Source organism: Acomys minous (assembly GCF_964271855.1).
Source record: "Acomys minous genome assembly, chromosome: 12".
Lineage (NCBI taxonomy): Eukaryota > Metazoa > Chordata > Mammalia > Rodentia > Muridae > Acomys > Acomys minous.
Genome location: NC_140493.1, coordinates 81,587,977 through 81,652,540, shown reverse-complemented (window position 1 = coordinate 81,652,540; position 64,564 = coordinate 81,587,977). Strand labels below are relative to the sequence as shown.

Below are 64,564 nucleotides of genomic sequence, written 5' to 3'. Positions count from 1 at the left end.
CTCTTGGCCGGCAGGGTGTTTGTTTTTCCACCATAACTGTTATCTTCAGTCTAGTGATGTTCCAAAGTCGTAGGACCCAGTTGGCCAAGAGGGAACTTAACTATATGACATGATCCTGTAGAGACCAAAACAACGCCATTTTGTGTTCAAGGGCCTGAGAACTTGACACCCCCACCCCCACCCCCCAGAGTTTCCAGGGAAAGCCACAAACATACAGCTAGTAACCGTTCCTAGGAGCTCGCACCTGGGGCCAACCAATCAGAGCTGCAGGTCACAGTGACCAGAAGATACAAAAAAAATTCCCTCCTGTGGTCTGGCCCTGGTCCCCTTGCTTAGTCCTGGTCCCCTACTCAATCAGTTTAAAGGGCAACTTTCCTGTATTTCTCTAACCTATGATGTAAGAGCAAGGCTTAGAAATAGCTTGGAACACACACACCCTCCTGCAGTTTCTTTCCTTTGAAAACCCTGTTCCCCTAGCACTAGGGGCCACGATCTTCCTTCCTCATGAGGGGGCTGACCAAGTCCAGGCTCTGAGCTTGAAATAAACGAGACCTGTGTGATTTGCATCCGGCTGATTCCTGGCAGTCTTGGGGGTTTCACAACTTGGGCGTTACAATCATAATAGGATCCCTGCTCTGTATTTGGAGGTTGGGAAAGGTCGGTAGAGTAAGAAGCCTCATCTGCCTGCAAATATAACATCAATCATTCTCACCAGTGTGGTCCTTATTAAACTTCAGCTGTGGCTTGAATGCATGCCTTTGAATCCTCAGACCCTTATGAAGGACATGGATTCTCGTTTAAAAGACAGTCAGAAAGGGGATGTAGCTTAGAGCTAGAATGTGTAATAACATCATCAAAGGTTAAGGGGGAGGGGGAGCCAGAGATGTCACAATGACCTAAGACCTACAGTGCAAAAGCATGGAACAGACTGAGCTCTGAATGGGTGGGGAAAGGTCTTAGAATCCCAGAATCTAGGTCTCTTAGCTTAGTTTTCCTTGGGTGGGCGGGTGGGGGTTGCGTGCTGTCACATATGCCCCCAAAACATTTTAAAACAAACTCCCATCTTCCCCAGATTTCGAAAAGAAGACTCTCACTATTTAGTCCAGGCTGGCTTCAAATTCCTGCTGCTTCCACCAAAGTTATCCCTAACTGTAAAATAAGTGTAAAGAATTTTTAACAAACTAAGGCATGAGGTATTATAGTGCTGGCTTTTTGATTTGCTATTTTTTTTTCTCTTCTCTCTCTCTCTCTGAGATAGAATTTCTCTGTGTAGCCTTGGCTGTCCTGAACTAGCTTTGTAGACCAGGCTGGCCTCGAATTCACAGCGATCCACCTGCTTCTGCCTCCTGAGTGCTGGGATTAAAGGCTTGTGGCACCACACCCTGCTGACAGCTCTCTTCTTTTACCGTGTGAAGTCCATGGGCAGAACTCAGGTTGTCAAGCTTGGCTGCAGTTGCCTTTGCCTGATGATCCATCTTGTAAGCCTCGTTCTTCTTTTTCTTCTTCTACTCCTCTTCCTTCTTGTTTGAAACAGGGTCTCCCATAGCACAAAATGACCTGACTATGTAGCTGAGCATGTCCTTGAACATCTGATGCTCCTGCCTCCACCTCCAAAGTACTAGGTGATTATAGCCATGTGCCATCACATTCAGTCCATGTAGTGGTGGGGATCTAACCTAGGGTCTTGTGTGTTTTAGGCAAGCCCTAGACTGAGTTATAACCACATGGTGATGAAATACCAGAGATGATAGAATAACAGGAAAGGGTGAATCTTTACTCCGTTTTTTGTTGTTGTTGTTGTTGTTGTTTTGGGGGGTGGGTGGGGGTGTTCTACTTTATGATCAAATGGTCCCCTTGCCTCGAATCTGTGGTAGAGAAGCTCGTAGCAGCAGGCATGCCTGGCACAGCCAAACTTTATACTCATCAGTGGGGAAGCCTGTCAGGATGGGACATGCTCCCTGCCTGGCACTTGGCCTTCAAAGTTTCCACCTCTCAAAAGCACCGCCTTGTGGACACAAACCTTTAAGTGCTGGATGCTTCCTGTGACCCTGTCTGTGACCCTAAGGGATGGTGGTCTATAAACTCATTAAAACATGCCAGGCAGTGTTATCTGGGTCATGTTACCTTCATAAAAGGGAACTGACACTGTCTTTTATTTTGAAAGAGCTTGTGCTTCTTCAGTTCTTGAAGAAGGCATCTTGAAAAAAAAAAGTTGGGCATGGCTTGCCTTTAATCCCAGCACTCGGGAATCAGAGGCAGGTGGATCACTGTGAGTTCGAGGCCAGCCTGGTCTACAAAGCGAGTCCGGGATGGCCAAGGTTACACAGAGAGACCCTGTCTCAGGAAAAAAAAAAAAAAAAAAATATATATATATATATATATATATATAAAATTTATACAGTATTCTGACTGCCAGAAGAGGACATCATATCTCATTATAGATGGTTATGAGCCACCATGTGGTTGTTGGGAATAGAACTCAGGACCTCGCTGGCCAGTGGTGGCGCACACCTTTAATCCCAGCACTTAGGAGGCCAGCCTGGTCTACAAAGTCCAGGATAGTCAAGGCTAAACAGAGAGATTCTGTCTCAACAAAACAAAACAAACCAACAAAAAACTCAGGACCTCTGGAAGGACAGTCAGTGCTCTGAATCTCTGAGCCATCTCTCCAGCACCTGAAGAAGTCATCTTGGTCTAGAATTTTCTCCAAGATAAAGCTTTAACTTGTCAACTCAATTTTTTCTTGCATATTTTTAAAAGATTTATTTTATGCTTATGATTTTTTTTTTACTTGCAATATCTGTGTGCCATATGTATGCCAGAAGAGGACATCGGGTCCCCTGGGACTGGAATCACAGATGCTCTAGACAGCTGAGCCATCTCTCCAGCTCCATGAACCCGATCACTTCAGCTGCTGTGACAATATTCAGAAGTTGGAGAGTAGGCTCAGTGGTTAGGAGCACTTGTTGCTCTAGCAGAGACCCTGGAGTTCACGCTCAGCACCTACATGGCAGCTCACTGTTGTCTGTTACTCCAGTTCCAAGAGGTACAGTGTCCTCTTCTGGCCTCCGTAGGTACCATACATGCACACAGTGCAGATATACAAAAGCAGACAAAACATCCATACAATTAAAAAAATATTTATTATTTATACAGTATTCTGCCCGCATGTATGCCTGCACACCAGAAGAGGACCCAGATTTCATTATAGATGCTTGTGAGCCACCATGTGGTTGCTGGGAATTGAACTCAGGACCTTTGCAAGAACAGACAGTGCTCTCAACCTCTGCGCCATCTCTCTAGCCCCATACAATTTTTTAAAATTAATTTTTTTTTTTTGGTTTTTTGAGACAGGGTTTCGCTGTGTAGCCTTGGCTATCCTGGACTCCCTTTGTAGACCAGGCTGGCCTCGAACTCACAGAGATCTGCCTGCCGCTGCCTCCCAAGTGCTGGGATTAAAGGCGTGCGTCACCACCGCCTGGTCCATACAAATTTTTTTAAAGCCAGATTTTTAATTTGTTCTAGTGTCCCTTTTGTTGTGTTTTTCAAGGAATATGTCCGTTTCTTCATACTAATACATGTTTGCCATGCAATCTTCTCATGCTGGTATTTTTCCATTTTTTATTTAAATGAAAAAAAGGCCAGAAGTCTCCACTTCCCTACACCTCTCCATCTTATTTTTACTTCTAAAGATTTTACTTTCAACCAGGCATGATGGCGCGTATCTTTAATCCCAGCGCTCAGGAGGCAGAGGCAGAGGCAAGCAGATCTCTGTGAGCTGGAAGCCACCCTGGTCTACACAGCAAGAGTTCCAGGCCAGCCAGGAATTCCAGCTAGATTCTGTGTCCAAGAATCTATTTGTTTTTTTAGAGATTCATTATTTTAAATGATGTGTCTGTCTGTGTGGGGATGTGCTCATGAGTGCAGGTGCTCAAGGCATCAGATGGTGGTGCTGGGACTTAAACTCAGGTCCTTTGTAAAAGCAGTATGTGTTCTTAAACGCTAAGCCATCTTTCCAGCCCTTTATAAAGAAACACAATAATATTTTATAGGGGAGCCCAGTCCACACATGGCTGTGTATATACAGATAAAGCAAAAGTATCATAAGACAAAATTTAACTCACTGGACACAATATACTGATTTTTCTAAATTATTGTATGTTTCAGAGAGGTGTTTTTGAACCCTAAATAAGTTTTATCATCTTCCTGTGTACTCTAGTAATCAGTATACAGAGAAGGGCAGTTCATCAGCTGATGACACCTGAAATACTTCTGGGCTGAGTCAATACTAACTGCATACCTCCGCCTGTTCCCCAAGCCGGAAAGGAGTGTGCCCCACAGACTCCCACGGCTCAGGTCCCGCCCCTCAAGGCTGAGCTCCCCTCCTAGACTAACACTTAGCACTACAAACCAGCCAAGACACATGTTCACACACTCTCCTACTGCACTGATTAGGACTAGACAGCGTCTTCATTGATCCATGGAACTCAGCCGAACCACACTCTGTGACAACAGACTTGGGTCAAAGAAAAAAAATTACCTTTTGTTGAGCCACTGTCTCACTATGTCACCTAGGCTGTCCCTGACCTTGTAAGCCTCCTGTCTTGGCCTCCCAGGTAGTCATGAAAATGATGATAAACCGAGGTAACCATTCGCAGTACTCAAACACGACAACTCTGCATGGACATTGAGTTCTGTGTGATTTTATTTAAAAATTTGCAAAGCTGAGGAGGGATCTGAGTTTTTGTTAGAAGAAAACAATTTTCACAGTTTATATTCGCCTTTAGCTTTATGGTGAATAATAACAGAAAAGGAAGGTTCTGTTTAGGATCCTCACTTCAGCACAGGCTCCTGGCATCCTGCAGCAAGGTCACTGGGCCCAGCCTGGCCTGAGGTTCACGGTCAGCCCCGCTCTCCTGCAGACGCACAACAAGGCCTTCTGCATGGTCTGCGCAAGGCCCTGAGAATCCTGCCTTTTACAGCGGGAGGAAGGTGAAAGATTCTTTGACTCCCCAACTCCAACAGATCCAACTCCACTAGCTCTTGAGGATGACAGGTATGAAATCCTTGGAAAGTGTGAGATGCTCCATGCTTAACAGAACAGCTCACGGTTAAAAAAATTCAGTCAAGAAACATGCCTTAGTATTTTTAAATGTGACTTTAAAAGAAAAAAAAAACACCCAAGATGCACAGCACACTCTTGTGAGTGGTATTGTAAACTCCTACTGACGATTGCTACTGATGGACAAACAGGTGGAAGAGAACCAAGCACACTGCCATATTGCTCTGCTCACAGGGAATGCCATGTTTTCAACTCAGTTACTGAATTTAGCCTGAAGGGAATGAAGGTCCACAAATTAACACCCTTGTTACTCTAAATGGTGAGGTAGATTTCTTTTTCCTAATATGTGTACAGTGAGGATAACAAAAAAGGCCAAACAACAGTTAATCTTCAGGCTATGGTCACATTCACAAACAATACGATTATAGACTGCGAGGCGCCCGAGGTCAGATGTTATCTGCAGACACCTTATTTACTTGAGATGCTATTTGAAGAGTCGATAATCAATCTGGGGTCAATCAGCTCTTTCCAGAGCACAGTGATCTGAGGAAATATGGAAAACATCAAATTTAATCAACTCAACTCTCAAAGCCTGTTGAGAAAGACAAAAAACAACAACAAAAACAAAAAAATAAATTACTCAGAATGCAGCTAAAGCTTCCATTAAACCTATCCCAACCTCTGATTTAGAGTAGGCAGTGGGATGCTGGGAAGTAAGTTATGAAGTGTCACGGGATATTGCCTTATAGGTGGGTGGCTCTGGGAGCCAGATGGGGCCTGGCGGCTGTCACTGGGGAGCAGATGTCCTTTCTGTGCCACTCAGCAGTTCTCACCCTGATCTGCCTAAAACAGGAACCACCACACAATTGACCAAGAGAGACAACCCAAGCCCTCAGCACGGGTGAATAATGACAGCCACCTAGTGTCAAAAAGGGAAACTACAGATTTTCTGCTTGCAGTTTTCCAGGAACTTTTTTTTTTTTTTTTAATTTTTTCCCCTCAGACAGGGTTTCTCTGTGTAGCCTTGGCTTTCCAGGACTTGCTTTGTAGACCAGGCTGGCCTCGAACTCACAGCAATCCGCCTGCCTCTGTCTCCCAAGTGCTGGGATTACAGGCATGTGCCACCACCACCCAGCCCAAGATCACATTAAAAAAAAAAAAAAAAAAAAAGAAAGAAAAGAAAAGAAAAAGAGTAAGGTTTAAATATTGCAAACACAGAAGCACAAGAAATGAGGCCAAACCTTCTGATGTTGCCACAAATCCTAAGAATGTGTACCTAGGCCAGTGGTGGTGGTGGTGCACCCCTTTAATCCCAGCACTGGAGAGGAAGAGGCAGGTGGATTGCTGCGAGTTCAAGGCCAGCCGGTAAGGCACATGGCGCAGGCATCTGAGCTCACGTTTCTTCTGATCACATGGCTAAGCTCAAGCTACAGCAATGGCTATAAAGACTGACATACGCTGATCGCCTAAGGGAACCTGCTGACTAGAATTTTAAAGCAGTGCTATGGTTTTAAACAAGGACACAGTGTTTGCGCCTGCTGTCATGTGGGCCCCAGGAGTCTAGATGGCACCTTGCTTTGAAACTTGGCACTTGTCTGTTATTCCAGAGGAAGACTAAATGCCCCAAGAGCCCCATTCTCTAGGATTTAAACACAAGCAATTAAGGAAGGTGCAATGTCACCTTTCGTGACCCCCAACTGTCAGTCAAAAGTGTTAAGAGTAAGGTGCCTAACCAGCATGGTGGCGCACGCCCTCAATCCCAGCACTCGGGAGGCAGAGGCAGGTGGATCACTGTGAGTTCGAGGCCAGCCTGGTCTACAAAGTGAGTCCAGGACGGTATGGGCTAACACAGAGAGACCCTGTCTCGAAACACACACACACACACACACACACACACACACACACACACACACACACACAGGAAGAGTAAGGCGCCTACCCTCTTCTCCTGCGTCACGGCGTACTCCACCACCTCGGTTCCGTTTTCGTTGTGATAGACCAAATCAAACTTCCCAGGTTCTTTCAAAGCTGAAGGCAGAAGGTAGAGAGACAGTAAGTCAAAGTGTTCCTCATGGGGACGTCAAACCACCACTATGAGCCTGGTGTGAAGGCTGGGAACACACAGGAAGGGTCATAGTGCTACAGAGGACAAGGCCCTGTGGTAGCATCAGGGTCCTCTTAGCATTTGTCACAACTCTGATCCCAGCACTCAGGGAGGCAGAGGCAGGCGGAACACTGTGAGTTTGAGGCCAGCCTGGGCTACAAAGCGAGTCCAGGACAGTCAAGGCTATGTGAGAAACCCTGCTTCGAAAAGCCAAAACCAAACCAAAACAAAGAAAAGGAAAGAAAAGAAAAAAACAAAAAAACAAAAACAAAAAAACCCCAGTAAGCACATATTATGTACTTGGATCTTGAAGAGCAGACACTGAAAAAATAAAGTGTTTCATTTGTAGTGGGATGAGATTGTTTCCTGCAGCTTTCACACCAGGCTCCGGTGCCTTGCGGGCAGGCGAGCTCCCCTCAGAGCCTGGTTCCTCTGACCTCCTAATATGGTGCAACAGCTCTGAGAAGTCTCTTTCTCACTCTATAAGCTTTCTGTTTTGGTTAGTGCTCTACCTGACTCGAAATCCTCCTGCCTCAGCAGCAAGTACTGTGACTTGAGGTGTGAGCCACTTCTGCAGCTCTTTGCTGGTATCATCTGGAACACCATTCTCCTTCCCAGTGCAGCCAGGCCACTGAGGTCAGGACGTTCACAGGCACAGTGGCAGCATCCCCACTGCTGGCTAAGTCACACGCAGCTCCACTCGGGTTCACGGGAGACGGCACTTCAAGCATGAGCCCTTTCTGTTTCTTTGCTCCGGTTTGGTTCCTCAGCACTTTGTTGTTGTTTTGAGACCCAGATTCTTATTGGGCTGGCTGGGCTGTGAGTCCCAGGACCCCACCTGCCCCCCGACTTCGCCAGCACTGAGATTCTAGGCACCCACCATCATGCCGGGCTTTTGCCTAACCTGGGCTCTGGGCTCAGCCTCAAGGCCTCATGTTTGCAAGGCAGACTTTTTAGCCTCTCAGCTATCTCCAAGAACTCAATTATCCATTTATCCTGCTTCCTGACTGGGTGCCCAAGCTATATATAGTAAAAGCCCACACTCCAGGCTTTCAGGACCAATAGGGGTAGGTCACCAGGGAGAAAGGAGAGAGAACCATAGAGAATAATATGCCATTATCAGACACATTCGAGGCCCTGGGTGTAGCCAGTTCCCAATGTCACAAATATATAAGTAAAACATGTAAGTGTATACATATATACATTTCAGACATTTTGTTTTATATTTAGTATACAAAAGTATGTTGATCTGCCAACCTTCTGAGTGGGTCTTATTCACTGGAATGATAGATATTTTTCTTTTATAAACCATATCCCTAATATATACTTTTTAACTTTCAGTTTCTAGTTTGTTTCTTTTAAATTTCTTTTTTTCCCCTCCCTTAGCTGAGGACCGAACCCAGGGCCTTGCTCTTGCTAGGCAAGCATTCTACCGCTGAGCTAAATCCCCAAGCCCTATTTTAAATTTCTTTTTCTTCCTTTTTCCTTTTTCCTTTCTTTCTTTCTTTTTTTTTGTTTTTGTTTTTGTTTTTGTTTTTTGTTTTTGGTTTTTGGAGACAGGGTTTCTCTGTGTAGCCTTGGCTGTCCTGGACTCCCTTTGTAGACCAGGCTGGCCTCGAACTCACAGTGATCCGCCTGCCTCTGCCTTCCGAGTGCTGGGATTAAAGGCGTGCACCACCACAGCCCGGCTCCTTTTTTCTTTCTTAACATTTATTTATTTAATGTATATGAGTGCTGTATCTGCATGTACACCTGCATGCCAGAAGAGGACATCAGATCACACTATAGGTGATTGGGAGCCACCATGGGGTTGCTGGGAATTGAACTCAGGACCTCTGGAAGAACAGGTATCACTCTTAACCACTGAGCCATCTCCCCAGCCCCTTCTTTTTTTATATAGCCCAGGTTGACCTCTAATTTTTTTATGTAATTGAGGATGACCTTGAACCTCTAACCTTCCTATCTCAGCCTCCTAAGTACTGACTGGGATTACAGGGATGAGCCACCAGTTTTAGGCAGCGCTGGGGATGGAACCCCAGGCCTCTTTGTAGATACAAGGCAAGCACTCTATCTCTAGTCTTCTCTCCATAAGATCTCCCCTTTTAGCCACGTGTAGTGATGCACACCTGTAATCCCAGCAGGGAGGCAGAGCCAAGTGGACTGCTGCGAGTTCGAAGCCAGCCTGGTTTACAAAGGGCATCCAAGACAGCCAAGAGTACACAGAGAAACCCTGTCTTAAGAAAAAAAAACCGAAACCAAAACCAATCAAACAAAAAACTCCCCCTCCCACGGCCCCCCCTTTTTTCTCACCTGGTAAGGAAGAGAGGACCTCTATATCCACCTGCTGGGTCTCTGGGTCATGGCTTAGTAATCTTCCTTCCTTCCAAAAATAAAAGACCAAGTCAAAATGTAAAACCTAAAAGACACTAAGTAAGTAGACTTTAAAATGGCTAATTTCATGCAATATAAATTTATCTCAACAAATCTACATGTAGGAGAATAAAAACAAACAGTACAGCTGGGCATGGTGGCACATGCCTTAAGTCCCAGAGCTTGGGAGGTAGAGGCAGGTGGATCTCTGAATTTGAGACCAGCCTGGTCTACTAAGTGAGTCCAGGACAGCCAGGGCTACACAGAGACCTTGTGTGGGGGGGGGGGGGGGGGGGAGGGGGGGAGAACCCAAACAATGGAATTATAAATACTCTACCTGAATACACAGAAATATTGTTAGAGGTAAAATAGATATACATTAGTCATGATTGGGCAGATACCCACAGCACTTGAAAAAAGGTAAAAATTAAGGCCGGGCATAGTGGCGCATGCCTTTAATCCCAGCACTCGGGAGGCAGAGGCGGGCGGATCGCTGTGAGTTCGAGGCCAGCCTGGTCTACAGAGCGAGTCCAGGACAGCCAGGGATACACGGAGAAACCCTGTCTCAAAAAAAAAAAAAAAAAAAAAAAAGTAAAAATTATAGTACATCCTCAAAATTGGTGAGGTGGGGGAGGAAAGCCGACTAAAGCCAAGTGTTCATGTGAGGAGCAGCATCACACTGGGGAAAACCACACATAAGGAGTGGTGATTCCATTCCTATTGCTACTGAGGCCGCTCTAAAGTGTGCAAATACACCCTACCCATCAGCAGGGACAGGAAGGGACTTTGTCACTGAAAAGGCCACAGCTGCTTCTTCCCAGGTCTCCAGATGTAAGAGCTGGTTTTCAGATGCATGAAGATGTACTGACGGTGGCTGGGATGATAATCCACGCACTCCAGAAGTAGAGGCAGGAGGGTTATGAGTTCGAGGTCAGCTTGGATGACATAGTTAAGACACTGCCCCTCAAAAATGTAAAAGTCGAGGGGAAGGGTCTGGAGAGATGGCTCAGTGGTTAAGAGCACTGGCTGCTCTTCCAGAGGACCTGGGTTCAATTAAAAGTTGTGCACACTTTTAATTCCAGCACTCGGGAGGCAGAGGTAGATGGATCACTGTGAGTGCGAGGCCAGCCTGGTCTACAAAGGGAGTCCAGGATAGCCAAGGCTACACAGAGAAACTTTGTCTCAAAAAACAAACAAACAAACAACAACAACAAAAAAAGACATAGAGGCTCATTATATTGTTCAGGCTAGCTGTGAATTCCTAGGCTTAAAAGATTTCCTGGCCCCAGCCTCCTGAGTAATTTGGACAACAGGTGCACCCCACCACAACCAGCTAACTTTATTTTTTTGTTTGTTTTTTTGTTTTTCGAGACAGGTTTCTCTGTGTAGCCTTGGCTGTCCTGGACTCGCTTTTGTAGACCAGGCTGGCCTCGAACTCACAGAGATCCGTCTGCATTTGCCTCCCGAGTGCTGGGATTAAAGATGTGCGCCACCATGCCGGCTTCATTTTTTTTTTTTTGGTTTGTTTGTTTCTTTGTTTTGTTTTGTTTCCAGACAGGGTTTCTCTGTGTAGCCTTGGCTGTCCTGGACTCGCTTTGTAGACCAGGCTGGCCTCGAACTCACAGCGATCCGCCCGCCTCTGCCTCCCGAGTGCTGGGATTAAAGGCGTGAGTCACCACGCCCAGCTCGGCTTCATTTTTTTAAAAAGATGTTATTTATTTATTACATATACAGTGTTCTGTCTATGCCCACGCCTACCCACCGGAAGAGGGCACCAAATCTCGTTAATAGATGGTTGTGAGCCACTATGTGGTTTCTAGGAATTGAACTCTGGACCTTTGGAAGAGCAGCCACTGCTCTTAACATCTGAGCCATCTCTCCAGCCCGTATTATTTTTTCCATAGAAACATCCTTACCTTGTAGTCAGAGACATCAGGAGAATAATCTGATGTGAGTTCCAAAAGCTAAAAAAGAAGAAAAATCTTACAGTATACAAACTCCCACTTAGAACCCCACTCTTCTGGGATCCCTTCCGCCTGCCCCAAGAACATGTGCCATGCAGAGGTGCCCACTCCACCCATCTGAGGCCCAACCATGACTTTGTAGACATTACTTAGGAAGATTCCCTAAGGAAGCTGTGTGTGCGGGTGGTGGGGGTGGTAATCTTGTCGCTGTTAAGAGTCAGTGCCATTTTGACATATACCTTAAATGCAATCTTTTCTCCGACTTGAGGGGCAGCTGCCAACAGTGGTAATAGACTATAGTCCTTCTTGAGGGTCTCTACTGGATTCTGGAAAACAGTCACGTGACTCTGTTACTGGTGAGATGGTGGGAACCCACGCCATGCCACCCCACGGTGAGGAGATACACTCCAACTCACAAACCCTAAGCACTGACCTGGATCACCGTGGATGAGTTGGTTAGGATATCATGTAATTGTTTCTGCTTCTGGCTCTCAGAGCCTCTGTTTAAGACACAGGAGACAGTGTGCCCTCGGCCTCGACCTCGGCCCCGGACGGCCCGGCCCCTCAGTCCCTTCCCAAATAAGAAGTCCTCTCCTCGTCCCCATCCTCTTCCCAAACTGGTGGGGACAGGCACACTAGAAGGAGGACCAGGAGCTGGCCGGCCTCTGCTCGAGTCGGAGGACTTCCATCCCATGATACCCGGAGTCTGCAGTGACAGCCCAGGACCTGGACACCCTTGCCCTGCAAAGAGGCCTGCTGTCTTTAAGAAGTCAGAAGTGCCATCCGGCATCTTCTTGGATACCACGAACTGGTCTTCCGACTCTGAACTGGAGTCTGAGCTGGAGGACGAGGTCCCGGTGGCCTTGCCCTTGCTAAAGGTAAAGCCAGGCTTTGAGGCCTGTCTGTTGGCAGCTGCAGATTTGGTAGGGGGTCCATCTTTCAGCAGCTCAGATGACACCTTCTCTGAAAAGGTGAGCCCCTGTACTGTGATACTGCAGTGGCCATCGATGACTGACTCTGGACAAGACTCAGACTCGGACATGTAGTCGGAGCTCCCTTTGGGCCCCCTGTTGCTTTTCCTCTGGCCTTTGGTAAGGCTGCTCCTGGGGGAGGCCTTAGGGGAGCTGCAGTTCTGTGAGCCCCACTCTTTAGGTGCCTGTGGCTTGGCAGACTTGGAGGCCTTGGTCTGCTTCTTCTGGTCGCTTTTCTCCTTTCTTTTGGGAGATTTCTTTTTGGTCTCTTCCTCCTCCTCTGCTGGGCTGCCTGTCACCTTGCTCTTTCTCTTGCTTTTCGTCTTCGCCATGTCACCTGGGCTGGGTTTGGTCCCCAGGCCCACGGCCTTCTCGTTCTGGCTGCTGTCCTCTTGCCTCTTAAAGTGTTTCCTCGAGAATCTGTAACCCAGCTCCATCTCTTCATCCTCCCCCGACTTCAAAGCCCGCTTCTTTGCTTTCCTAGGTGGGAAATGAAAGTCGCCACCGTTGCTTATTTTCAAATTCTCGGGAAATCCTCTGTCTTCTAACTTAACCCTGTCCAAAGAAGCAAGAAGGCTCAAATGAGCAACTAGCAAGCATAGCTCCAGCACGCCCTTACATACAGCCAAGACTGCAGACTGTCGCAGAGCTTAAGGATGGACTGTAGACTCAAGTCAGGCATGGAGGCACAAGCCTTTAATCCCAGCCCTCAGGAAGCAGAGGCAGGCGGATCTTCGTGAGTTCGAGGCCAGCCTGGTCTACAAAGCGAGTCCAGGACAGCAAAGGCTACACAGAGAAATTTTGCCTAGAAATAAATAAATAAATAAATAAAAGGCTCCACAAAAACACCTCTTTCATGCGGCTAGTTTTGTGTTGTCTTTGTTGTTTGGAGACAGGGTCTCACTAGGTCACCTTAGATGGCCCAGAGCTCACTATGGAGACCACCAGGCTGGCCTCCAACTCACCGAGATTGACCTGTCTCCACTTCCTGAGTGCTGGAATTAAAGCTGTGTGTCATCATGCCTGGCTTGTGGCTAGCTTATTAACTTTTTTTGTTTTGTTTTGTTTTTGGTTTTTCTAGACAGGGTCTCTCTGTGTTAGCCTTGGCTGTCCTGATGCACTTTGTAGACCAGGCTGGGCTCAAACTCACAGCAATCCACCTGCCTCTGCCTCCTGAGTGCTGGGATTAAAGATGTGCACCACCACTGCCCGGCTTAGTTTTTTTTTTTTTTTTCTTGGCTTTTTTGGTTTTTTGAGACAGGGTTTCCCTATATAGCCTTGGCTGTCCTGGACTCACTTTGTAGACCAGGCTAGCCTCGAACTCACATCGATCCTCCTGCCTCTGCCTCTCGAGTGCTAGGATTAAAGGTGTGTACCACCATGCCTGGCATCCGGCTTAGTTTATTAACTTAATATGTACTATGTCCTACACAGTTTTTCTAACTTAAACATGATCAACAAAGTAGGCTAACTTTCATCTCAAAGATCTCAAAATTACAACTCAAACAGGTAACTTGCTAAGATCCAGAACTAATAAGTGACAAGAGGGATATTCTGACCTTTGCTTGCCCAACTTCAAAATTTAGGATTATTTATTTTTTTAGCAATATAACTTTTTATTGAGGATTTCATATATACATACAATGTATTTCGCTTTTTTCTTTATCTTTCTTTCTTTTTTGGGTTTTTTTTTTTTTTGGTTTTTTAAGACAGGTTCTCTCTGTGTTGCCTTGTTGCCTTGGCTAGCCTAGACTCACTTTGTAGACCAGGCTGGCCTCAAACTCACATCGATCCACCTGCCTCTGCCTCCTGAGTGCTGGGATTAAAGGCGTGCGCCACCACGCCCGGCCATACCATGTATTTCAATCACATTCATAAACACCAGCTTCCAGCTTCTCTTGGATGCCCCCAATCTCATGCCCTCTTTTCTCAACTCACAATCTGTCTACTACGTGTGTGTTAGCCATGCTAAAAGGCGAACATACTAACCATCCAGCTTTGTTTTAGAATGAGTAAAAACACAAAATTAATCGGAATGTCCACTCACAGCGACTGAAGGAAAATGTGGTGCACTGTGGGGAACTGCAGCTGTGCTGGTACTGACCATGACTTGTTTTTGTCTGCAGTTGAAACTTTACTTGTTTTTCTCTGCAGTTGAAACATTGTGCTCCACTGGTTGCCTTCATTTTCCTTGTTTTGAGTCTCATTATTTGGCCCTTGGTTTGCTCTCTCTTGGGGACTTTCCACAGTGCTGTTTCTATTGCTGGTTCCTCCCCTATATAAGCAGCTCTGTTCCTCCCAGTATTCTCTTAGCACGAATGACCCGTTGTTGTGTCATCTTTTCAATCCACAGGCCCTCGCTGTAGCCTAGACAAACAGCGTGGGCGCTGCAGTGCACGTATACATAATGGAATATCCCTCAGCTGTAAAGAAGGCTCATCGTTTGCACCAATACGGATGCAACTGGAAGACAGCATGTTAAACTAAATAAGCTACGGGGAGACAAATGCTACACACACAGTACTGGACCTCTCAACAGTTCCGCTGGAAGTAAGGGGGGTTTCTCAGGGGGAATTACTTAAAATCAACAGGACTAAGTAAAGGACACTGCTTTCCCCAAAGCCTCAGTCAATGGAGTGCCTGCTGTGCAAACATCAGAACCCAAATGCGGAGGCCTCCTGTGGTGGTGTCTCCAGCCCTGGAGAGGCCCAGAGAGACAGAGATCCCTGCAGCTCACTGGCCAGGCCCCTGGCCTCCATGAATAAATTTACACACACACACACACACATACACACACACACACACACACACACACACACACACACACACGCACACAGGCATACACACCCAAGCATATGTGCGTACACTTAAGATGCACACATCCCTGTTTCGAAAAACCAAAAATACCAAATAAATAAATAAATAAATAAATGATGCACCCATATGCCAGGCATGGTGGTGCATGCCTTTAATCCCGGCACTTGGGAGGCAGAGGCAGTCAGATCGCTGTGCATTCGGGGCCAACCTGGTCTACAAAGCAAGTCCAGGACAGCAAGCCAAGGCTAACACTGAGAGACCTTGTCTCGAAAAACAAAGAGAAAACAAACAAAAAGATGCACACATATAGATATACAATGAACCTGTCTGGGGAAGATTATAAGGAGCAAGAAACAAACAAACAAAAAACAGTTTCGCACTTAGTTGCTTTTTTATTTTATTTTATTTTTTTTTTTTTGGTTTTTTCGAGACAGGGTTTCTCTGTGTAGCCTTGACTGTCCTGGACTCACTTTGTAGACCAGGCTGGCCTTGAACTCACAGCGATCTGCCTGCCTCTGCCTCCCGAGTGCTGGGATTAAAGGCGTGCGCCACCACACCCGGCTTAGTTGCTTTTAAAATTAAAATTTGAAGTCGTTTGTTTTTGGTTTTGTTTTGTTTTGTTTTTTGAGACAGGGTTTCTCTTGTTGTCTTTGCTGTCCTGGGCTTGCTTTATAGACCAGGCCTCGAACTCCCAGAGATCTACCTGCCTCTGCTTCTCTCCTTAGTGCTGGAATTACAGGCGTGTGCAACCAGACCTGGCTTGATATTCTATTTTTTTCTTTTCCAAGACAGGGTTTCTCTGTGCAGCCTTGACTGTCCTGGACTCACTTTATAGACCAGGCTGGCCTCGAACTCACAGAGATCCGCCTGCCTCTACCTCCCAAGTGCTAGGATTAAAGGCATCAGTCACCATGCCCAGCTTTATTTTTCTTTGTATGGCTGTTTTGACTACATGTATGTCTGTCTACCACATGTGTGCAGTATTCATGAAGGCCAGAAGAGGGCATCAGATTCCCCTGGGACTGTAGTGAGCTATCATATGGGACTTGAACCATGAACCAGGGTGAAGACCTGTCAATGCTCTTAACCACTGAACCATCTCACCACCCCTCACATGTAGTTTTTCCTATGGTCTACACCATTTACCACCAGGATTAGCTGCAACCTACCTCTCTTATCTCTCTGGACTGTATCCGGAGCCTCAGGCATAGCAGCTAAGCACTCAGCTTAGCTACTGAGAGACACTCTCAGGCCACAGAAATGACTTTTTTCCATTTGAGACATTTAGGAGGGGTTTCCCTGTCATACGCTGCAGCCACTGCTTACAACGGCTTTCACAGTTGTTTCTGATATCATTAACATCATTATAGGACTGTAATTCCTGGGCCTGGAGAGATGGCGCAGAGGTTAAGAGCACTGACTGCCCGCTACCCAGATCTAGCCAATGGACAGGACATTCTCCACAGTTGAGTGGAGAGTGGGATATGACTTTCACACGTGCTCTGGTGCCTCATATTTGACCACGTCCCCTGAATGAGGAGACCTGGTGGCACTCAGAGGAAGGATAGCAGGCTACCAAGAAGAGACTTTGATACCCTATGAGCATATACAGGGGGAGGAAGTCCCCCTCAGTCACAGTCATAGGGGAGGGGAGTGAGGGGAAAATGGGAGGGAGGGAGGAATGGGAGATGGTGGCTCACAACCATCTATAATAAGATCTGGTTGCAGACATACATACAGGTAGAATGCTGTATACATAATAAATAAATAAATCTTTTTTTTAAATTTAAGAATGTAATTCCCGGGTGATTCATTAATTTAAGTATTAACTGTAGCCAGCAGCAAGTCCTTTAATCATTAGGCAGGGAACAGTTCAGAAAATAAACTTAATAGGTAGGGACACAGCCCTTTTTCTTTGTTTAAATAGTCCTGACTGCAAAGAGAATGGACTTATTTCAGTCAATGAAGAAGAGAAGAGAGCCTTGGGGACGTCTAGTCCCAGCCCTTGGGAGACAGAAGAAGACAGATCTCTACAGTTCAAGGCCAGCCTGATGTATATAAAGAGACCTTGGCTAAAAGGAAGGGAGGGAGGACAGAGAGAGAAAAAAGAGGGGGAAGGGGACGACAAGGAGGATAAAAGTAAAGTTCAAAATTTGAATTCTTTCAAGTTGTCACCTGAAGCAGAACAGTATTAATAAATCACTGAGAGAGATGCAAAGACATGGCCATTGTTTCTAATTAATTTCCCTGGTGTTCCGAAGAAATCTTGTAAATGTGACACTCTCTAGAGAGAGAAAGCAGTAACAGACAACAAAGGCAAGCAAGAAAGAGCCTGGTTTATAACTCTTGAAATGAATTCACTGTAGCTGAAACCCGAAGATGGCTGAGGGGCACAGACTAAACCAGCCAAGTATGATTGCGAACTGGCACGATCATCCCGTCATGCCAGCATCTGAGGTGACGAAGCATGTGCCAACTAGTCACACCACAGTGGCTCCTGGAGACTCACTTCAGCGTCAACTTTTACATCTTGGTTGTTGCTTTGAGACAGGGCTTCTCAGCTTAGCCTTCATAGTCTCACTACATAGACCAGGCTGGCCTCAAACTCACAGAGATCTGCCTGCCCCTGCCTCCTGAGAGTTAGGATTAAAGATGTGAGCCACCTGGCCTTTTTATTTATTTTATTTTATTTTATTTTATTCTTTTTTTCCTTTTTGGTTCTCCAAGACAGGGTTTCTCTGTGTAGCTCTGGCTGTCCCGCAATTCACTCGGTAGACCAGGCTGGCCTCGGAGTCACATAGACCCACAAAGATTACAGCTAGCTCGCCACCCGGTCCGTGATGGCTGGGTCCAGCAAGCGCGCCCCCGCGCCGCGCGCCCCCGCCCCACCCACCGGACTCCCTCCCCGCGCGCTCCCGCGCACCTCAGGCAGTCGTTGTCTCTCACAAGGCGCGCGCTCTCGGTGGGGGGCAGTAGCCCCCCTTCCAGATAGAGGCCTAGGAGCGCCCCGGAACTGAAGCCGAAGCGCTGGCGGATGAGACTGATGAGATCGGTGACCACTCGGCATCTGTTCAGGTCAACCAGAAGCCAGAAGACCGTGCAGTCCGGAGTGGCCGGCGGCGGATAGTCAAATTGAAGCCGTAGCCTAACCGTCTCGGAGGCTGCCATCTTGCTAGTGCTCAACGGAAGCCGAGGTGTTCCACGGGGCACGGAGAGGCGTGCTCGGGAGACCCGCCCCCCGGCAGCAGCTAGCGTGCGCCACCTAGGGGCGCAAGCGTGTCTTGCTGGCTCCCATCGCGAGCTGCGGCATCCCCATTCCTTTTTTTTTTTTTTTTTTTTTTTTTTTTTGGTTTTTGGTTTTTTGAGATAGGGTGATAGGGTATTTTTTGGTTTTGGTTTTTGGTTTCTCTGTGTAGCCTTGTCCTGGACTAACTTTGTAGACCAGGCTGGCCTCGAACTTACAGCGATCCGCCTGCCTCTGCCTCCCCAGTGCTGGGATTAAAGACGTGTGCCACCATGCTCAGCTGGCACTTCCATACTTTCTCAGAACTAACTGTAAGGTCTATGTTAAGTACGAGGCTGTAAAGGTGTCTTCTAAGATAATCGGCTCGTGCATGTTAAAAAAAAAAAAAGATAAAAAACGAAAACTGTAAAAATAGTAGGCAGCATGCCTAGCCCAAAACCCTGTAATAGGATTTTTACCTTTATATTAAAAAGATCAGGAAAGCACCACAATCCACATGAGGTGTGTGTCCAGGCAGCATCCGAGGAGTTCGTGCTCCGAGCTCTAAAGTTCTCATGAGAGTGTCTCAAACACACACGTGCTCGAGGCCTGGGGGTTCCCTGTGTGCTGTGTCCATGACCAGATAAGTGTGCTTTCCTTATCTTGAGGCACAACAACGTCGTGAAAGTGTTGAAGGATAAATAAATATGAAAGATAAATAAATATGAAGCTTTTAAAAATAAAACCAGCCGGGCGGTGGTGGCGCACGCCTTTAATCCCAGCACTTGGGAGACAGAGGCAGGCAGATCGCTGTGAGTTTGAGGCCAGCCTGGTCTACAAAGTCAGTCTAGGGCAGCCAAAGCTACACAGAGAAACCCTGTCTCGAAAAAACAAAGACAGGCAGTGCATCCTGGGTTGGGGTAGCCATGGCGGCTCGTGTCCTTTCCTCCTGTGTCCGCCGCCTGCCCATGGCCTTTGCGCCGCTACCGTGACTTCCCATTCTGGCTTTGTCCCGGCCGCTCAGCACCACTTTCTGTCCTCAGGGAATCCGCAGGAGACCGGGAACTCTGCAGCCTGCCTTGGCCCTCGCACAGGTGCCTGGAAGGGTCACACATTTGTGCCGCCAGTACAGTGACGCACCCCCACTAACATTAGAGGGGATCCAAGATAGAGTTCTGTATGTCTTGAAACTCTATGACAAGATTGACCCGGAAAAGCTCTCAGTAAATTCCCACTTTATGAAGGACCTGGGCTTAGACAGTTTGGACCAAGTGGAGATTATTATGGCCATGGAAGACGAATTTGGGTTTGAAATTCCTGATATAGATGCAGAGAAGCTAAAGTGTCCACAAGAAATTGTAGATTACATTGCAGATAAGAAGGATGTGTATGAATAAAGTACCAGAGCCACCTTCCTCACTGAGAGGACTCCGAGGACAAGGACACGCCAGTGGTGGCTGACCAACCGTGGTTCTTTTGAACTTTTATTTAAATTGTCTGAGTGTTTTACCCTTTCAAAGTAAATCTATTACAAAAAGAAAAAAAGAAAAAACAAAAACAAAATCAAGAAATAAATAAAAAATAAATAAATAAAAATAAAAATAAAACCAAGGTTTGTTCTGTGAAAGCAATACAAACCAATAACTTTGGCCTGGGAATATAGCACAGTGGATAGATTGATTTCCCAGCATGCACGTGGCCCTGGGCTCCAATCCCACCACAAAGGTCTAAATTATAACCTCTTAACCTTATTGGGAAGATTTTTTTTTTTTTTAAATTTTAAAGTGCAGAGAAGTTAAGCAATTCCCACCAAGGTCACTAGAGAAGTAAATGGTTGGGGCATGGCATTCTATAAATACACTGGGGGGGAAAAAAAACTCTTCTTAAGATTCTAACTTGCAGGACTACTGGATTAAATCACCATTACTTTCTTCTTTTGATGTTGGAGTCAAAGTCAAAGAGTTGTATCATACACGTTAGGGAAATGCCTTATTCCTCAACTACACCCGAGTTCTGCGTTACCATTTCAGTTATTAGTGATGGACAGCTAATCAAAACAGCATGGTGGCGCACGCCTTTAATCCCAGGACTTGAGAGGCAGAGGCAGGTGGATCACTGTGAGTTGGAGTCCAGCCTGGCCTACAAAGCGAGTCCAGAACAGCCAAAGCTACATAGAGAAATCCTGTCTCGAAAAACAAAACAAAACAAATCAAAACAGCATACGTAAACCGGGTGTGGTGGCACACCTCTTTAATCCCAGCACTCCGGAAGGCAGAGACAGGTGGATCCCTGTGAGTTCGAGGCCAGTCTGACCTACAAAGCGAGTCCAGGACAGCCAAGACAGCATAGAGAAACGCTGTCTCGAAAAACCAAAAAAAAAAAAAAAAAAAAAAAAAAAAAAAAAAAGGGATCTGGGGATATAGAGTTGGCTCAGTAGTTAGGAGCACTGGCTGTTCTTCCAGAAGACCTTGGTGCAATTCCCAGCACCCACATGGCAGCTCCCAACTGTCTATAACTCCAGAGACACATATATGTCTAGTGCCCTTCCTGGAGCTTGTAGAGGCGGGAAAAGGGAATCACATCCCCTGAAACTGGATTTACAAATACAAAAGGGTTTTAAGCCACTGTGTGGGTGCTAGAAACCAAACCTTCATCCTCTGTAAGAGCAGCAAGTGCTCTTAGCTGCTAACACATCTCTCTAGCACACACACTACCAGCCCCGCCCCCTTCCTGCCTCCATCTACCTCTTTTTTCAAATGACCGCACACACACCTGTCTTCAGTTACTTGGCAACATCTGTCTAAATTATCAGTGCCTGTGTTCTTTGACCTAGCAATTCCATCCTACCCGGAGTCATAGGTGGCTCCAAGCCGCCTCTGCATCTAGCACGCCATCACCACATGTCTTTTGGGTTATCTGTGACATATGCACGACAGCTTGAAGTGCCACTTGGAATAAAACAACCAATAAAAAGCACGCAGTTTTGAAAGGCTCATTATGCTAGCCATCTGGAGAAGCGCGGAGGAAGAGCAGAGCCCCAGCTTTCCCTCTAGTCCTGTGGGTCTCCTTGCAAACAGTGATCTCTCGACTATTTCATCTCTGATAGCTTCCTGTCCTGGCCTTTGCCGATCACATTTACGATTTGTCTCGGTTTTGACTAGAGGCTTAAGTGTGTGTGTGTGTGTGTGTGTGTGTGTGTGTGTTTGTGAATGTCGTCCCTACATCTACATCTGTGCACCACACGTGTACCTGGTGCCTGAGGAGCACAGAAGAGGGAGCACCGGATCCACTGGAACTGGAGTTATGGCCAGGTGTGAGCCTCTGTGTGAGTGCCGGGAATCGAACTCAGGTCTTCCGCAAAAGCAGACGTGCTCTTAACCACTGAGTCATTCCTTCCGGTCACCTTTTATAAAAGTTAATTTTCCCTACATTTTATTATAAAAAAAAATTCAAGCATAGAAAATTAGAATTTTTTTTTGCTGCAAACACTCCTTTACTTATGTTCTACCACCAATATCACACTCTAATACTTTATTTTTATCTGTACATTCGTGTGCATTCTCTCCCTCTCTCTCTCTCTCTCTCTCTCTCTCACACACACACACACACACACACACACAAGAGTTTTGAGGTGGACGTCTTGCTATGCATCCCAGGTTGGAGAAAGCCTCATAGAACTCCTCTTGCTGTGTGCAGCCTTCTGCGAATACAGCGCATAGGCCTGAACCTGCTGGTTAAGTGTGTTTGAGGCCCTGGCCACAGAGGACAACCTGGATGGAAAAGTTCAGTTAGTTGTTTTTATTTAACCCAGTTATTTTTGAGACAGGCTCTCCTATGTACCCCAGGCTGGCTTTGAGTTCCTGGCCCTCCGCCTCAACCTCTGATTACTGATGTCCTGCTTTATGTAATGCTTGGGACTGAACCCAGGGGCCAAGTGTTCCACTCACTGAGCTCCATCCTCCACTCTGAGTAGTGTGCAACTTCCGGGTTTTACAAATGTTTCCCAAGGGGCCACGCTCAAGTGCTAGACTTTTCAGGCCTTTGGGCCCACCCATGTTGGAGCAGGAGAAACACGGACATCAGATCCCCACTTGTCAACAGCACAGCCTCCCGGGCAGCAGAGGACAGACACACGCTTTCTAGACTCCAGAATCTAGAGGCTGCAGAGAAAAACATTTCTGCTGTTTTTATTAAAAATATTTAAAAAAAAAAAACATTTATAGCAGCTGGGCATGGTGGCACACACCTTTAATCCCAGCACTTGGGGAGGCAAAAACAGGCAGATCTCTGAGTTTGAGGCCAACCTAGTCTACAAAGCAAGTCCAGTTCGTCCAAGGCTACACAGAGAAAAAAAGTTTATAGGAGGCACGGGGAGGATTAAAAAGTGATTCAGGAGCCGGGCAGTGGTGGCACACGCCTTTAGTCCTAGCACTCGGGAGGCAGAGGCAGGTGGATAGCTATGAGTTCAAGGCCAACCTGGTCTACAAAGTTAGTTCAGCACTGAAAACAAAAACAAAAACAAAAAACCAACCAAACAAAAAAAGTGAGGCAGGGACACGTGCTCTTAAAACACAATAAGTACGTTGAGCTAATCCCACTTTCATGTAGCTCTTGTTGTTTCTTAGCTCTCTGAGGTGATTCAGTACCTCTAAAATATCCTGCAAAGCAAAAAATTATCTTCAGACAGACAGACAGACAGGCAGACAGGCAGACACACCCCCTCGCCTATCCACATGTTCTTTGCTGGTCTTTTCAAGCCCCTGAGACCTTCCTTTAAATGACGGCTTTGAACACACAATGATGTTGACCACTTTTTACCAAGAGAGAAAAATACATTTTCCTCCCTTATGGTTCCGAAGATATAACAAGCTGGTAAAGTGGTGCACGCCTTTAATCCCAGCACTCCAGGGGCCCAGAGCCAGGCAGATCACTGTGAGTTTGAGGATAGCCTGGTCTACAGAGTGAGTTCTAGGACAGCCAAGGCTACACAGAGAAACCCTGTTTCAAAAAACAAAAACAAACAAACAAAAAGATATAACAAAAACTTATGGGTAAATGGTTAATATGTGATCTATTTTTATGAATTTCTAACATATTCATGATGCATGTGACTTAAGAATAATATTTTAGATTAATTTTATTTTATATGAGCATTTTACCTGCAGATTTGCATGTGCATCACAAGTGTGCCTGAGGAAGCCAAAAGAAAATGTCAGATTCCCTGGAATATGAGATGTGGAGTTACGAACGGTTGTGGGTGCTGGGACCCAGACTCTGGTTCTCTGGAAGAGTAACAATGATCTCAACTTCTGGACCATCTCTCCAGCCCCAGAAGATGCAGTTTTAAATAAAATTTTAGGCCTGGGGCCTGGTGTCAGTGGCTCATGCTTTTAATCCCAGTACTCGGGAGGCAGAGGCAGGTGGATCTCTGTGAGATTGAGGCCAGCCTGGTCTACAAAGTGAGTCCAGGAGAGGCAAGGCTACACAGAGAGACCCTGTCTCGAAAATCCAAAAAGAAAAAAAATTTTTTTTTTTTTTTTACACCTGGGACTGTTGAGATTGTTCAAATTAAGAGCACTTGTGGAGGCTGGAGAGGTGGCTCAGAGGTTAAGAGCACTGGCTGCTTTCCCCAAGGTCCTGAGTTCAATTCCCAGAAACCACATGGTGGCTCACAACCATCTATAATGAGATCCGGTGGCCTCTTCTGACACATAAGCATAAATGCAGGCACAACATTCTATACATAAAAAATAAAATAAAATAAAATAAATCTCTGAAAAAATAAAAAGAGCACTTGTTGCTTTTCCAGAGGGTCCAAGTTCAGGTCCCAGAATCCACACTGAGCCACTCACAAACCTGTAACTCCGGCTCCAGGGGACCCCAATCCTCCTGCATAACCCACACTTGAGGCATGTGCATCCACACATACATACACAGAAAATAATAAAGACAAGTCTTACAAAAGAAGGCGTGGTGGCGCACACTTTTAATCCCAGCATCTGAGAGGCAGAGGCAGACAGATTACTTGAGTTCCAGACCAGCCTAGAACTGTCTGGCCTCGCACTCAACAGAGATCCACCTGCCCCTGCCCCTGCCCCTGCCCCTGCCCCTGCCCCTGCCCCTGCCCCTGCCCCTGCCCCTGCCCCTGCCCCTGCCCCTGCCCCTGCCCCTGCCCCTGCCCCTGCCCCTGCCCCTGCCCCTGCCTGCCTCCCCAGTGCTGGGATTAAACACTTCCGCAGTGGTTTCTCAACCCTCTACTTTGTATCCAAATTCAAAGGACACATTAATGCCTCCTTTCTGCAACACCTCCCTAAAAGGCAGAAACATCACAGAGCCCTTGTAGGAGGTCCTAGGTGGTTCTGACCGGCAGAGGGAGCGCTGTACACTGGGAGCCTCAGGGTCAATTTAGGGCCTGGCCAGCCCCGCCGAGGGTCCGCCCTCCGCGCCCCGTCCCCCCCCCGCCCCTCCCCCGCCGAGGGCCCGCCCCTGCCCCCGCCCAGGCCCCACCCACGCCGTCACTCGCTGACCCGCAAGGCTCCTGCCTGTTGCTGATGCTGCGGCGCGGTCTTCACCATGGTGCTGGCGTGGCGAATGTGTTCGGTCCGACTGTGGCTGCTGTTCCTGTCGCTCCTCCTGGGCCTCAGCGCGGGTAGGTTCGCGAGGAAGGCGCACCAGCGGTGGGTGCCTCCTTCTCGAATTTGTTAGTGGGTTCGTGCTCTTGTTTTTTAAACACATTTCTTTCCCATCCGGCTCTTCCTTTGCAATAATCTACATTGCTTTTGATACTCTTAATTTTTATTTACGTTTTAATTCAGAGTGCTTTTTCTGCTTTTTTCTGGTTCTGGGTGATTCCTCCTATACGGGGAGGTAGAGGTAGTTGCCCAGAAACGTTTGGTTTGGGGAAACTGCTGATGAGAGAGACTTCACGGTCTAAAGGCCACCTCCCCTTTCTCCGGAGGTCGGCTGCCTAGTGACTTTACAGGGTCATATGGTGGATCTGAAATCCGAGGCCAAAAAGACCCCTGCAAGTCTTCCCACACTTTGAGACGAGGCCTCCTCTCTCTGCTGGTTTAGAAGAGACAAAATATCAGCTGACTCCGCTGGCCTGTTTTTGGACAAAAGCAGATTTGTTTTGTGGAATGACTTGCAAATTGATTTTATGCGTGTGTGTGTGTGTGTGTGTGTGTGTGTGTGTGTGTGTATGTATGTGTGTTTCCATGCACGTGCTGTCCCTTGGGGACTGTCCATCTTTCTCTTTGAAGACAAGGTCTATCACTGGTCGAAAGCCCTCCAATTAGGCCAGCAAGCCCCAGGATTCCCCTGACTCCAGCCCTTGGCATCCCAAGCACAAACACAGTTAGGGATCGAACTCTGGTCTTTGTGCTTGCAAGGTGAACACTTCACTGACTGACCTAACCTACTTCTTCAGCTCCACCTTTTGGTTTTCATAGTCTTCCTCCTTCTCTATTATTATTATTGCATTTTTTTTATGTTGTAGAGGAGTTTATTAAATGAGCATGGGGAGAGAAGGAAGGGGGGGAGGGGTGCCCCAGATAGAGAGAGAGACAGAGACAGACACAGGAAGAGTACGAAGAGAGAGTAGAGAGCTCGTAAGTATTTCTTTAAAGATACTTGCTGCCCCAGCTGGCCTCAAGCTCACTATGTGCTGAGTTGGCTGGACTTGGACCCCTGATCCTTCTGTCTCCCGCCTGCCCAGTGATAAGTGCTGACCTGGTCACAAACAGCATCTCCTGTTCATCCACTCCCATCTCTTCCCTGCTGGGACTGGTAGTTTTTGTTCTCTTACTTGCTGAAGAGGATTGAAAGCAGGAAGGAGAAGGCAAGCAAAAAGCAGGAGCCACCCAGGGATTCTTCCTTTCCTCGTCGCCCACCCGCCCGACCCTGTCCACCCACAAGTTAGGCCAGGATATTCCCATACTTGAGCTTGTCTCTCAGCCTTTTTCCTCTACTGCTGGTCTTGCTGTGCTGCCCATGTTAGAAGTTTGGTTTCTCAAAAATTAAAAATAAATAAATCAATAAACAAAAACAAAACAAAAAACAAATAAAGAGAACCAACCAACCAACAAAACAAACAAAAAAAGAAGTTTAGTTTCTCTTTTCCATTGCTGACTCGTGTGTGTCTTTGGTTATGTGTGTGTTTTTGAGACTGAGTCTCACCCTGTGTAGCCTTAGCTGGCCTGGAACTCACTTCATAGACCAAACTGGCCTTGAATTCACAGAGCTCTACCTGCCTCTGTGTCTCAAGTCATGGAATTAAAGGGATACACCAACATGCCTTATGGCCTTTTTCCCCCCTCCTTGGTCTTTGTTTTTCCTTACCGGCACAATATCCTGAGGTAGGTGATTTACCTAAGGCATAACCCATCTCTACCAAACTTGGAGCGCCCCTGGATGTTAGACGTTCCTCGGGAAATTGACACTGAGCCTCAGTTTCAGGATCCACCGCTGACTGGCCCACAGAGGAAGAAGGCAAGGAAGCCTGGGATTACGTGACTGTCCGCAAGGATGCCCACATGTTCTGGTGGCTCTACTATGCCACGAATCCTTGCAAGAACTTTTCAGAACTGCCCCTGGTCATGTGGCTCCAGGTAACGTGACTCCATGGCCCGACCTCCTGGGCTTCCTGGTCAGGTCTCCTCATACCTCTTTGCTTGGTTCTTAGGAGCTTCCAGCTTAGCTGGTGGTGACTCAGTTTGGTCCCTCCAGCCTGGGGTGAGGGGGGTGAGGGGAGCATCATATGCTGCTGAGACAGCCTGAAGCAAGGATGTACTGAAGGGAGCCCTGTTCACTGGTCTTGATTTCTCTCCTTTGTTTGTTTATTTATTTTTGGTTTTGTTTGTTTGTTTGTTTTTTCCGAGACAGGATTTCTCTGTGTAATAGCCCTCGCTGTCCCGGAACCCTCTTTGTAGACCAGCCAGGCCTCCCAAGTGCTGGGCCACCACGCCCAGCTCTAGAGGGTTTGTTTGTTTGTTTGTTTGTTTGTTTTTTGAGGTCAGATAGTTCTAAGGGCCCTTTTTGAACGAGCCAATGATACAGTAGGCTTCGACAGATAGAAGTATCTGAAAAGTTGTGAACCAAAGGATGAGGTACCCCAATCCTCCTCCTTTCTTCTCCACACAGTCCTGAGCCCCAACTTCTCATCGCCAGAGAAATTTTTTTTTTTACGTTTTGAGATTATAATATAATTACATTTCCCCCTTCCCTCCCATCCCTCCAGATCCTCTGATACACCCGCTTCTTGCTCTCTTTCAAATTCATGGCTTCTTTTTTCATTAATTGTTATTCCATGCATATATATATTTGTTGTTGTGACATATATGTGCATGTGCAACATGCTAGTCTTTTGTACCTTAGCATGAATGTGAGTTCCTACCCCTTTCCATACTGTGCTTGTATTTTGTTGTTGTTGTTGTTTTGTTTTTTTGTTTTTGAGACTCTGTAGCCTTGGCTATCCTAGACTCACTTTGTAGACCAGGCTGGCCTCGAACTCACAGCGATCCACCTGCCTCTGCCTGTCGAGTGCTGGGATTAAAGACGTGCTCCACCACGCCTGGTCCTGTGTTTGCATTTTAACCCTGAGTTCTGCCCCTAGGGTTGAAGGCATAAAACCTTGTGAACTGTTTAGGCATAGGCAGAGATCCTGCTGCATTCTTCAAATGGCACCTATGGTGACCTCGCCCACCCCTGAAGACTAATCTCTAGGGAGGGGCTGAGGTACCTTGAGGTTCAGGTTGTCTCACCAGTAATTAGGGCACCCTGGTCCTCACCTCTGTGGGATATGGGTGAGGCTTCCTTCTCAAATGCTCCAGGGCTGTCACTACAGACTTCACGTTGGGATGAAGTCAGACAGACAAGCAGTGTGAGCTTACTATAAGAACGTCACAGCTGCCTCTCTTGAGGGCTGGAAATAGGGCTCTGCCCGATAGTGCTGGCTGGAAAACGATCAGGAGTGGAATCCACGTGATCGTCCCGGGTCCAGCAGCTGTTGATAAATGTATGGCATGCTTGCCCTGAAGAGCCTGGATGTGGAAAGGCCAGGGCCTGCTGGTGGGGGCACCTGGGTTTTCAGCACTATCCTTTCACGCTTAGCCATATCGAGACACTTCCCTACTCGGGGCCTTACTTTTCTGAGTTGGAGGATTTTCAGATTGTTAACTAGTTGAGCTTTTTGGCTCAGATGGAGCCAGCAGGGTAGGGGGGTTAAAAAAAAAAAGAAAAGGAAAGGAAACAGCAGAAGTATTGGGGCTGGAGAGATGGCTCAGTGGTTAAAAACACTGCCTGCTCTTTCAGAGGTGTAATTCCCAGCACCCACATGGCAGCTCACAACTGTTTAAAACTCCTGTTCCAGAGAACCTGGCACCCTCACACAGACAAACATACAGGTAAAACACCAATGCACACAGAATAAACAAATAAAAAGAGACACTATCTCAAAAAAAATATATATATATAAAACAAGCAGAAGTGCTAAGGTTAGGGTGGGGCAGCTGCAGAGTTCTAGTTATGTGGCTGCCTCTTTGTCCCCTGCTAACCCAGGGTTCTCTCTGGGCTTTCCAGAAACCGGTTCTAAAAACAATGGATTTCATAGGCTCAGGACTTAGCTTTGTGGTAGAGAGGTTTGCCTGGCCTGCATAAAGTCCTGCCCCCCCCTCCCCCCACGCCACTACGAGACACAAAAGGAAACCAAAACCAAAGTTGCAAACCAGCCTTTCGGTTGACCACAGTTTCCTTGCTCTGCCTGGCACTGGAGGCTGCCTGGTGTGTGCTGTTGGTTGGGTTAACCCCTCCAACTGAGACACTGTATGAGGGTTCATAGCTGAAGACACACATCTGTTCTTCTCCGTGTCCCCAGAGGCCCAGAGAAGAATAAACTCTGATCAGGGAAGAAATAGTTCACTTAGAGGAAAAGATCTAGTTAGCAGCCTCCCAAGGACTGATGTAGTCACTTCTTTGCGAGGTGGCGGTGTTTGAAAACTGAGGTCACATCATGAGTGGAACAGTAAGCTATTTCAGGGGTAGTAAACTATTTTTTTAAGTCATTTAAGCGCTCCAGCTCAATCACGGACACATCATATTTCAGAGGAGCTGTGTAGCCCCGAGCCTCAGCTGTATGTTCCACTTGTTTCCAGAGTCTCTGAATGTGAACCTTTTTTAAATTTATTGTTATTGTTGTTGTTGTTGTTATTATTATTATTATTATTAAAAATAGGAGTAGCTTAACATATGTCTCAGTATGTAAAGTGCTGGCTATGCAAGCATGAGGTTTTGAATTTAGATACCCATTACTCGTATAAAAGCTGCGCCGATGGTACCAGTTTGTAACCCCAGTGTTTTGGAGAGAGAGTCAGGATGATCCCTGGAGCTCATTGGCCAGTCAGGCTGGCAGAACTATGAACTCCAGGTTCAGCAAGAGACTCAGCCTTAAAAAATAAGGTGGAAGCCGGGCACTGTGGTGCATGCCTGTAATCGCAGCACTCAGGGAGGCAGAGGCAGGTGGATCACTGTGAAGTTGATGCCAGCCTGGTCTACAAAGTGAGTTTAGGACAGGCAAGGCTACACAGAGAAACCCTGTCTCAAAGAAAAATAAATAAATAAATACATAAAAGTAATAATAAAAACAAGATGGAGAGTGATTGAGCAGATACCCATTGGTGACCTCTGGTTTACTTACATACACACACACACACACACATACACACACACACACACACACACACACACACACACACACACACACACCGTGTGGAATCTTCCAGTCAGTTTCTCTTAACTTTTGAGTGATGGACTCAGAAGCAGAAGTGGAGCAGAAGTGGAAAATGGAAATTCTCCCACAGTGCCCCAAGCCTCTAGATGCTTAGACAGGCGCCCTGCAACTTTGGTTTTCATCCTGTCGATACTCACACGTCTCCTTGAAGGAAAGGGCCCACCTTCTTTGGAGGATGCTCTCCCCTTAATGTACTTCATATTTGTTCAGGAGGTTTGTGAATCACCCTGCAGATGTGATCTCTCCCCCTCCTCCCTGTGGTAAGACGTTCCAGTTGGCGCTCTGACTCTTGGTGCTATTAAGGGCACTGTGATGCATAGCTCCAACTGGTTTGTGAACTTTTTGCCACCGTATTAAGAAATATTAACTGTAAAGGTGTATAATCACGGGGGAGTTGAGCCTCTGATTTTTATCAAGAAGATTAATGTCTGTTCAAAACATTAACATGGGAGGCACTTTGCAGATAGTGCCTGTTGCTTGGCCTGCAGGTCCTTATCCCTGCCCACTGGTCCTGTGCCCCCCACCCCCCTCATGTCTGTCTCTTCTTTTTGGGAGTGGCAGGGTCTTGCCCAGACTAGCCTTCCACTCAAATCCTCCTCCTTTGTAAGCAGTGCAGGGGGTGACAGGCATCTGTCACTACACCCAGGTCAGTTTCTTTTCTTTAGATTTCCCTAGGCAATTTCCCTGGCTTCTGTTGTGCCATCTTTTTTTGTTTGTTTGTTTGTTTTGTTTTGTTTTTGTTTTTCGAAACAGGGTTTCTCTGTGTAGTCTTGGCTGTCCTGTACTCACTTTGTAGACCAGGCTGGCCTCGAACTCACAGTGATCCACCTGCCTCTGCCTCCCGAGTGCTGGGACTAAAGGCATGCGCCACCACGCCCGGCCCGTTCCATCTTTCTTTCTTTCTTATTATGTACACAGTGTTCTGCCTTCATGTACACCTGCACAGCTGGCGAGGGTACCAGATCCCATTATAGATGGCTGTGAGCCACCACGTGGGCGCTGGAAATTGAACTAAGGACCTTTGGAAGAACAGTCAATGCTCTTAACCTCTGAGCCGTCTCTCTAGGCCCAGGCACCTATCTTTCTATGCACTGAAAGACTGTACACCCTGGGCCTGTCCCCAGCTCATCTGGGTCCCCTAGATTCATCTACAAAAGCTCCTTCTTTTTCCTTGATCATCTATCTCCCAGAGGACCGTTTCCCAGCAAGGCCATCCTCACTTGCCCAGGTTTGTCTATTTGCTTCTGCCCACCCCTCCCCCTCTGAGCCCTTCAGAGCACACAGACCTTGCCTTCTGTAGTTTGGAGGCCCCAGTACCCATCTCCAGTTCAGAATCCTGCCCGCCCCCCTCCTGCCATGTAAACCCCATGATGTCACGTGCTCCCCCCTGAGACTATGTATTGGCAATGCTGTACACAGAGAATAGACTGATCCAGAGTGCCCCTCTCTCGGTCTTGGTACCTGGCCATCCACTGGGCCCCGAAGGAGAGAGTCTCCCAACTTTGGATAGAAGGATTAGAAAGAGTCAAAAAAGCCTAAGTTCTGCCGGGTGTGGTGGCGCACGCCTTTAGTCCCAGCACTCGGGAGGCAGAGGCAGGTGGATCACTGTGAGTTTGAGACCAGCCTGGTCTACAAAGAGAGTCCAGGAGAGCCTGCACATGCTAAGAGGCCCAGGGCTAGCTTGTTCTACACCTCTTTTTGCCTTTATGCTTTTTGAAATAAAGGAAATTTAGAGATGTATTTTGAAATTCTCTTACAGTACTAAAAATCGGTGAGCCCAAGGCTGACCTAAGTCCAAGTCCAGAGAACCAAGGGGCAAAAAAACCGTTTACCTAGGACCTTCTTCCCCCACCCTACCTCTGGTAGTTTTTTGGAGAGGGAGTATCTCTTTATAGCCCTGGCTGTCCATGAACTCACTTTGTTGACCAAGCTGGCCTCGGACTCAGGGATCTGCCTGCCCTACGTGCTGAGATTAAAGGTGTGTGCCACCACTACCCAGCCCACATACAGCCCCTAAGCCATCTCCATCCTTTCAAAGAGAGGCTTGTATGGTTCCCATAGGCGTTTGCTAGGTACAGAAACTCTCCCAGAAAACATGGAGCTGGGGGGAAAAAAACCAAACCAAACAAGCATGTCCTTTGTGTTTATATTTTGTTTGTAGCTCAGGATGACCTTGAGCTCCTGATCTTCCTGCCTCATCACGTCAAGTGCTGGGATTATAGACATGCACTTCCTCGTCCTGTTGCAGATGTGCCCTTCGTATAGGGCAGTGCAGCCGTCACTACGTTTTAAGCTATTTCCCTGGATGTGCACATCTGTTTTATTTATTTATTTTTGGTTTTTGAGACAAGGTTTCTCTGTGTAGCCTCGGCTGTCCTGGATTTACTTTGTAGACCAGGCTGGCCTCGAACTCACAGTGATCTGCTTCTGCCTCCCAAGTGCTGGGATTGAATAAAGGCGTGCGCCACCACCGCCCTGCTGCACATCTGTTTTAACAACCAGGGCTTGGGTGCATTTTCTCTGGTTGATGTCTGTTCCTTTTTCTTCCACAGGGCGGCCCAGGCGGTTCCAGCACTGGATTTGGAAACTTTGAGGAAATCGGGCCTCTTGACACCCAACTCAAGCCACGGAACACCACCTGGGTACAGTGAGAACCGACCTCAACCATAACCTGCCCTTCATCCTCTCAGAGGCTGGGCCCCGTAGCTCCACCCAGGGCGGGGTGGGGTCACAGGATTAGCAGTCCACTTCAGCACTATATAAACAAACCAGGTTTAAGGATGAACACTTGTCATCTCATTTACAGGATGTGGAGGCTGGAGGCTGAGAAGTTCAGAGTAATCCTTGGCTATGTAGCAAGTTTAGAGCCAGACTGGGCTATTTGTAACCCTGTCTCCGAAATCCCCTGTAGCCGAGGCTGGTGATCCTGGGTTTAATCACACAGTGACCATCTGCAGCCTCAGACCTTGAGTCCCACCGTCTGCTACAACTACCAACGCTTTCCTCTCACATCTGGACTTCATCAAACTTGCAAGTCCCCTGTCCTCCTCCCCTTTGATATCTTCCTCGTTCTTTGTGTCCCACACCCCCGCCCCCACACTTCCTTCTCTAAGCAGCTCCTGTCTCAATCCACAGCCTGGCTGAGTCCAATCTGCTGACTAGTTTAGCCTGGGCTCCTCCCCCACCCCGCCCCCTGCCCCTCCCCTCACTGCGCCTCTCTCCCTTCCCTGCCGCACTCAGTATTTGAGAATGCTCTCCACCGTCCTCGGGGCGGGGCTTCTCTTGTCTTCCTCTCATCCGGTGCTAAGCCATCTTGTCCTCCTGTAGCTTTTTCTCCTGGCCTGAAATAGTTCTAATGTTGCTGCTGAGGCACAGCAGTGCCATCACTCACGCACATACCACCACCAATCCCAGCAACGCCCCGCCCCCCAACACACACCGCCTTGTCTCCACACCTTCTGGAACCAAAGACGATGGTGAGACAGGAGCAGAGAGCCTGAATGAGGAGGGGGGAGGGGCTGCGTCCCTGTCTTGATGCTGCTGTCCGTCCAGCCTCTGCCCAGTTTTGTGACCTCACACAAATCCTGGCCCTTGCGGGGTTTCCGTTTCCTGATCAGTGTGAAGAACATGGCTGATGGGCGTCTCTGAGAATCCTTTTGGATACCTGATTTAGAAGTCTCACTTTAGCTGAGCGTGGTGGCGCATGCCTTTAATCTCAGCACTCAGGAAGCAGAGGCAGGCCGATCTCTTGTGAGTTTGAGGCCAGCCTGGTCTACCAAGAGAGTTCCAGGCCAGCCAGGAGGCTACACAGAGAAACCCTGTCTCGGAAAACAAAACCAAAAAGAATTCTCAGCTTCTTTGAAAACCCGCAGTAGAACAGAGACTGTTCTTGAAGTACAAGACTGTTCTGGAAGAGAACTGATATGCGATATCCATATATCTTTTTTTTTTTTATTTGAGACAGCATTCCATGAAGCCCAAGACATCCCCCAATTTACAGTGTAGCCATAGATGTCTTTGAACCTCTAATCCTCCAGTCTCTACTTTTTCGGTACTAAGATCATAGACGTGTCTATCACGCCCACTTTATGCAGCGTGCTGGGCACGGAACCCAGGCCTTGAGGCATGCTGGGCAAACATTCTAAGAACTAAGCTACATCCCTGGTCCAGGATGTCTGTATTCCACACATATGCTCACACCTTCAAACTACTGCTTGAACTATAACAGCCTGGTGCTCCCTGTGTTGTGACCTGTAGCGTGCTTCAGTACATAAGACATAACAGCTTAAAGTCTGTGTTCCTGTGTGTGTTCATTGTATCTTTCCTTTCTTCTCTCTTAAAAAAAAAAAACTTTGACGTTTATTCTGTGTAGTGTGTGTGTGTCCACCTTGGTTTGCTGTTGTTTTGAGACAAGGTCTCTTATTTTGTGATGGGCCTAAAACTCAGCACTTACTTTTAGGCTACACTGCCAAGCAAGACCCAGAATATATGTCTCCACCTCCCCAGCTCTGAGGTTATAAGTATGCAATACTCTATCCAACTTTTTTTCTTTTCTAGGACAGGGTTTTGCTATGTAGCTCTGGCTATTCCGGAACTCACTATATAGGCCAGGCTGGCCTCGAACTCACATAGACCCGCCTGCCTCTGCCTCCTGAGTGCTGGGATTACAGGTGTGTGCTGCCACCACCACCAGGCTTGCCTAACTTTTTTTTTAAAACATGGCTTCTGGGGTTGGAGCTCAAGGCCTCATGCCCATAAGGCAAATAAATACCTTACTAACTTGAGCCATTTCCTCAACCTCCGCAAAATCACTTAAAGCAATTAAGATAAAATCACCACACTGTGTTATCATAAATGTGGCTCTGCCTGGCTGCTAGCAAGACGATTGGTGACTAACCGCTGGTTGCAATGCTTGCTTCTTCTGGGGTGGCTGCAGCTGCAGTGGGCCAGTCTCCTGTTTGTGGACAATCCTGTGGGCACTGGCTTCAGTTACGTGAACACTACCGACGCCTACGCAAAGGACCTGGCCACGGTGGCATCCGACATGATGGTGCTCCTGAAATCCTTCTTTGATCGCCATAAAGAATTCCAGGTAATTCTGCAGTTTGGGAACGAAAGACAAGCAAGAGAGTCAGAATACTGACCCTCCCCCCCCCCCAAAAAAAAAGAGTTCAGTGCCATAGGACAGCTGGGACAAACGAACACCTGGGTGTGGTGGCACACACCTTTTATCCCAGCAATTGGGAGGCAGAGGAAGGCAGATTGCTGTGAGTTCAAGGTCGAGGCCAGCCTGGTCTATAAAGAGTCCAGGAGACAGCCAAGGCTATACAGAGAAACTCTGTCTCAAAAAACAAAACAAAAAAAGACAAACAAACAAACAAAAGAGTTCAGTGGCAGCTGGCTTTCAGAGACCTCCTCTTTTCTTCCAAGGCTGTGGGTTTTGATTTCCGGACATCTGACTAGACATCAGTAATCAGTTATGAGGGCAAAGACAAAAGCAGACTGGCCTTATCTAGCATTGGACACTTTAGAAATCTGAAGATAATTTGTGTGAGTTGAAAGGCAATCAGGGGCCCGGTGTGGTGGCACACGCCTTTAATCCCAGCATTCGGGGGAGGCAGAGGCAAGCGGATCTCTGTGAGTTTGAGGCCAGCCTGGTCTACAAAGGAAGTCCAGGACAGCTGAGGCTACACAGAGAAACCCTGTTTCAAAAAGGGAAAAAAGAAAAGAAAAGCAATCGGGGTCAGGGTGTCTTAATTTGTTGTAAATTCCTTTTCTTGCTAGACGGTTCCGTTCTACATTTTCTCAGAATCCTATGGAGGAAAGATGGCTGCTGGCATCAGTCTAGAACTTTACAAGGTAAACAAGAGGGTGACTCTGTTACGGTTTTGGCTTTCTTATGGTCATCGCTTTCATATACCGACCTGCTATTAACAGACCTTATTTATTTTTTTAAAAAGTATTGTGTATGTGCATGCATATGTCATGGTGTGTGTGTGGAGGGGTGTAGGTGAGAGGTCAACTTACAGAAGTTTATTTGCTCCTTTCACTGTGGGTTCTCGGCATCAAATTAGGTTGTCAGGCATAGCATCCTGTGTACACACACACACACACACACACACACACACACACACACACATATCTTCGGGCAAACATTTCTACATAAAATAAAAACAAATGTATTTTTAAAAGATTTCTTTTGTTGGCCGGGCGTGGTGCTGCCGCCTTTAATCCCAGCACTTGGGAGACAAGAGGCAGGCGGATCATTGTGAGTTCGAGGCCAGCCTGGTCTACAAAGCCAGTCCAGGACAGGCAAGGCTACACAGAGAAACGCCGTCTCAAAAAGAACAGCCAGCGTTCTTAACTGCTGAGCCATCTCTCCAGTCGCTAAATGTTTTTTAGCCCCTGCTTCAGAGCTCTGATTTCTTCCCTCTCCTTCCTGCCTCCCTCCCTCCTCCTTCCGTTGGTAGACTGAGTTCCTGGCCTCATGTATGCCCAGCATGCGCTCTACCACTGGGCTATACACCTGAGGCCCAGCCCTGGCTTTGTTCTTTTCTCTCTTCTCCTCCTCTGTTCTTCCCTTCAGTTTCTCCCTATTCTCTTTGTTCCCTTCCTGGTTCTAAGGATGAAACACCCCAGGGCCTTCCATGTGCTAGGCACACACCCTACTGCTCCACATCCCCTGCCCTCTTTACTGGCTTGTCCAGGCTAGCCTTGAGTTCACTCTGTGGCCCAAGCAAGCTTTGAAAATCCAGTCCCCCTGCCTCAGCCTCCTGTCTAGCTGGGGTTACAGACCTATACCAGCGAGCCCAGGCCCAATCTTGTTTTCTTGTTTGGGGTCTTATTTGCTCATATAATTCACTTTTTCAGCCTTTGCCCTACTCCCTTTGGCAGCCCCCTAGTCGCTTTATTTTACTGATTCACATAACTGTGTAACCTAATTCATATGTAATTTTCCCCCCACATTTATACTATACATGATAGCATATATGATACTCTAGCATATAGTCTGTTTTTTTTGAATGTTCAGTAACATGCTGTGGGGGGTATTTTCACTTCACTCTCTGCTTTCCCTTGAGTCTTTTTTAAAAATTTTTATTATTTTTTTGTTTTTGTTTTTTGAGACATGGTCTCTCTGTGTAGCCTTGGCTGTCTTGGACTCACTTTGTAGACCAGGCTGGCCTCGAACTTACAGTGATCGGCCTGTCTCTGCCTCTCGGGTACTGGGATTAAAGACATGTCCCACCACGCCCGGCTTCCCTTGAATCTTACCATGCACGATGGTTTGTGTGGCCCATCTTCTTGGTGAATGTTTAGGTTATGTCCAGCTTTCCATTTCTGGGCAGGTGGGGAGAAGGATGACTTTCCTGTCCTGTGGATGGGCTCCACCCTCAAGGATGTCCTGAGGAGCCCCAGCCTTGGTGACTACTGCTTGGCAGTGGTACCTGTTCCCAAGGAGCCCCCCGAGCACCTTGGGAGGCTTCCCAGACATCAGGACATGGAGATCCCTGAGCCTCTCAAAGACAACTAGGGGCAGATCCCATACTTGTCCTGAGGACACGTAAACAAAGCGGAGACTCAGCAGCCCCTCCTCTACTTCTGGTGGTGGTGGGAGGAGGTGCTGTCATGTGGGTGGTCTGCTGTCACCTGGGCCTAGGGAAACTTGGACAGTGTAGGTTAGGAGAAGCCATGAGTATGTGTGCCTCTGCTGGGGAGGGATGGAGGCCTTGGTGCCGTTGGTCAGAACATTTCTTGGCTCTTCTTTCAGGCTATTCAGCAAGGGACCATCAGGTGCAACTTTTCTGGGGTTGCGTTGGGTGACTCCTGGATCTCCCCTATAGGTAAGTTTGGGATTTTTACCTCTCTCTCTCTCTCTCTCTCTCTCTCTCTCTCTCTCTCTCTCTTTCTTTCTGCCTTAGCTGTCCTGGACTCACTTTGTAGACCAGGCTGGCCTCGAATTCACACAATCCGCCTGCCTCTCTCTCCCAAGTGCTAGGATTAAAGGCGTGCACCACCACGCCTAGCTGGAATCTCTCTTTTCTAACCCTGTCCCTTTCTGTGACTTTGGACTTACTGTGTGACTTTTCTGGGGAAACATAATGAAAGCTCTATTTGCCTCCAGTACTGAGACTGAAGGGTTCCATCCAAGTTCTGCTGGGTGGACCAAGGAGTATATGGGTGTTACCTACAGGGCCCTAGATGCCTCTTACACAACAGTTCACTGAAAAGTTGTGTCTTTAGACAATTAAAATTTTTTTTGAAGCAGGGCACACACCTTAATCCTAGCACTCAGGAGGCAAAGGCAGGTGGATCACTGTAAGTTCAAGGTCAGCCTGGTCTACAAAGTGAGTCCAGGGCAGCCAAGGCTACACAGAGGAAACCCTGTCTCAAAAAACAAAACAAAACAAAAATTTTTTGATGAGCTGGAGAGGTGGCTCAGAGGTTAAGAGTGTTGGCTGTTCTTCCAAAGGTCCTGAGTTTAATTCCCAGCAACCACATGGTGGCTCACAGCCATCTATAATGAGGTCTGTGTCCTTTTCTGGTGTGCAGGTGTACATGCAGGCAGAACACTGTATACATAATAAATAAATAAATCTTTTAAAAAAGTTTTAGGGGGACAGAGTCTTTTTTTGCCTTGGCTCTCCTGCAACTTACTATGTAGACCAGGCTGGTCTTAAATTCACAGAGATCTAGTTGCCTCTGCCTCTGAAGTGCTGGGATTAAAGGAACTCACCAAATACGTCACCATGCCCAGCCCAGGCAATGTTTAAAAATTAGTGTTGATGCCTTTAATCCGAGTACTCAGGAGGTTGAGGCCAGCCTGGTCTACAAAGCGAGTCCAGGTCAGCTAAGGCTACACAGAGAAACCCTGTCTCGAAAAATGAAACAAACAAACAAACAAAACAAAAAAACAAAAAAAAAAAAAACCTCCAAAAAAATTAGTATTGATGATGAGAACGATGAGGGTTGTGGTGTGTGTGTGTGTGTGTATGTCTGTCTGTCTGCCTGCTGTGTTGCATATGTAGAGTCACAGGACAACTTTGTGGAGTTGATTCTTCTACATTTAGGTGGGATCATGGTGGTTGTGCAGAAAGTGCCTTTACCCTCTGACCCATCCTGCTGGTCCTGCAGGCAGTCTTTAACCTCGTCTATTTTAGTACCTAAGACTATGTGTAGTGGGGCAGTAGGGACCCTAAAGGAAGGGTCTACTGCAGAGTGAGTGGTCTCCTTTCTTCCCTAGATTGCTCTATTATCATGGACCTAGCTATCTGCTGCATAGTTCTATTTATTTTGTTGCCTTGACAATGGTTCAAGGTCTCTGATAGGTCACTCTGCTCATTGGTGGTGACCATGTCAAGCCTGGGAGAAACAGCCAGCCACCCCACAGGGCAATGCTGTCCAGATGAAGGACAGCAGAAATTTCTTGGAGAAGAAAGCACATCACAGACACCATTTAAAGACGGGGGTGGTGGTGGCACATGACTTTAATCCCAGCACTCAGGAGGCAGAGGCAGACAGACCGCTGTGAGTTCGAGGCCAGCCTGGTCTACAAAGTGAGTTCCAGGACAGCCAAGGCTAACACAGAGAGACCCTGTCTCAAAAAAACAAAAACAAAAACAAAATAACAACAAAAATAAAAACAGAACGCATTCCTTCACCCCAAGAGCATCCAAGATAACTAGAGATGAAGCGGCATTGGCAGAGGCTCCACCACCAAGCTAAGTTCTCTGCGATGATTTCCCCAGCAAAAGAATCTCTAAGTTGGGGGCTGGAGAGATGGCTCAGTGGTTAAGAGCACTGTGTGCTCTTCCAAAGGACCCTGGTTCAATTCCCAGCAACCACATGGCAGCTAACAACTGCCTGTAAAACCAGTTCTAGAGATTCTGACATCCTCACACCAATGCACATGAAATAAAATAAAAATAAGAATCTTTAAGTTTACAGCAGGAGACACTGAAGACACTAAGAGGGATGATGAAATACCCTAGGCGTGATGAGTGGCCTCGTAAAGGGCAGACCCAGTTCTGTGTGACTCAGCCCAGGGTGACGCTGTGTCATCAGCGTGTCCCCACTGGCATTGGCTAGAAGAGCATCTGCAGTGGCCCATAGTGGCGAGGCAACTCTTGAGGTCTGCACTTTCATAATCCTTAGGGAGCACAGACAGGAGTGGCCTATCTCGGCCACAATCAGGGTGTGGCTTCAGGCATCTGAATCTATCATCTTGGCCAGGTTAACTCTCTGGGTTTCCTCAACTGCAGCATGATAGCCACTTAGAGTAGTGTAGTTTGGTGTTGTTGGGAACTGTTCTGTGTAGTAAACACAAACTTTTCTGTCAGGTGTGCATGGGGCTGGGTGATATGTGCCAGATGTGGTGTATTAATATGTGTGTGCAAGTGCCTGTGTCCATCCCTGTATGTATAAGCCAGAAGAGGGCATCAAATGTCTTTATCACTTTTTCTGCCTTATATCTTTTTAAAAAATCTTTTGAGAGTTTATTTCATTTCATGTAAAAGGGTGTTTGCTTACATGTATGTCTATGTACCTACCATGTGCATACAGTGCCCTCAGGGGCACGAAGAAGGCATCAGATCCTCTGGGACTGGAGTTTGAGGTGACTGTGAACCACCTGATCTGGGTGCTGGGACTCAAATTTGGTCCTCTGGAAAAGCAGCAAGTGCTCCTAACTACTGAGGCATTCCACTCCGCCAGACCCCAACCTTATTTTTTTTAAGTTAGGGTGTCTCCTTCAAGCTGGAACTAGGCTGGTAGCCAGTGAGACCCAGCAATCTTCAGTTTCTGTCCCAACACAGTTCTGGGATTATTGACAGGTGTAACCAAGCCTGGCCTTGTAATTGGGTTTGGGAGATTCGAACTTAGACCCTCACACTTGTGCAGCAAGCCCTCTTACCTACTTGAGCCATCTTCCCAACTCCCATTTTTGGACATTTGTCCGTAGCATCCCCATCCCATCCTCTGGTCAGGAAATGCCAATGGGCTCTCTCTCAGTGTGACAACCAAACATGTCTTCAGATACTCTTTTGGGGGACTAAATGACTCCTACTTGGAGGGTTCTAAGCAGCAGACTGACTTTCTCAAATGCGCTCAGTCCATGGAAGAAGTCCTTGATACTTTGTTGGCACCCTTCAGTAGCTTGTGTCTGACCTGGTGGGTATGTGCTATTGTAGACCTGCCCCAGCCACTCACTGTGTTCCCTGAGGTAATGGAAACAGTAATCATTTGTGTCTCTGTCTGTCTCTCTGTCTATGTCTGTGTGTGTCTCTCTGTCTCTGTCGCTCCCTGGCTTTTCGAGACAAGGTTTCTCTGGGTAGCCTTGACTCTGTAGACCAGACTATCAGCAAACTCAACAGAGCCACCTACCTGCCTCTGCTTCCCAAGTGCTGGGAGTAAAGGCGTGCACCACTTACGCCCAGCTCTTACTCAACTTGAGGTCTCTTGGAGCTGTTTGCTTCCCTTGGTGCCCTTAGTAGCTTTCTCTGTGTGTTTGCAGAGTACAAATGAGCTGATAGGCAGGGTAGCCACAGACACAGGAGCTAGCGTCACATTAATGTTCTTTCCTAAAGGACATTGGCAGAAGCAAAGATCTCCACACCGGAGGAGCAAGTAGATTGCAGAATGGCAGTGTGAGGGTGGGGAAGTCTTTGTCACTTGTCAGGAAACTAGATGGCTGCAGAGGCAAGCCTCCAGCGCACACCCGCCTCCTGCCTGTGTGGTGTGTCAGAGCATCTCTGCCAAGGATGCTCTTTTGGGCAGTCAAATCAGATCACCACGCCAGTGGCAGGAAGGCCCAGCCCTCATCCCATCTTCCACCTGCTGAGATGCCCTCTATTGGATGCTAGGGGCCTCTGGAGTATTTACCCCCAGAGTCAACTGTGTCTCCTGCTCCTTCCTGTCTGTCTCTTTGTGCTTTGAAGGGAAGCAAGTGGGGGTGGTCTTCGGGAAAGACATAGCTAATCTGTACATATTTGGTTTTCTTTAGATTCAGTGCTGTCCTGGGGGCCTTACCTGTACAGCATGGTGAGTAGGTGGGTCCTCCTCGCTGCAGTCTCCCGGGGGTGGGGGATGGGGAACCACACCACAGTCCTGCTGATTCCTTTGTTCTCCGGGGGCGGTGTTTTAGTTGTCTTTATTGCAAGAAGCTGGCAGGAAGCAACTGATGGGCGGCAGAAGGATTTGTTTTGGTTTATAGTTGGAGAGAGTGTGGCCGGTCCCCCCTGCCCCACCCCCCACCCCAACCCAACACACACGGAAGACATAGCAGCTGGGATGGGAGGCTCCCTGCCTGTATCTGGGTGGATAAGGGAGCAGAGAGAGAGGGATGCTGGCAATCCTCCGGCATTCCTTTCCCCTTTATGTTCAGCCTAGGACCCTAGTCAAGTGTTGTCTACACTCCCACCTCACAGGCACACCTGACATCAGGCCTCACTGATTGATGCCCTGGGGATTTATTCATGGGGCTGGAGAGATGGCTCAGTGGTTAAGAGCACTGACTGCTCCTCCAGAGGTCCTGAGTTCAATTCCCAGCAACCACATGGTAGCTCACAACCATCTATAATGTGACCTGACACCCTCTTCTAGCCTGCAAGTGTAGATGCAGACAGAGCAATATATACATAATAGTAAATAAATAAATCTTTAAAAAAAGAAAAGAAAAAGGAAAAATCGTGTGTGTGTGTGTGTGTGTGTGTGTGTGTGCGCGCGTGCCCGCGCGCGTCTGCGTGTGCATGTTGTTGTTGAAAATCAAATCTTATATGCAGAGCAAGCACTCTGCAAGCTGGCTTAGCCCCAGGTGTGGTCCTATCAAGGATTCTTCCGTTCTTGAGGCGGGATCCCATGGGTCCTATAGCTTCTTGCTTACTCCACCAACCAAGCTACACCCCTCCCCCCAAAACCTGTGTAGCCCAGGATGACCTAAAACTCACAGAGATCTGCCTATCCTCTGTCTCCATTTCAGCCCAACACACTACCTTAAATTCTCTTGTTTTTATAAGACCTTTCAGATAACCTCCTCCCCTAAAGCTGAAAGGTTGTGGTAAACCTAAACCTTCATTTGCCTACTCTCTTGATTCATTTAACAGTCTACTCTGTCTCTTCCATTGATAAGTATATGACTTGGGGCTGGGGCTATAACTTGGTGGTAGAACGCCGCCTAGAATGCACAGGGTCCTGGGTTCGATCCCCGGCACCTCTCTGAGGCTCCTCTTTTCCTTTCTCTCTCTCTCTTGTTCTTCACCTGCTACAGCAGCACCAGATCCACGCTCCCTAGTCCATCAAAAAGTTTTTGTCCTCCATTTATCTTCCAGTCTCTCCTTGACGACAAAGGCTTGGCTGAGGTGTCCGACATTGCAGAGCAAGTCCTCAATGCTATAGACAAAGGCTTGTACAAGGAGGCCACTCAGCTGTGGGGGAAAGCAGAGGTGGTCATTGAAAAGGTAAAAGACTCGGCTCTGGGCTAGCAGGACATGGCTTTTCCCTGGGGGGGGTGGGGTGGGGGGCTGGGGATGGGACCTGAGGTTGATGTTGTGAGCATCCGCCTATCCTGGGTCTCCCACAGATTTAGAACTACTTGCATGGTAAATAATAAACCTACAGGGTCTTAGCAATGGCATAGTGGCCCTTTACAGGGTCACAAAGCTTCCTAGGCATTAAACAACCTTCTTGTCCCTGATTGAATGTTGGGATTCTATAAGAAAGAATTGTCTGGTGGCCCATCGTGGTGGTACATGGGTGTGATATCTCAGCACTAGGGAGGTACAGACAGAAGGAGCAGAAGCTCGGGGTCACTTTAGTTACATAGTAAGTTTAAGGTCAGCTTAGGCTACATGTGACCCTTATTCAAAAACCCAACAAACAAACAAAACTATGCTCCAGTGGCTTAGTATGATAGTGTACACCTGTAATCCGTTGCAAGAAGCAGGAGGACCAGGGCTTCCGGGCGATCTTCAGCTACATAGCTTGTCTGAGGCCCCACCTGCACAACATGACATAACATCTCCAAACACCGAAGGGAAGAGACCGCCTTACTTCAGATAGTTTTTGTTTTGTTTTGTTTCTCTGTGTAGCCTTGGCTGTCCTGGACTTGCTTTGTAGACCAGGCTGGCCTTGAACTCACAGAGATTGCCCTGTCTCTGCCTATCTAAGTGCTGGACTCACAGGTGTGTGCCACCACTCCCAGATCAACAATATGTTTTCTTTCTTCCTTTTTTTTTTTTTTTTTCGTTTTTTGTTTTTTGTTTTTGTTTTTGTTTTTTGAGACAAGGTTTCTCTGTGTAGCCTTGGCTGGCCTAGATTCACTTTATAGACCAGGCTGGCCTCGAACTCACAGAGACCTGCCTGCCTCTACCTTGCAAGTGCTGGGATTAAAGGCATGCGCCACCACGCCCAGGAACAATATGTTTTTTTTATTTGGATTTTTGTCAAGTAACATTCTTCCTTGAAAGAAAGAGAAGATGGCCAAGAGGACATGCTGTCACTCCAGGCTCCCTGGTCATTGACACACAGGCCCTTGCGTTCCATTGTGCCAGGGTTTCCATGAGCTATGTGCACAGCTGCTGTCTAAGCCTTCAGAGGGGCTTTCTTACAAGTTCAGTAAATGTATACGCCTACGGTCATCCTCGGAAAGCCGAGCACCTTTCAGATTTGCATCTTTGATGGTGGACAGAGAAAGAAACCATCTGAACGCACTCTTTATTTCAGAACACAGACGGGGTAAACTTCTACAATATCTTAACTAAAAGCACTCCCTCAACTGCTACGGGATCGGGCCTTGAATTCCTCCGGAGCCCCTTAGGTGAGTGTACCTTGCCACGGTTAGCCCCTGCCCCGGCCTCTATGCAAGACGATCTGGCCTGTTACTAACATGAGATCATCTATATAACAGAAACTTGGCTTCTTTTAACTGTAGCTTGCAGAGGCTTTAAGTGTATTCACAGAGTTGCACAGTCATCACCACAATCCAGTTTTAGAATATCCCCATCACCCCCCCAAAAAGATCCCACACATCGGCTTGCAGTCACTTTTCCCCTCCCACTGCCAGCCCCAGGCAATCACTAAGCTGCTTTCTGTCTGTCTGGGTTTTGGCTTTTATCCACATTTCTATACAAATGGGATCATACAGTAGCTTTTGCCGTCTTTTGATTTGTTTTGTTTATTTGTTTTCAAGACAAGTTTTCTCTGTGTAGCCCTGGCTGTCCTGGACCTTCGTCTGTAGTTTAGGCTGGCCTCTGAACTCACAGAGATCCACCTGCCTCCACCTCCCAAGTCCTGGAATTAAAGGCATTTGCCACCCCCTGGCCTCCTATCTGTTTGTTGTTGTTGTTGTTGTTGTTGTTACTTAGCATACTTAAACACGTGATTTTTAGCCAAAGGGCCAGGAAGTGATGGGAACCAACACCTTTTTGATGTAGGAGGCTTAAGAATCATACCCAGGCCGGGCGTGGTGGCGCACACGTTTAATCCCAGCACTCGGAAGGCAGAGGCAGGAGGATCACTGTGAGTTGGAGGCCAGCACGGTCTACAAAGCGAGTCCAGGACAGCTAAGGCTACACAGAGAAACCCTGTCTCAAAATAATAATAACAATAATCATACCCAGGACCTAGTACACCCTAGCACCTGTTTTGCGGTTGAGCTACACTACAGGGGAAGCAGTTTCTGCTCACGGAGCTGCGGTGTCACGTCTCTGCAGGGCTGACTGGAGTGGTCTCTCCGTGGGCCCAGCTTGGCTTTGATTGTGAAATGCCTGAAACACTCCCTCAGTAAGGAAGAAACACACAGAGCTTGCCCACCACTTCTTCTGAGCCAACTTCCTTAGTCCCTTCAGGGCAATCCCAGTGGCCCCAACGTGCATGGAATACAGTTATCAGTATTAACGGATCCACTTTCAACCTGCTTCTGGCCTCCTTTCTCCTCTGCACCGATCAAAGTAACATATTTTCCTTTTCCAGGAAAAAAAAACCCTCCCTCCATGGTGCCATCTTCCCCCTGCAGCTTGGGAAAGTAGTTCTCTGGGGTCCTGATCCCAGAAGTCCTTTGACTCACTCTGTACCACTTTGCTTTTAGTTCGTCTTTGTCAGCGTCATGTGAGACACCTACAAGGAGATGCTTTGAGTCAACTCATGAATGGGCCCATCAGAAAGAAGCTCAAAATCATCCCAGAGGATTGCTCCTGGGGAGGTACCTTCCCTAATCACTTCCCCTTTGTAAGAGGGGGAGGGGCGTGCGGATCGAGAGCCCTTAATTCATAGAATGGGTCTCCTTGGTGATGACGGTCTGTAGTACGGAAAATAACCTTACTGTCTGCGGCAGACGTAGAATCAGTCGGTGACGTAGCAAACGTGATTGAGCATGAGGAGCTGGCAGAGAAGTGGGTGGGAAGAGAAGTGGCATGTGACTGATTATGAATCGATTATTGTCGAAAACCTGATATGAGGGCATGGGGACTCTTACAGTCTTTACCTTCATAACAGTGAAAAAATAAGAGTGGCGCGTGGTAGTGCATGCCTGGAAATTCCAGTACTTAGGAGGCTGACACTGGACATAGGAGCATTGCAAATTTGAGGCCAGCCTGGGAATTTATCAAAACACTGTCTCTAAAGTAAATAAATAAATAAATAAATAAATAAATAAGTAAGTAAGTAAATGGCCAGGGAGTTGGCTCAGTGGTTAAAGCCACTTGCCATCAACCTTGATGGCCTGAATTCAATCTCTGGGACTCACATGCTGGAAAAAGAGAATGGACTCCCAGAAGTCCCAGAAGTTATCCTCTGGCCTGGACCAGATGCACCACAGCATCTGCCTGTCTCCACCCCAACCCACCCATCAGTAAATAAATAGAATTTGTAAAAATTATGATAAAAATGCAACATGTAAGGCCACAGCTGGCCACAGTGAGATTTCTAGTCAAAGGTCCTTTGAAGGATATCAGACAGTCCACGTGCAATGGGCAGGTTTTGGCCAGTTCCCATTGCTGGCCTTTCAAACATTGCTGCTAGATACAGTCTGCCACGTCTGTGTTCTGCTCTGAAGGTCACAGTGTGGAAATACTTGAGTCTTTAGAGATCAAGTCCAGATTGAAACCTTGGATAAGTTCCTACTTAGTCCCATAGGGGCCTCTGAAGGAGTAGAGTGGCATTTGTTTGGTTTGCATCCAAGTTACCTACCCCAAGGCTACAAGGTCGGGAGGCCTCTTTCTCGGGTCACCCCTGCCCCCTGTAGCTGCTCAGAACTATGTTTTGGCTTTTGCCCTGACTTTGTTAGGGGTCATGGGTCATTCCCCACACAATCTGCATCGCTGGGGCTCACTCCCCATTCAGGATCTTCATGTCTTTTGTTTGTTTGGTTTGTTTTTCCAGACAGGGTTTTTCTGTGTCGCCTTGGCTGTCCTGGACTCCCTTTGTAGACTAGGCTGGCCTCTGCCTCCCGAGTGCTGGGACCACAGGCTTGCGTCACCACCCCCCGGCTTGTATCTTCACATCTTTGAATCAAATAAAAAGTCAGACTGTGGCATTAGACACTGCAGGGGGATGGGTATAGTGACAGACATTTGTAGTCCCAGTTCCCAGAAGGCTCCTTCCTTGACTCTGAGGTGGTCAGTCAGTCTGAGATCACTGTTGGCTAGTTTCACCTGGCTGCGTTCCTCAGCCTCTTCGAGCATCATTTACCTCCAGTTTGCCCAGGCTCCTTACCTTCCAGGGATGCTGATGGCAAAGCGGAAGCTGCTTCTGTAATATTTACCTAGCCTAGTGCCTGTCAGGTAAACGGATAAACATAATTGTCGCTCGCTACGATGTTGGGGCAGGTGGTCGGGCATGAGCAGGAGTCTGTGCTGTCTGCTGTCCTGCCTGGTACTGTTAGCGATTTGCCTTTCCTGGAAGCCCGCTTTGAAGTAACTTGGGCCTGGTTTGGATTGTGGTAAGACAGTTCTCTGTCCAGCTTCAGAACTTGGGACATGGCCCAGGTACTACTTGGCACCAAACTGACTCAGGCCCAAAGCACAGTGTATTCCCAAATGGACCAGCTAAAGGATTTCTGGGCCTCTGACTCTGTTTGCTTCTGCAGATTTCAGCTCCTTATGGCACATGGCATGTCCTCTCATCACAAGCTCCTGAGCAAAGGGACAATGTGCACTATTTTTATTTAATTTCCACCCAGCTATTGCTGACCAGTTGGTCACTTTGTGGCACACCTGTCATTCAGCCTTTGCTACCTAGGGACTTTTAGGTACCATACCTTAGGATGCTTGGACTGACAGATGCCTGTTCCTACCTGCTGACTCTTTCTCCTTCTCCTTTTGTAGGCCAGGCATCATATGTGTTCTTAAGCATGGAAGAGGACTTCATGAAGCCTGTCGTCAGCATCGTGGATGAGTTGCTGGAAGCTGGGGTCAATGTGACTGTGTATAATGGACAGCTGGATCTCATTGTGGATACCATGGGTAGGACCCAACTCTGAGGGACACACAGAAGCAGTCATGGGTCAAGCTCTCAGGAAATGGCCTGCTAATGGAGACATTAGCCTTGGGGTTGGTGGCATTAAGGCCAGGAGGAATACCATTTCCTGCTACATCCATCCATCCCTGACTTTGACTCTTGAGGTATGATACATGAGAGAATTCTGGATCTTTCCAGTTCTAGGGTGCCTAGGTGTGATTAAAGAAAAGAATATAGCTCTGAAAAAAAAGAAAGAAAGCAAAAAAGAATAATAGTTGGGCATGATGGTGCATGCTTATAATCCCAGCACTTGGGAGGCAAAGGCAGGTGGATCTCTGTAAGTTCAAAGTTAGCCTGGTCTACCAAGCACATCAGGACAGCTAGGGCTACACAGAGAAATCCTGTCTCGGAAAACCAAAAAAAAAAAAAAAAAGATAGAAAAGAAAAGAATAGTATCCAGCCCTGTCCTGCTGAAGTCTTCCTGGCTCTTGGCCAAATACACAAATACACTTCTTTTTTTGTTTCTTTGTTTTGTTTTGTTTTTTGAGACAGGGTTTCTCTGTGTGTAGCCTTGGCTATCCTAGACTCGCTTTATAGACCAGGCTGGCCTCGAACTCACAGCGATCCGCCTGCCTCTTCCTCCCAGGCGCTGGGATTAAAGGCATGCGCCACCGCGCCCGGCTCAAATACACTTTTTAATTGAGGGAAAGCTTCGTCTTTATGGTGTTACAGAAGGCGTTAACCACTAACCCCTAACAACGCTGTCTCCAAGGCCCCAGGAGAATTGGTCTCTATAGAAAATCAAGCAGTGGCCCACAGCCCACAGCCTTGCCTGAAAGCCACCTGCTCCCTCTGATAGCAGTAGAGTCCTGTGGTGCCTAGAGACCAGTTCTTAGAACACATAGGTGTGCCTATTGGCCCAGGCCTGGGATAAAAGCTACTGAGATAGGATGGTTCAAATCGCAGCAAAGCCAGGATGAGCACCAAAGCAAGTTCTTTTTCTTTTCTTTCTTTTCTTCTTCTTCTTCTTCTTCTTCTTCTTCTTCTCCTCCTCCTCCTCCTCCTCCTCCTCCTCTTCTTCTTCTTCTTCCTTATTTTTTTTTTGTTGTTGTTTTTGTTTTTTTGAGACAGGGTTTCTCTTTGTAACCTGGCCTTACTAGAACTCTCTTTGTAGACCAAGCTGACCTCCAATTTACAGAGATCCACTTGCCTCTGCCTCCTGACTGCTGGGATTAAAGGCATGCACAACCACTGCCCAGCAGAGCAAATTCATTAACAACCTGAAGGACTTGCAATTTATCAAGACAGTCTCTTAAAAAAAAAAAGAAAGAAAGAAAAAGACAGTGACATTTGAAAGTTTAAAAACAGGCGGCTGGAGAGATGGCTTAGAGGTTAAGAGCACTGTCTACTCTTCTAGAGGTCCTGAGTTCAATTCCCAACAACCACATTGGTGGCTCCCGACCATCTTATAGAAGGATCTGATGCCTTTTTCTGGCCTGCAGGTGTACATGCAGATAGAGCACTCATATACATAAAATAAATAACTCTTTAAAAAAAAATAGCTGAGAATGCTAAGGCATGCAGAGAAACCATGTCTTAAAAAACCAAAAAAAAAAAAAATTTTTTTTTAAAAGCCAGGTGTGGTGACACATGCCTTTAATGCCAGCACTCCAGAGGCAGAGGCTGGCCTGGTCTATAAAGAGAGTCCAGGACAGCCAGGGCTCTGTGTAATAGAGATGCCCTGTCTTGAAAAACATAAATAAATAGATGAATGAATGAATGAATGAATAAAAAGTTTAAAAACAAAAATAGCCAGCCTCCTAGTTGTGGGATTTTTCATTTAGCCCAGGTGTTGGTGGGAACCTTTTAGAAAGGGGGCGGGAGCCTGGAACAAGATCCCAGGGATCTGAGTGCACATTACATTTGGGAAACACTAAGTTGTAAGAGCTAGATTTTTCCGCCCTCTGTCCCCGACTCCACCAAGCTCTTATACTGATACTGTGCCCTGTGCCCCTCACTAGGTCAGGAGGCCTGGCTGCGGAGGCTGAAATGGCCACAGCTGTCCAAATTCAATCAGCTGAAATGGAAGGCCCTGCACACCAACCCTAAGTCTTTGGAAACGTCTGCATTCGTCAAGTCTTATGAGAACCTATCTTTCTACTGGATCCTGAGGGCGGGGCACATGGTGAGCATCAGCCTTTTGTTTTAGACTTAAGGATGGCGTCATGTGGGAAGCCGCGGTGTTTCATGCCTATGTCCACTGCTGGACTGGCCTTCAGAAAGAACTTCAAGCTTGGTGATATTTGGACTCTCTCTCTCTCTCTCTGTGTGTGTGTCTGTCTGTCTGTCTGTCTCTGTGTGTAAGTGTGTGTGTGTCTGTGTGTCTGTCTGTCTCTCTGTGTGTATGTGTGTGTGTGTGTGTCTGTCTCTATGTGTATGTGTGTGTGTCTCTGTGTGTATGTGTGTGTGTGTGTCTTGGATTCTTACATGGAGGCCAAATTTAATGGGGGAGGGGCTGTTGTCTCCTTCTCCACCTTATTTGTTGCTTGTAAATAGGGTTAGCCAGGGGCTCAGTGTATAGACTAGGTTAACCTTGAACTCACAAAGGTCTGCCTGCCTCTGCTGGGATTAAAGGCACATGTTGCCACACCTGGCCCATTTTGGTTTTTTATTAAGTATTTATTTATTTATTTATTTATTTATTTATTGTTTAATGTGCATCAGTGTTTTGCCTGTATGTATGTGTGAAGGTGTCTCATCCCCTGGAGCTGCAGTTACAGACAGTTGTGAGCTGCCATGTGGTTGCTGAAAACGGAACCCAGGTCCCCTGGAAGAGAAGCTAGTAGTGCTCTTAACTGCTGAGCCATCTCCACCACCACCATCATCATCACTATTATCGTTATTATTTGAGACAGGGTCTCACAGTGAGCTTGGTGTCTGCCTATCTTTCCTTCCCCGGAGCTGAGATTGCAGGCTTATCCAGCCACGACTGCCTTTTCACAAGTGCTAGGGATCTGAACTCAGGTCCTCAAGCTTTTGAGGCAAGCGCTTTACCAATGAGTTTCGCCCTAGTTCTCAACCTGTGGGTTGAGACCCCTTTGGGAGTGAATTTAGCTATCCTGCATGATAGACACTTACATTATGATTCATGACAGTAGCAAAATTACAGTTATGAGGTAGCAACAAAATAACTTTATGGTTGGGGGGGGTCACCCCAACATGAGGAACTGTACTAAAGGGTCACAGCATTAGGAAGTTGAGAACCACTGCCCTAGTCCATGTTTGGGGTTTTTATTTATTTATTTATTTATTTATTTATTTATTTATTTATATTTATTTATTTATTATGTATACAGTGCTCTGCCTGCATGTACACCTGCAGGCCAGAAGAGGGCATCAGATCACATTGTGGATGATTGTGAGCCACCATGTGGTTGCTGGGAATTGAACTCAGGACCTCTGGAAGAGCAGTCAGTGCTCTTAACCTCTGAGCCATTTCTCCAGCCCATGTCTGGGTTTTTTTTTTTTTTTTTTTAATGAAATTCTACTACAGACTAAGCATGGCTGACCCATAAATCTAAAATCCAAAACTGTTAACATTAACGCAACTTTACAAGGAGAAAGGTTATTGCCAGATCTCATGTCACCCAGATATAACGTGTTTAAAAAATTGAATAAAATTACTTTTTGTTAGCTGGGCATGGTAGCCTATGCCTTTAATTCCAGCACTCAGGGAGGGGGTGAGGCAGAGGCAGGAGGATCGCTGTGAGGCCAGCTTGGTGTACAAAGCGAGTGCAGGACAGCTAAGGCTACACATAGAAACCTTCTCCTGAATAACCAAAAAAAAAAAAAAAAAAAAAAAAAAGAAAGAGAGAAAAGAAAAGAAAGAAAGAAAGGGGAAAAAAAGAAGAGGAAGAAGAAGCTTTGGGCACGAAGAGGGACCACTTCTGTGCCCACAGAGGGAATGTACTACTTTCTTCTTAGGTTATGTGTTGGTTGCGTAGCTTTCTCTGAGCTAAGAGAGATTACAGAGACCTTAATCCCAAATGCCTCTAACTCCCCCACCCATATTGGGTGGGACTAGCAAAAGGCAAAGGAGCCCCAAGACCTCATTAACCAAACACCTGAATGTGTCCTAGATAAATACTAGTGTGCAAGTGCCTGGAGCACGGGGGTTGGGGGTAAGAATGGGGCTGCAGGTTTCAGTGGGCCCCAGGTAAATAGATGGGATTACAAACCGAACACTTACTAATAATGAATCATAAGTTTATTTAAAGATAATCCTTTGTTTTGCTGTTTATTAGAGACTAAGGTAAATTTCTGAGTAGTGAGTTGCATATACTTGTATTTTTAAAAAAGATTTATTTATTATTTATACAATGTCCTGCCCAAATATACACCTGCTCGCCAGAAGAGGGCACCAGATCTCATTATAGATAGTTGTGAGCCCCCATGTGGTTGCTGAAAATTGAACTCAGGACCTTTGGAAGAGGAGATAGTGCCCTTAACCTCTGAGCCATCTGTCCAGCCCTATACTTGTATTTTTATGTGAAGAAATACGTATTAGCTGAATATTTGATACTTGGGACAAAGAGGATCTTCAGTATTTTTCAGAGTTTACCTCTATTTTAGTTTTGTAAGGTTCTTTTTCTTTTTCTTTTTTCTTTTTTGGTTGTTGTTGTTGTTTTTCAAGACAGGGTTTCTCTGTGTAGCCTTGGCTGTCCTGGACTCACTTTGTAGTCCAGGCTGGCTTCAAACTTACAGTGATCTGCCTGCCTCTGCCTCCCAAGTGCTGGGATTAAAGATGTGCACCACCACACCATGCCCGGCCATTTTCTTAATGATTTTATTTATTTATTTTTATTTATTTAAGGATCTGTGCATTAGTGTTTTGCCTGTACGTATGTCTCTATGAGGGCATCAGATCCCCTGGAACTGGAGTTACAGACAATGGTGAACTGCCCTATGGGTGCTAAGAATTGAAGCTGGGTTCTCTGGAAGAGCAGCCAAGTGCTCTTAGTCACTGAGCCATCTCTCCAGCCCCATATTTTATTTTCCAGTGTATGTGTCTCTATATGAATAGTTACATGTGTGTGGGTGCCTGTGGAAACCAAAAGAAGGTGTCAAGCTGGTGTTACAGGTGAACCAGCCAACATGGAGCCTAGGAACCGAACTCAGGTCCTCTGAGGGAGCAGCAAGTGCTCTTAACCACTGAGCCTTGCCTTCATCCTTGCTCTTTTGACCTTAAAATGTTTTTAATCACATTAATCTTTGCAGAGGGTTGGAGGTATAGAGGTGAAAAGACAACTTAGAGCTCTTCACTTCTCTCCTTCAGCTTTGTGGGTCCGGAGCATCAAACTCAGGGTGTCGGGCTTGGCAGCAACTGCCTTTCTCTGCTGAGTGTCCTGACATTTTGATTTTATAATGGTCGCCGCTGAGAATGGTGCTTCATAGGACGTAGTAGAAAAAAGTAGGGTCATTTAAAAAATTATTGGAAATTATGTCCTACATTCATTTGGCTTTTTTTTTTTTCCTTCTTGTAACAAATGTCTCACTATGTATCCCTGGCTGGCCTGAAACTCACTATGTAGACTAGGCTAGCCTCAGACTCAGGGATCTTGCTGCCTCTGCCTAAACCCTGGGATTAAAATTGTGGGCTGCTACATCCAGCCAGAAAAAAGTTTATGTGTGTTTGTGTGTGCACACGCATGTATCTGTGCAAGTGCACATGTTTGGGAGGGCACATGTGTGTATATGCAAGCACTTGTGTGCAGAGGCCAAAGGATAACCTGTAACATTATTCTCAGGAACGCTGTCAACCTCCTTTGAGACAGGTCTGTCTTTGGCCCTAGAACTTACCAGTTGGGCAAGGCCAACAAGCCTCAGGGGTCCTCCTGCCTTTGCCTCCCACTGCTCTAGGATTCAAAGCTCATGCCCCATTTTCTTTCTCTCTCTTTTTTTAAAGATTTATGTATACAGTGCTCTCCCTGCATGAGTGCCTGCCGGCCGGAAGAGGGAACCCAATCTCATTATAGATGGTTATGAGCCACCATGGGGCTGCTGAGAATAGAACTCAGTACCTCTAGAAGAGCAGACAGTGCTGGTGCTCTTAACCTCTGAGCCATCTCTCCAGCCTGCATTTCCTTTTTTTTTTTTTTTTTTTTTTTTTTTTTTTTTTTGGTTTTTCGAGACAGGGTCTCTCTGTGTAGCCTTGGCTGTCCTAGACTCACTATGTAGACCAGGCTGGCCTCGAACTCACAGCGATCCGCCTGCCTCTGCCTCCCAAGTGCTGGGGTTAAAGGCATGTGCCACCACTGTCCGGATGCATTTTCTGTTTTTTTTTTTTTTTTTTTTTGAGACAGGGTTTCTCTGTGTAGCCTTGGCCATCCTGGACTCACTTTGTAAACCAGGCTGGCCTCGAACTCACAGCCATCCGCCTGCCTCTGCCTCCCGAGTGCTGGGATTAAAGGCGTGCGCCACCACTGCCCTACTGCATTTTCTGTTTTTAAAGACAGGGTTTCTCTACATAGCCCTCACTGTCTTACTGTGTAGAGCAGGCTGGCCTCGAACTCCTAGAGATCTGCTTGCCTCTGCCTCCTGAGTGCTGGGATTAAAGGCATGCACCGCCATGCCTGGTACACTCAGCCTTTTTATGATGGTTCCGGGGATCAAACTTGGAACTTCATACTTGCAAAACAAGCCTTTTTTTTTTTTAAAGATTTATTTATTATTCATACAGTATTCTGCCTGTATGTGAACCAGCAGGCCAGAAGAAGGCACCAGATCTCAACCTAGATGGTTGTGAGCCACCATGTGGTTGCTGGGACTTGAACTCAGGACTTTTGGAAGAGCAGACAGTGCTCTTAACCTCTGAGCCATCTCTCCAGCCCTCAGCCAGTGCTCTTAAACTCCTAGTCATCTCTCCAGCTCCAGCAAGGCAAGCCTTTTAATGATGGCATATCGCCCCAGTATCATATGGCAATTTTTCACTAAACTCAAGTCAACAACTGAAATAGATTGGTTTGGTTTGTTTTTTGTTTTTTGAGACAAGGTTTCTCTGTGTAGCCTTGGCCGTCCTGGACTCATTTTGTAGGCCTCGAACTCACAGCGATCCGCCTGCCTCTGCCTCCAGAGTGCTGGGATTAAAGGCGTGCGCCACCGCTGCCCGGCTTCAAATAATTGGTTTTTTTTTTTCTTTTTGTTGGGTTTTGGGGACAAACCTTGCTTTAGTTCAGGCTTCATGGTTCTCACACCCCCAACCCTCCTAAGTGCTGTGATCGCAGGCACCCTTGCCACATCTTGCTAGAGGGTTCACAGCTACAGAGTGAATTTGCCCTAGGGTAAAAAACTGTCAGAAAAGGGGAAGACGTACTTGCCCGTGGAAGGATAGACACCTGAAACAGCAGGGGCCAGGGTTAAGGTGGCTTTAGTTATGGATCTGTGAGTGTGAGTACCTTCCCTGCTGAGCCAGGCACTGCTGTTAGAAAGCCTTAAAGTGACACACCCACCGCTACTGTCTGTGAACCAGCAACTCCAGCGTGGAACTCACACTCCTGGCTTCTTGGTTTGCCACATTACCGAACAGCGCTTACAAGCTAAAGTCATCCTTAGCAACTGTTATGAGGTCAGCCCCTCAGTTGGCTAAATGTCATTTTAGGACGCCCCACCGTGGCTTGGTTAGGGGGAGCCCATGACTGTGGATCAGATGGGATGGGAGGGCAGGGATATCCCCCCCAGAGACCGCTGCTCGGCCTCTCCCACTGAAGAAGAGAAGCTGAGGCCTCCTCCTTCCCTCCTTCAATGGTGTAAGGCAGAGTTTTTATTTATATGTGTCTGTTGAGTGCATCCTCGGCTCCTGTTTTATTGCTACAGATATATACATACCGGTGCAACAGTCCCTTTTCTGAGAAGTCAGATTTCCTCAAAACTCCCATGTATGGAAGACTAAAAAAAAAAAAAAAAAAAAAAAAAGCTGGGTGCCTTTAGTCCCAGCACTCTGGAGGCAAAGGCAGGTTGATGGCTGTGAGTTCGAGGCCAGTCTGGTCTACAAAGTGAGTCCAGGACAGTCAAGGCTACATAGAGAAACCCTGTCTCTGAAAAAATTTAATATATATATTCAAAATATATATATATTGAATCAATATATATCAATATATATATTGAATACATATTTTTTTTCTTCAAAAAAATCTGAGCGAAAAGAAACAGCGGGAGCCTCAGGCTGCATGCCCAGCAGGAGTCATTTCTGTTGGTTCTCAGCTCTCTAATTAGGCTGTTTCTTCCCCTCCTCTCTACTATGAACCCCAGCCTGGACCAGGACCTTCCTCCCACAAAAAGAACACATTCAAATGTCTAACATCTTCCTTCTTTCTTTGTTATTATTTATCTTATTTGTTAATACGTGTGCATGAGTGGGGACACACTTGTTACAAAGTATCGGTGGACATCTGAGGATGGCTCACTCGCTACTCTCCTTCCACTTTGTTGAGCCAGGATCTCTCATGTGGGCCCCACAGGCCCCTTAAGTTTCTGGGTGACTCTCTTGTCTCTTTACCTTTCATCTTGCTTTAGGGGCACAGGGGTGGATTACAGATGCACACCACCACATCCGGCTTTTTATTTTTTTTATTATTATTATTATTTTGTTTTTGTTTTTGTTTGTTTTTCGAGACAGGGTCTCTCTGTGTTAGCCTTGGCTGTCCTGGACTCACTTTGTAGACCAGGCTGGCCTCGAACTCACAGCGATCCGCCTGCCTCTGCCTCCCGAGTGCTGGGATTAAAGGCGTGCGCCACCACGCCCGGCTTATTATTATTTTTTTACATCTGGCTTTTTAAGTAATTTTTTAAAGTAATTGTTTAAGTTATTTATTTTTATTTTATGTGCATTAGTGTTTTGCCTGTATGTGTGTCTGATGCCCTGGAACAGACAGTGGTGAGCCGCCATGTAGGTACTAAGAATTGAAACTGGGTCCTCTAGAAGCACAGCCAGTGCTCTTAACCAGTGAGCCATCTCTCCAGCACTCCAAATTTTTTGGGTTTTTTTTGTTTGTTTGTTTCTTTTGTTTTTGTTTTGTGTGTCAGGGTTTCTCTGTGTAGCCCTGGCTGGCCTTGAACTCACAGAGATTGCCTGCCTGCCTCTGCCTCCCAAATGCTGGTATTAAAGAAATGCACTAGCACTAGCTTGCCAAGCAATCACCCAGTTTAAAAATACATATAACTTTTTTTTTTTTTTTTGCTTTTTGGTTTTTTGTTTTTGAGGCAGGGCCTAATAATTTAGCCTAAGCTGACTCCTAGCTTTCTATATATAGCCAAGGCTGGTCTTGAATTCGTGATCCTCTTGTTTCCACTCTCACAGGCATGTGCCCTTGCCCCCTTTTACATGGTACCATGGATGGATCGATGCAGGACTTTATGCATACCAGGCAGTGCTTTTATCAGCTAAGCTACATCCTCCACCCTTGTTTGTTTGTTTGTTTGTTTGTTATGAGATAGGGTTTCTCTGAATAGCCTTGGCGCTCGAGCTCTCTCTCTCTCTTTTTTTTTTTTTTTTTTGAGACAAGGTTTGTCAGCCTTGGCTCTCTTGGATTCACTTTGTAGATCAGGCTGGCCTTGAACTTACTGAGATCTGCCTGCCTCTGCCTCCCTGAGAGCTGGGGTTACAGATGTACACCGCTGTGCCTGGCTCCTCCACTCGCTCTTCTTTCTGCATCATCATCCTTCTTTCTTCAGTGGCCTGGGCCCCAAACCATAAACACAGACTCCATTAGGAAGTCACCGAGCACTGGGGGTGGGTGACTCAGTGGTAAAGCACTGGCCTAACTTGTGTGAGGCCCTAGATTTGGTCCCAGCACTGCTAAAAAGAGAGAGAGGAGGGAAGAAGGGGAGGGGGGCACAGAAAGAGAGGGGAAGGAGAGATCAACAGGTCACCCTGAAGTGGGAGAGAAGGCTCTTTCCTAAATGCCAGCTTCTTCAGGCCCCAACACACTAGGAGCCCAGAAAGACTTTCTTTACAGACAGCTATCACAGATCTTTCTAGATCTTGCCTTGAAAGGAAGATGTCTGCTGGACATGGTGGCTCACGCCTTTAATCCCAGCACTCGGGAGGCAGAGGCAGGCGGATCGCTGTGAGTTCGAGGCCAGCCTGGTCTACAAAGCGAGCCCAGGACAGCCAAGGCTACACAGGGAAACCCTGTCACAAAAAACCAAACCAAACCAAACCAAACAAACAAAACAAAACAACAAAAAAAAGGAAGATGTCTGTCACCCTTGACCTTGACCCAGTGGTTACATCAGGAACACTAATCAAATGCTTCTTGCTTCTAGGTTCCTTCTGACCAAGGGGAAATGGCTCTGAAGATGATGAGACTGGTCACTGAGCAGGAGTAGAAAGCCTGAGCTGAGCTGAGCTGAGCTGAGCTGGAGGGGCCTGGAGCCACACTGCAGCAGAGCCCAGGGTGCAGGTGCTAAAGTGGTATCTATCACAGGGGACTGTGGGAGCTCCTGCCCTCTTCCCCTACACCGGAAGACTGTGGCTTCTTTTCCTCTACTTGCTGAAGAGTATTTAAAACCAGGCTCATTTAATCCATGTGAAGGATTGTGATGGATTGGCCTCTTACTACAGGAGCAAATGATAACCCACGCACACCCCAACAGGTGGGCGGTAGAAGCAAGAGGACAGGAAGTTCAAGAGCAATCTCAGCGACATTGCAAGGTCAGACCCGGCCTGCACTAGATGACGGTCCCTGTCTCCAAAAAACAGAAACAAAAGACCAAAAGTGATTACAGGGAAAAAAAAACAAACAAACCAGTGGGAAAGACACAAAACAATAAACACCCACTGAGCTGCCAACTATGGGTCTTTTACTTGCTACATATCCATATATATTTTTACAAAAATGGAATCCATATTGTTTGCTATTTTGCTCTCTGCTTTGTCCACTTATCAGCATGACCCGCACTTCTTTTCCTGTCAATAAATGTGCTGTGATATTTTTAACAACTGCTGAAAATTCTATTTTGGGATGGTTCCACAGTTTGTTTGTTTTTTTTTTACCAAATTCCCAGTCGTTTCCCTTGGGTGTTTCTGGTTTGTCCCACTCTGCCAAGTCACCCTAGTAACTAATAGTTTTAGGCACACTTCAGCTCCTTCTGGTAAGCTCCTGGAAGGATAAATGTTTAGTCAAAAGATTACCACATTTCTTTGCAATTAAGATGAAAAGCTCCAGGCTTAATGTTTAAACCACAGCTTGGGGTCTGAATAAGTAAGTGCTCAAGTAGTTTCCAAGACAATCTTGGACTCACTGTTCTGTCTCATGTGCCCCCTTTGAGCCTGATCTGGATCAAATCCCTGCATTCCTTTTCTCCTGCTGTGTTTTCTTTTTGTTTGTTTGTTTGTTGGTTTTTTTTGTTTTTGTTTTTGGCTTGGTTTGGTTTTTGGAGACAGTTTCTCTGTGTCACCCTGGCTGTCCTGGACTCACTTTGTAGACCAGGCTGGCCTCAACTCGCAGAGATCCACCTGCCTCTACCTCCCGAGTGCTGGGATTAAAGGCGTGCGCCACCACCATGCCCACCGGGCTCTGTATTGGTTGTTGTTAAAGAGCCAACTCCTGAGAATCCCTCACTTCCGCCCTTGCTGTGTCTTATTCTTTCCCAGAGGGCCTATCCTGTGCTGACATCTATGATTTAAGAAGATCTCTTGGGGTTGTGTAACCTTGACTGTTCTGGAGTCCCTGGCTGGCCTTGAACTCAAAAAGATCCCCCTGCCTCCTGTTGAGGGGTGGGGGGTGGGGGTGGGGCAGCTTTAAGAGGTGAGGAGAAAGCTCCCCTCATGAGTGTGTCAGTGCCACTCATGGCTTAGTTATCATAGGAGCATCTTTGTTGTGAATGTAAGAAGAGAGTTGTTTACAAACTCCCCAATCTGTGATATCATATCCTGTTACAACATAAGACACTGCTCTATTACATTGGCTGCTACTCCAAAGCATGCCTTCACAAGGAACTCCCCAAGATCTGTTGACTGAAGAAGGCAACTCTAAGGCTTGCTTTACACATTCCTGACCGCGTACATCCCCTGAAGATGTAAGCCATAACCCTGAAAGACGGCTGTTCTTCCAGGGGATAGAACCTGGAACCGTGCACCAGCTTTGCCTCACTTGAAAGGCCCTGGAAAGGAGAAGGGACCAGTACCAAATCCATGTTTGCCGGGCTAGCCCAGGCCTGGGAAGAAACGGAAATGTAACATTAATGACAAAATCGGAGGAAGATGTGTGAGGCTAGCGTGAGTGTAAACGCCCTGTCCTCCGTGTGAATTCCCACCCAAGGGTAACGGAAGACTGTACTAATCCAGTGTGTGGGATGACCCATGCTCTGTACATACCCACGCTGTGTACAACTGACAGCCTCCTGCAGGCATCCCTGCAGATGGTGGCTCATGAGCATGTGGTGACAGTGAAGGCCCAATCTCTAAGGCTGCACCATTGCCTAGGGGACAGGCAGCTCCCGAGGGCGAGCTTGGTTACCCCTGAGCCACTTTCAATATGGAAGAGGCCACACTTCATTTCTCTCTGGAGTTAACACTCGCTCTGGATGTCCGTTTGCCTTCCCTACTCACACCCCTTCTGCCAAAACGACCACCTGCGATCTTAGGGCATGCTCACGCACAGCCCTGCCGCGCATGGCAGAAGAACCGCAGCCGTGTAATCTAGCAGCATTAGTTATTTTCCATTGCGGTGACAAAAGCAACCTAAGGAAGAGTTTGTCTGTTTGGGCTCAGAAGGCATGATGGGAGGTGCATGAGGTACCCGGTCACACTGCATCCACGGTTGGGAAGCTGAGAGAGACGGGGAGAGAGAGAGAGAGATGCTGGTGCTCATCCAAGTTCTTTTTATTCAGTCCCAGGACCTCAGCTTATAGAAAGTGGCGTTCACACTCAGGGTGAGTCTCACCTCCTCAGTTAAACCTCTCTGGAAATACCCTTATACCCATGCCCAGAAGTGTGCTTCCATAGTTACTCCTAATTGTGTAAGATGGCGGTCAAGATTAGCCACTGGGCCAGGAGATGGGTGGTGGTGCACGCCTTAAATCCCAGCACTTGGGAGGCAGAGGCAGGTGGATCTCTGTGTGTTTGAGGCCAACCTGGTCTACAAAGTAAGTCCACGACAGCCAAGGCTATACAGAGAAACCCTGTTTCAAAAAACAAAAACAACAACAGCAAAAACAAAACAAAACAAAAAAGGTTAGCCACTCGTTTATTCACATGGCATTCTCGTTGTGTTCTTTTTCTTTCTTTCTTTCTTTCTTTTTTTTTTGTATACAGTGAGCATTAGGTCACATATAAAACAAAACAAAACTAGTCACCAGCCAGGCATGGTGGTGCACACCTTTAATCACAGCACTTGGGAGGCAGAGGCAGGCAGATTGCTGTGAGTTCGAGGCCAGCCTGGTCTACAAAGTGAGTCCAGGACAGCCAAGGCTACACGGTGAAACCCTGTCTCGGAAAAACAAACAAACAAACAAACAAACAAACTGGTCACCATGGGCCAGCAAGAGGGCACAGTGGGTAAAGGTCCTTGCCACATAAGCCTAATAACCTGATTTCAGTTCCTGGAAGGCACACAAAGGCAGAAGGAGAATACCCTATGAATATATACAGGGGGAGGTAATCCCCCTCAGGAACAGTCATAGGGGAGGGGAATAAGGGGAAAATGGGAGGGAGGGAAGAATGGGAGGATACAAGGGATGGGATAACCATTGAGATGTAACAAGAATAAATTAATAAAGGAGAAAAAAAAGGCAGAAGGAGAAAACTGACTCCCATGTGAGGGGCTGCACGTGTAAGAAGCATCTGAAGTCCCAGGTGAGTGTGTACTGTTGACACGGGCACAGCCCTCTCAAGGACCCCAATGCCAACAGACCCATGGGGGGTGGCAAAGCTTTTTGGCGATGAGGTTCAGAGGGATGGCTAGGCTCTCCTCTTGTCTTGAGTGTGAATGTTAGTGGGTGTGTGCAAGAACTAACAACTGCAGCTTCCTCCTCCCAGGCAACTGTAAGCTGAGACTGCTCCCCTACAAAGACTGCTGCCTCGGGAGGGAGACTCACTAACTCTTCCTCCCGGGCTGCACAGAACAAATGTCCTGAGGTTCCGGGCTACTGAGGTCCCGCTTGATTCCAGCCACACTCTGTGCATTCCTGTGTGTCCTTTCTTCATCCCTTTGGCATCCTAGTTAGGTTATCAGGACTAAGCTGTGCAGGACACAGTCCAACAGAATTGTCCTGTAACCACCACATATGTGTGTTGCGGTACACACACACACACACACACACACACACACACACACACACACACACAGAGCCCTGGCTGTCCTGGTACTTGTTCTGTAGACCAGTCTGGCCTCATACTCCACAGCGATCCACCTGCCTCTGCCTCCCGAGTGCTAGGATCAAAGGCATGTGCCGCCACCACCTGGTAGATGGCTCTTTCTCAACACTTTGTCAACAGCATTAATCCCATTTTGTTCTATCAGGCACTTAGTCAGTTTGTGTTCTTTGTTTAAAAGCCACCCGCCTGTTGCCACAGCCCCTGGGAACTGCCTTTATTCGAGGCTCACTTTCCCTTTAAGGGTAGGAGCCATTCAGCTGGCGAAGGCTCAAGTGCCCTCTGGACTAATTGGCACAAGGTGAGGATTTTCCAAGTTGGGAGAGAAAGAATGCTTGCAGGCGAAGGCTCTTCAAGGTAATTGCTCTCTCAGAGCTCGTGCTGCTGCCTTCTGCAGCCTTGGGGACAGGTCCTTCTTGTTGCTGAAGGGGAGAAACCCACAGATGGGCAAACACAGCACCGGGGTGAGACCTTTGACACTAGTGACCTCTGGAGAGGAAGAAATGGGGAAAAGGCCAGGTCAGACCAAGGCAGCTGAAACACTGGGCTGGGCTGTCCCAACGCCACAGCAGTGCTGCGGAAGGGTACTGCAGCAAGAGACCCACACTTCTGTGGAGAAAATGTACCAACTGAAAAACCTACCCAGGCAGCACTCGGGAGGCAGAGGCTGGTGGATCGCTGTGAGTTCGAGGCCAGCCTGGTCTACAAAGTGAGTCCAGGACTCTCAAGGCTACACAGAGAAACCCTATCTCCAAAACCAAAAACCAAACAAACAGAAGCAGAGGCAGGTGGATCTCTGTGAGTTTGAGGCCAGCCTGGTCTACAGAGTAAGTTCCAGGACAGCCAGGGCTTCGTGGAGAGAAACCCTGTCTCCAGAAAAACAAAAACAAAAACAACGCAAGCAAAACAAAAAAACCACCCTGGGGCTTCATGGGAAAAACTGAGAGAGTTCTGGAAAGCTGGTCGCTAACAAGCTAAGGCTCCTGGAAGAAGTAATGTGTGTTTGTGTTGGGGGTGGGGGTGGGGGTAAAGAACAAGGAGACAGAAGTCATGTTTGAGCCACACTCCCTCTCACACAGATGGGGATGGGGTGGGGTGGGGTGAGGCTAAGAGGGAGCTGGGGTAATAGCTTAGTCAATAAAATGCTTTCCGTTCAAGCAAGAGGACCTTAAACTCCAGAACCATTAAAAAAAAAAGAAGAAGCCAGACCAGGTGGCACACAGTTATAATCCCAATACTGGGGAGGTAGTGTCAGGCAGCTCCCTGGGGCTTGCTGGCTACTCTACTCAGTGCATTCTAGACCAATAAGAACCAAATCCATGTCAGAAAACAAGATTTGAGATACAGAGATTGCTCCACAGTTAAGAGCACGTAGTGTTCTTTCAGAGACAGAGAGTTTAGTTCCCACTGGCTCACAACTGCCTCTCACTCCAGCTCAAGGAGATCT

At 47.1% G+C, this 64,564-nt stretch overlaps 2 protein-coding genes and 1 pseudogene across 4 annotated transcripts; 2 read left to right on the top strand and 1 right to left on the bottom strand.

Annotated features, from left to right (window-relative positions):
- Window positions 1–4,687: 4,687 nt before the first annotated feature.
- COIL (coilin) lies at window positions 4,688–18,486 on the bottom strand. Its single transcript, XM_084748003.1, has 7 exons — window positions 18,212–18,486; window positions 11,934–13,026; window positions 11,740–11,826; window positions 11,453–11,500; window positions 9,477–9,546; window positions 7,002–7,090; window positions 4,688–5,605 (listed from the first exon to the last, which is right to left on the bottom strand). Exons 1-7 carry the CDS (start codon window positions 18,454–18,456, stop codon window positions 5,531–5,533), a joined length of 1,707 nt encoding a protein of 568 aa, XP_084604129.1. The 5' UTR covers window positions 18,457–18,486; the 3' UTR covers window positions 4,688–5,530.
- A 951-nt stretch (window positions 18,487–19,437) lies between these two features.
- Window positions 19,438–20,063, top strand: LOC311578871 (acyl carrier protein, mitochondrial-like; annotated as a pseudogene). Its single transcript has one exon. The product of its transcript is annotated as an acyl carrier protein, mitochondrial-like (transcript).
- A 4,948-nt stretch (window positions 20,064–25,011) lies between these two features.
- Window positions 25,012–59,742, top strand: SCPEP1 (serine carboxypeptidase 1). 2 transcript variants are annotated; one of them, XM_084748969.1, is made up of 13 exons: window positions 25,012–25,160; window positions 26,963–27,120; window positions 32,849–32,938; window positions 35,233–35,388; window positions 36,081–36,155; window positions 38,065–38,137; window positions 42,295–42,332; window positions 43,619–43,747; window positions 45,012–45,105; window positions 46,375–46,488; window positions 48,611–48,748; window positions 50,765–50,928; window positions 59,067–59,742. In XM_084748969.1, exons 1-13 carry the CDS (start codon window positions 25,085–25,087, stop codon window positions 59,127–59,129), a joined length of 1,368 nt encoding a protein of 455 aa, XP_084605095.1. In that variant the 5' UTR covers window positions 25,012–25,084; the 3' UTR covers window positions 59,130–59,742. The 2 variants fall into 2 exon arrangements, with proteins under 2 accessions (XP_084605095.1, XP_084605096.1); XM_084748970.1 differs by having other exon boundaries at window positions 25,019–25,160; window positions 26,969–27,120.
- Window positions 59,743–64,564: the final 4,822 nt, after the last annotated feature.

What these genes read in the sequence shown, in the direction of transcription:
- COIL (XM_084748003.1), bottom strand. Translation starts at nt 18,456, where the DNA reads ATGGCAGCCTCCGAGACGGTTAGGCTACGGCTTCAATTTGACTATCCG. An exon ending in AGAGACAACGACTGCCTGAG is followed by an intron (nt 13,027 to 18,211) that starts GTGCGCGGGAGC and finishes TTCTTTGGACAG; the next exon opens with GGTTAAGTTAGAAGACAGAG. An exon ending in CCGTGACGCAGGAGAAGAGG is followed by an intron (nt 5,606 to 7,001) that starts GTAGGCGCCTTA and finishes ATATTTCCTCAG; the next exon opens with ATCACTGTGCTCTGGAAAGA.
- SCPEP1 (XM_084748969.1), top strand. Translation starts at nt 25,085, where the DNA reads ATGGTGCTGGCGTGGCGAATGTGTTCGGTCCGACTGTGGCTGCTGTTC. An exon ending in TCAGTCTAGAACTTTACAAG is followed by an intron (nt 36,156 to 38,064) that starts GTAAACAAGAGG and finishes CTCTTCTTTCAG; the next exon opens with GCTATTCAGCAAGGGACCAT. An exon ending in GGCCTTACCTGTACAGCATG is followed by an intron (nt 42,333 to 43,618) that starts GTGAGTAGGTGG and finishes TTTATCTTCCAG; the next exon opens with TCTCTCCTTGACGACAAAGG.